The 55,958-nt window shown below is 63.3% G+C and overlaps 4 protein-coding genes across 9 annotated transcripts; all 4 read right to left on the reverse strand.

Moving 5' to 3' along the window:
* Positions 1-409: 409 nt before the first annotated feature.
* Positions 410-5,498, reverse strand: LOC131274170 (uncharacterized). The gene is made up of 4 exons (XM_058279146.1): positions 5,493-5,498; positions 5,271-5,388; positions 1,126-1,779; positions 410-555 (listed from the first exon to the last, which is right to left on the reverse strand). Exons 1-4 carry the CDS (start codon positions 5,496-5,498, stop codon positions 410-412), a joined length of 924 nt encoding a protein of 307 aa, XP_058135129.1.
* Positions 5,499-5,681: 183 nt separating this feature from the next.
* JOSD2 (Josephin domain containing 2) lies at positions 5,682-9,369 on the reverse strand. 3 transcript variants are annotated; one of them, XM_058280688.2, is made up of 5 exons: positions 9,103-9,369; positions 8,283-8,442; positions 6,890-7,015; positions 6,051-6,245; positions 5,682-5,986 (listed from the first exon to the last, which is right to left on the reverse strand). In XM_058280688.2, the coding sequence occupies exons 2-5, from the start codon at positions 8,426-8,428 to the stop codon at positions 5,926-5,928; spliced, it is 528 nt and encodes a 175-aa protein (XP_058136671.1). In that variant the 5' UTR covers positions 8,429-8,442; positions 9,103-9,369; the 3' UTR covers positions 5,682-5,925. The 3 variants fall into 3 exon arrangements, with proteins under 3 accessions (XP_058136671.1, XP_004447662.1, XP_004447663.1); XM_004447605.3 differs by having other exon boundaries at positions 5,682-5,964; positions 9,103-9,340; XM_004447606.5 differs by having other exon boundaries at positions 5,682-5,964; positions 9,061-9,339.
* A 175-nt stretch (positions 9,370-9,544) lies between these two features.
* ASPDH (aspartate dehydrogenase domain containing) lies at positions 9,545-11,928 on the reverse strand. 4 transcript variants are annotated; one of them, XM_058279504.1, is made up of 7 exons: positions 11,768-11,928; positions 11,277-11,495; positions 11,029-11,113; positions 10,774-10,923; positions 10,478-10,698; positions 10,233-10,387; positions 9,545-9,737 (listed from the first exon to the last, which is right to left on the reverse strand). In XM_058279504.1, the coding sequence occupies exons 1-7, from the start codon at positions 11,911-11,913 to the stop codon at positions 9,694-9,696; spliced, it is 1,020 nt and encodes a 339-aa protein (XP_058135487.1). In that variant the 5' UTR covers positions 11,914-11,928; the 3' UTR covers positions 9,545-9,693. The 4 variants fall into 4 exon arrangements, with proteins under 4 accessions (XP_058135487.1, XP_004447660.1, XP_004447661.1 ...); XM_004447603.3 differs by having other exon boundaries at positions 11,351-11,495; positions 11,768-11,822; XM_004447604.3 differs by lacking the exon at positions 11,277-11,495.
* A 2,471-nt stretch (positions 11,929-14,399) lies between these two features.
* Positions 14,400-36,937, reverse strand: LRRC4B (leucine rich repeat containing 4B). The gene is given in 4 exon segments (XM_071209414.1): positions 14,400-15,231; positions 15,233-16,323; positions 34,266-34,609; positions 36,268-36,937. Coding segments are annotated over 3 exon segments (2,130 nt in total). The 5' UTR covers positions 34,575-34,609; positions 36,268-36,937; the 3' UTR covers positions 14,400-14,501.
* Between the last annotated feature and the right edge of the window lie 19,021 nt (positions 36,938-55,958).

A 55,958-nucleotide genomic window follows, 5' to 3' on the forward strand; every position in this document is an offset into this window, starting at 1 on the left:
AGAGGGAGGGGAGCAGAGAGGGAAAGAGGGACAGGGAAGGAGGGACGGGGGAAGACAGGGACAAGAGGAAGGGAGAGGGAGAAAGAGACAGAGGGACAGGAGGAGAGGAAGAGAAGGAGGCAGAGCGGGACAGGGACAGAGAAGGAGGGAGAGAGGGAGAGAAAGGCGCAGGGACAGAGGGGGACAGAGACAGGGGGACAGGACAGACAGAGGGCAGGAGGCGCTGCACAGCGGGCGCGGGGACATCGAGGCCGAGTGGGCCCCCTCACCTGGCGTCGGCGGCGTCTGTCCCCCGGGCCGGGGCAGGCAATTTAAGGGGTGCCCCAGGGACAGGCCCGCCCCCCGCCCCCGGCCCCCCAGTCTTATCGGGCCAGTCCTGGGCTCGGCGAGCTAAATCCGGCCTCAGCTGTCAGCACCAGGGGGGCGCGGGCACAGCTGTCACCCCCACCTGCCGTATGACCGCTCCCGCTCCTGCGGCCTTGGGGGGCTCTTGGCAGGGGGCGTCCTGGAGGCGCAGCCAGCGACCTCCGTGCGGGGAGCCCCCACCCCCGGCGACTGGGCACGGGGGCGGGGGGGGGGGGGGCAAGGCCAGCCCTGTGGGGGGCAGCAGGGCACGCGGGAGCGCTCATCGTGCGCAGCCCGGCCACCCCGGCTCGGGCCTGCCCGGGGTGCCCCCAGCCCCCACCCCAGTCTGACTCGGACCTTATTAGGCCAGAAGCACCTGGCCACAGCTCGTCACCACCCAGGAATAGAAACACTCAGGGCCGCCAGGCTGTCTGGGGAGGGGACGGGGACGGGGACAGGGGACAAGGGATGGGGGGGCGAGGGAGGGGCAGAGTCACTGGAAGGTGAGACAGCAACCAGGGAGCTGGCAGGGGACTGAGGCCAAGGAAGCGTGACCCGCGCTCCCGCCGGCCTGTGCTGGCAGCCTGCGGCTTCTCTAACACACAGCACAGCCTCAGGGTTGTAATGGTGGGAGAGGGACAGACGGACAGACGGACGAGAGGAGGACAGAGCCAGAAGGGAGACGGGCGAGGGCAGAAACCCAGAGAGACTCGGAGAGACACGGGCAGCCAGAGACCCCTGTGGGCACGAGAGCCAGAGGGAGGGAGGGAGAAGGGGTGCGGAGCGGGGGGGAGGTCCGGGGTCCAGGAGGGGTCCAGGGTCCGGGGTCCAGGGTCCAGGTGGGGTCCAGGGTCCGGGGTCCAGGCGGGGTCCAGGAGGGGTCCAGGGTCCGGGGTCCAGGTGGGGGTCCGGGATCCAGGCGGGGTCCAGGCGGGGTCCGGGGTCCAGGCGGGGTGCAGGGTCCAAGGTCCAGGTGGGGGTCCGGGGTCCAGGCGGGGTCCAGGAGGGGTCCAGGGTCCGGGGTCCAGGTGGGGGTCCGGGGTCCAGGGTCCAGGGTCCAGGCGGGGTCCAGGCGGGGTCCGGGGTCCAGGCGGGGTGCAGGGTCCAAGGTCCAGGTGGGGGTCCGGGGTCCAGGTGGGGTCCAGACGGGGTGCAGGGTCCAGGCGGAGTCCAGGGTCCAGGCGGGGTCCAGACGGGGTGCAGGGTCCAGGGTCCAGGTGGGGGTCCGGGGTCCAGGGTCCAGGGTCCAGGCGGGGTCCAGGGTCCGGGGTCCAGGCGGGGTCCAGGCGGGGTCCGGGGTCCAGGCGGTGTCTGGGGTCCAGGCGGGGTCCAGGGTCCAGGCAGGGTCCAGGGGCCAGGGGCCGGGGTCCAGGTCCAGGCGAGGTCCGGGGTCCAGGCGGGGCGCAGGCGGGTCCGTCCTTCCCGCCTTATGGCCTGCGTGGTGGCCTCGCCCCTGACCCCGGGGGCCCTTCCGCCTTTACGGGCGTCTCGGGCAGCGTCACCTGCCTCCGCCTGAGCATCAGGCCGAGCCTGTCACCTCCTTGGGTGACTTGACTGGAGCTGGCCAGAGGCCCGGGAGGAGAGACGCACCCCCAGCCGGGTCCCCTCCTGCCTCCTGCACCCCCGCGGCCTCCCCCGCGGCCTTTGGGCCCCCACTTCTGCCTGGCACCCCGTGGGGTCCCCAGTTGGCCCAGGCCCCGTTCCAGCCCCTGCCCTGCCTGGGTTCCCATCTCTTGTGGCCCACGGTCTTGTGGCCAATCCCACTTCTCTCCCCCCACAGCCCCCCAGGCCCAGACCCGCCGCGCTCCCTGGCTCTGCCCAGTGCCTCGTCTGCGTCCCCCGCCCCAGCCGCACCCCCAGCCGGACCCTGGCGCCCACGCGCCGCTTCCCGCCTCCTCGAGCAGGGAGCAGGAGGAATACGTGCTCCGCCGCCCTCCCAGCTCCCGCGCAGGGTCGTTTCTGATTCTGGAAAGGCCCCTCTCCCCGGCCCTGCCCTGCGGGACCCCTGGGAAAGCCTGCACCACTGTTACAGGGAGGCTTTGGGTGCTCCGGTGCCTCCCCCAGCCTGGGAGCTGGGAGCGGGCGTCCCTGGAGGAGGGGCGGGGCGAGGTGGGGAGGGGACAGACCCTCGGGCAGGACGCGGGGCAGTGGCCCTGGGGAGAAGACCCCGTCCTGGCCCGCTGCTCAGGGCCTGTCCCTTCTCTGCTCCAGCACACGGGCCGCCTTCCAGGCCCCCCAAAGCCAAGCCCTGTCCCCCAGGGCTTGTTCCCTTTGTCCCCCGCCCCCCAGGCTTTGCACAAACAACCCCTCGGCAGTGCGAGCCAGGCGCTAAGCAAACTGCTACAACACGCCCTCGTTCCCGTGCTGGGGCTCTAAGGAAATGACCTTGAACTTGGTGGCCTGACACAGGCAAGTGACTCCACACACCCCTGGAGGTCGGATGACCCCCCCAGCTGCCTGCCCCCCCGGAGGCGCGCGGAGCTGCTCCCAGGTCTGGAGGCGGCCGACGCGGGGCTGCCCACGCACGCCAGGCCGCGGGGCAGGGCAGGGCCGCGCGGCCCGCTCGCGGGTTCTCTTCCCCCCCTCACCCATGTTTTTGTTTAATGGAATCATACAGCACATGCTACTCTTTCTTAAAAATAAACTTTTATGGTGGTAACGTACATGAAAACAGTACTTGCCATTTCACGGCTTTCAAGTGCGCACCTCCGCGGTGCTAGTCCGGGCAGGAGCGGGGCCGTCACCGCAAAGTCTCATCACCGCAGACCCCTGCGCCCTGGAAGCAAGAGCTGCCCCCGCCCCCCGCCCGGGGAGCCTCTGATCTCCTTGCTGTCTCTATGGCTTCGCTTATTCTTGATATTTCAGAGGCTTATTTCACTCAGCACGGCTTTGCAGTTCATCCACGCTGCAGCGTGTACCAGAACTTCCTCCTCTTCATGGCTGGATAATATTCCACTACAGGAGAGACCACATTTTGTTGATGGACATTAGTTGCTTCCAGCTTTTCGCTCTTGTGAATAATGCTGTGATGATGTGTGAGTTCCTGCTTTCAACTCTAATTCTTTTTTTTATTAAATTAAAAAAATTTTAATTGCTTAATTTATTTCGCCCCCTCCCCTCCTCCTACCCCGCTGTTTTTGCTGTGTTGTCTTCTCTTCTCACTTTTTCTCCTCTGGGATTCACCGGGATTCGATCTGGGGGACCTCTGATGTGGAGAGAGGTTCCCTGTCAATTGCACCACCTCAGTTCCTGCTTCACCTTGACTCTCCCCTTGTCTCTCTTTTGAGGCATTGTCACTTGTGCAGGCACTGGCTTGCCATGTGGGCACACTTTCTCTTCTTCTTTATAACCAGGAGGCCCCAGAGATCGAACCCGGGTCCTCCCATATGGTAGGTGGAAGCTCTATCACTTGAGCCACATCTGCTTCCCTCAATTCTAATTCTTTTGGGGATATACCAAGAAGTGGGATTGCCAAGTCGTATGGAAATGCTGGATGTTCCGTTCTGAGGAACCACCACACTATTTCCCACGGAAACTGCACCATCTTCCATTCCCACTGACAACGCACTGGAGTTCAACTTTCTCCTCATTTCTGTCAACACCACTTATTTTCCATTTTTAAAAATAATATCCATCCGGGAAGCGGATGTGGTTCAAGCAGTTGGACTCCTGTCTACCATATGGAAGGCCCTGGGTTCGCTTCCCAGGGCCTCCTCGTGAAGGCAGGCTGGCCCACGCCTGCTAAGAGCTGACGGCCCGCGCCCGCAGAGAGCTGACGGCCCGTGTCCACAGAAAGCTGGTGCAGCAAGATGACGCAACAAAGGGAGAAAGGAGACACAGAAGAACGTGCAGCAAATGGACACAGAGAACAGACAGTGAGCAAGCGGCAATAAATAAAGAAATAAAATAAATCTTGAAAAATAGAATCCATCCCAGTGGGTGCAAAGTGGTACGTCACGGTGGTTGGGTTTGCATTTCCCTAATGGCTAATGGTGCTGAGCATCTTTTCATGTGCTTATCAGCCATTTGTATATCTTCTTCCGAGTAATGTCTATTCAAGTCCTTTGCCCATTGTTTAATTGGATTGTTCATCTTTTTGTTGTTAAGCGTTCTTTATATATTCTGGATGTTAAATGCTTATCATATATATGACTTACAATCATTCTCTTCCCCTGTCGGTTGTCTTTTCACTTTCTTGATAATGTCCTCCGAAGTGTAAAACGTTTTCAGGATAACGAAGTCCCTTTTATCTGAATTTTCTTTTGTTGTTCGTGATTTTGGTGTTACATCTAAAAAGAATCACTGTCAAAAAAAAAAAAATCTAAGGCCATGAAGAGTTCTTCCCATGATTTCTTTTAAAAGTTTTTGGTGTTAGATCTTATATTTATTTATTTTAGATCTTATGTTTAGATCCTTGGTCCATTTTGAGTTAATTTTTGTATTTGGTGTGAGATAAGGGTTCATCTTAATATTATTTTTTGCATGTGGACAACCACATGAAAAAAAGAAGCTGGTTTCCCCGGGACATTTGCTGGAGGAAGCCCTCTGTCCACGGCTGCCGCGGCTCCCTTGTGGATGTGGGGTTCTCCTCTGGGCCGTGTTCTCCCCCACTGGGCCATAGGTCTGTCCTTGCGCCACACAGTTTTGATGACTGTAGCTTTGCGGTAAGGTTTTGAAAGCCTCCAGCTTTGTTCTTTTTTGAGATTACGGGCATCCAGGGCCCCCCTCACAGGACAACCTGGCTTCTGCCCCCTATTTTGGAGTCATCGGCTCAGCATCCTCAATTCCCTCTGCAGCTTCCCTCCCCCACGGCCACGTGGTCAGGGGAGGGAACAGACGCAGGTGCTGGGGATTGGGACGTGGATGTCTTGGGGACCGTGATTCCACAGCCCCACCCTGTACCCCCCTTGCTTCCTCCTCAGTACTGACGGCCACAAACACGTTGATGGTGCTTCTCTCTTCCGGGTCTGACTCCCCCAGTGGAACAGAGGCTCTCGCGGGCAGCGCCTTGGCCCCGTGAGTCTGCTGCTGTGCCCCCAGCCCCTAGGAGGCCCCCGGCCCGGGAAAGCCTGTGCTGAGGCCTCGGCCTAAGCTCTCCATGCACAGCAGCTCATCAAATCCTCCAAGCGACACTGGGGGCTGAGCACCGTCATCACCCCATTTTACAGATGAGGACACGGAGCCCCAAGAGGTGTGTGAGAGGCACGAGGTCACCAAACTGGGAGGTGGCAGAGCCGGCTCAGATGCCAGGCGGTGTCACCCACTACGTGCAGGTGCCCCGACACCTGAACCAAAGGGGCCCACGGAGCTGGGGTCCAGTCAAATGCAGGCCAGGCGGGAAGCAATGAGCAGATTTATTGAGGCTGTAGCGGGGAAGGGGTGGGGGCCCGTGTGGGGCCTGTGAAGTGTGGGGCCCACCCCCCCCTGCACACAGGAGCCGGGCATGGATGCGCAGGGACTGCACCAGGTCAGGCGGGCGGCCGATGAGGCCCTAGTGGCTGTAGTTCCCTCCTCCAGGGTCAGTCCGTCCGCAGCCAAGAGCCTTTTTCCTCCACCTCCTTGGTCACCACCAGCAGCACCTCACACAGGCCCTGAGCCAGCGCAGCCGCCAGGAAAGCCCTGGGCAGGAGGCAGGGGGAGACTGAGGCCGGGGGGGGCGCCTAGCACCCGGCCCTGACCTCAGAGCAGCCCCTGCCCTGGCTCACCTGACACCGTCCTCGTCCCCAAGGGCCTCAGGGGCCCGCAGCTTGGAGTCCAGGTTGTAGTAGACACCGTCCACCTGGCGCAGCGCCACCCAGTGCCGCCGGCGCAGTGGCAGGGACAGCAGTCCCAGTGACACGGGCGATGGCAAGTTCAGGATGAGCCCCAGCACCTGGGGCAGGGCCAGCTGGGACAGGGGCCTGTGGGGTGGGGACACTGCGGTGGGGCCCTCTCCACCTGGCCCCTGCTGGCCAAATGTTCCCGAGCACGTGGGGTCCCGGCAGGGTCCTGGGCCCACCTGGGGACTTTCCTTGATCCGCCCAACCTTTGTTGCCCTCCGCTCACCCCTTCATCCCCCCAACCAAACCCCCGCCACCCAGTCGCCCACCTGCCCAGGCAATAACTTATCTTCCTCCAATCCCACCCCCCATTCACTCTCCACCCAAACGCCACCCACCCACCCATCCATTCTACTACTCAGCCACCTATCTGCTATCCACTGCCTACCACCCATCCATCCCTCATTCCGCCAACCGCTCAACCACTCACCCACCACCTACTCAGCAACTTCCAACCGCCCATTCACTTATTCACCCAGCTACCATCAATCCACCCATCGTCCAACTCATCCCCGTGACCATCTCGCCGCTCCATTCATCCTCCCACCCACCTACCGAGCCGCCCACCTCCCACCATCCACCCGCTGCACCGCCACCCACCTATGCAAACCTTCCACTCCGCTGCCCCCTCTCCGCCCGCTCCCCTCCTCCCTGCTCCAGCCCCGTTTACTAAGCCCGTCCTCTGAGCCCAGCTCAGCCACAGGCTGCAACGCTCCGGGTCCCACCTCCTTCTGTCCCACCACACGGCGGCCAGGCCCAGCCCCTGCAGTGCAGCCATGATCACGTTGACATCGTAGTTGCCAGTGCCCAGGAAGCTGCGATGCGGGTTCAGCCGGGAGTCCGGGGCCAACCTGGTTGGGGGTGGTGTGGGCCTGAGTTGGGGAATCCTGGAAAGGCCTCCTCCTCCCCACAAAGCCCAGGGCCCACCAGTCACTCCAGCCTTTGGACACTGTCCCTTTCTCCAAAGCCCACAGCTCATCAGCCCCCATGCCCTGTCCCCTAGGCCGCAGCTCAGGCTCCATTTTCTCCCACATGAACTTGTACTCCAGCAACCCCATGCCCCCACCCAGTCTGTCCCCCTCACACCCCCAAGTTCTTTCTATACCCAAGCTGACCCGGCCTCACCCCTGCTCACAGCCCTCCCTGGCTCCCCAACCACTCCTAGCAGTCTAAGCTCCCAGCCTGGGGTCCGAGGCCCTGCCTGGTCTGGTCCCTGTGGGCCTCTTAGCCTCAGCCACCTGCTCCCCAAGCCCCCCAGCCTTTCCCCAGCCTGGAGACACATCCTGTCCCCACTTGCCTCTCTGGGCCCAGCCGCCTGTGAACAAACTGTTCTCTAGCTGGGCCCTTGGCAGGCAGGGTGGGGGAGAGGTGGAGTGGGGAAACACTTGTGTGCTATTTTTCTGGGTATCCATTTCCCTTGCCATACCAAGGGGCCCCCCAGGGCAGACCTTGTATCTGACTCATCTCTGGGTCTCCAGCCTAGCCTCGGCTTAAGTTGACGGATTCCTGTTCTTAAATGATGGCAAACAAATGACATAATAACCGGATTGGAGGACGAGACCTCTGAGGATGCTGGGGAGCTAGGGCACGGCTGTGAGCAGCGGAGAGGACAGTGTCAGCTCTGGAGGCGAGAGTGGGACAGACTGGAGAGACTGGAGGCTGAGAGGACGGGGATGAGGCTAGGGTGAGGGTGAGGACAGGGCCTGAACGTGGGGACAGGGAGAGGATGAGGAAGGGAGGTAATAAAGAAGCGAAGTTTGAAATCTGGAATAGGAAGGAGGGACCTGCCAGGAGAATGGCATGAGCAAAGGCCCAGAGGTCATCCAGGTGGGCTGAACCAGGCACTGGAGAGAAGCTGAGATGGATGGGAGCAGTGAGACAGGAATCGGCGGAGGCGGCCCTGGCAATCAGGCTGAGGGGCTGCCAACTTCTAGGGTGCTGGGGAGCCACGGGAGAGTGCTGAGCAGGGGAGGGGTGGGGCAGCTCTGGGCCCCCTGTAGGGGAGAAATTGGATTCCACTGAGTCTCCCGGCCGGGTTTCAAAAATCCCTAGGCTCTGCCTCGCTCCGCTCTGAGCCCTGCTTCTCCAGGAGCCAGCGTCAGGGTGGGCGAGGACCACCTTTTGCAGATCTCATCGGCAGCCTCCTGGCTAAAGAGCTGCTGCTGCAGGACGTTGTTGAGCGCGTGGACAGCGCACAGCTCCAGGCGTTGCCGCTCATGGTACACGGCGGGCCGGCTCGGCTGTGCTCCCGGGGCCTGGGACATGCCGCCCTCGGCTCCTGCCGGGGGTGGGGGGTAGAGGTTACTCAGGTGCTGGGGTCTGGAGGCTGGGAGGCGGAGGCCCTGACTCCCAGCAGGCCCTCGGGGCACCGCCCTTAAGCTGGGGGCCCCAGGCAGCCTGGAAGGCCTTGGGCCCCTGACTGCTCCCCGGGCTGTCTCCTGGCAACAGGGACACCTCCACCTGGTTCCTAAAAAAGGGGCTTCCTTCAGTGCATCAGCAACAGAGGACCCCCCACAACATTCCTAAGTAAAAGGGTCCCCATGTTGGTCAGTCAGCAACACAGGAACCCTCTTCCCTGGTCTCTAGGGAACAGGATCCCTCTCTGGTTACCTAGCAACAAAGGACCCCCCCTCCCACTAGGTAACAAGTCTCTTCTTTGGTTACCTAGCAATGGAATCCTCCTCCCCTGTCTCTAAGTAACAGGGTCTCTTCTGGTCGCCTAGCAACAGAAGCCTCCCCCCTCTCCTGTCACTGAGCAACGAGCTTCTCTCCTTTGGTCACGTGGCGGCGGGACCCATCCCCAGACCCTAAGCAACAGGGTCCCCTCCACCTATCACCGGGCGACTAGGCCCCTTTCCCGGACACCAAGCAATAGAGCCATTTCCCCGACCCGTACCCCAACCGCGGCACTCGCCCGCTGCCTGGCAACGCCCCTCACCCCGCCAGCCGCTCCGCTCCCCCGAGCCAGGGGCTCCCGCATCCCCCTGGGCGGCGGCTGTGTGTTCCGAGTGCGGGGCGGGCGGCGCGCGCTGACGGGGCGGGCGGGACAGACTACAGCTCCCGGCGGGCCCCGCGTGCCGGACTACGACTCCCGGCGGCGGCCGCGGGAGCCCCGGGGAACGGCCCGGCCGCCTGGCCCGGAAGTCCAGTCTGGCCTCCAGCGAAGACGGAACCACGAGTCCCGGCGGCCCCGCGGCGAACCCCGGAAGCGCGCCTCCCAGCCGCCATTCCCTGGCCTGGCGGGCGCGAGACCACGCCCCCTGCGCTCAGAGGCTTCTGGGAGGCGTAGTGCGTCAGGCTCTCGCGATATCTCCTGCGATAGATCACGCACCGCGCGCGGGCGCGGCGTGACGTCACAGAAAGGAGACGAGACTACTGGCGCCAAAACCGTGCAGAGGGAGGGGCCCCGAGGGCTCCCCGAGCTTTACTGAGGCCGGAGGGAGGTGCGGGGAAACGGAGCCAGGGCTGCAGAGGGAGGGTGCGGGGAGGGAGCTGGCTTGAGGCTGCGTTCTCGGGAAGGTGGCGGCTCTCAGCAGAGATGGATGCCCGCGCTGGAGGGGAGCTGGCAGCAGCCTGCGGGGAGAGATGGGGAATTACAGACGAGACAGAGGGAGAGGCAGAGAGAGAGAGAGACGAGGAGAGACAAATAGTGCGGGGCGGGGGCAGTGCGGGGGGAGGGGGCAGACCAAGGGGGCTCAGAGAGAAAGGACTCAGTGCGGAGGGGAAGGGACTACAGAAATCCAGAGAGAGGTCAGAGATCAGAGAGAGGGCGAGCCATCGAGAGGGAAGCGGAGACCCAGAGGTGGGGCAGAGATTCAGAGAGGGGGTGGGACAAAGACTCGGAGAGGGGACGGAAACCTGGTGGGAGCAGAGATACCTAGAGAACAAAGGCGGGAGTCCTAAACTGGAGGGGGTGGACAGTCACTCAGGGGGGAGACATGGAGAGAGAGAGACAGAAAATACGTGGAGGGGAAAAGTAAGTAAGGAGAGTCAGAAATGAAGACTTATCCACAGAGCACTGCAGATCCTGACAGCCGGAGGACAAGTTCCCAGGGAGAGGGGCCGTACCCAGGAGGCTGCGCCAGAAGGCGGTGACAGTGGCAGAGCCGGTGACGGCCCCTGGCTCAGCAGGGTTCTCTCTGCGGGTGTGCACGGCAAAGCTGCGGCCTCCGGGGCCCGGGGGACCGCTCAGCTCCACTTCCACCACGTGCATGTCCGTCAGGCTGGGGTGAACAGGGGGGTCAGTCTGGCCCCCCTGGCCCCGGCCCCGCCCCGGCCCCACGGCCCCCCACACCCTCCTCGGCTCAGCTCACCTGAGATCGGCCACAAGCACCCCAATTACACGGTCGAAGCCCAGGCTGGGGGCGGCCAAGGCAGCAGCTGCCATGGTGTTGGAGTTTCGGGGGGCAAAGGGGCACAGCCCGCGGACGGGGCCTTCATAGAGCACTGTGCGGGATGCAGGCCTCTGGGCCGCGGCCAGGGGTCCCTCAAGCCGGAAGCCGTCGGGGTGCGTGGCCATAGTGACACGGAGGCTCTGGGTGCAAGAGCTGGGGTCAGGGGCGGGGACGGGGGGTCCCCTCCAGTTCCCAGGGAGCTCAGTGGGCCTCACCTGAAGGCCCCCAGCCGCATCCAATCTGGCGATGTCCTCGGTGCCCCACAGGGCCCCCCGGGCCACGAACACAGCGTGGTCCCAGCGGTGAGAGGCCTCCAGGAGCTGTTGCTCTGTGGCCTGGTCAGCCAGCGCTGAGGGGGACCCCACCTGGAGCAGGTGAAGGAGGGGTGGGACTGAGGCCCAGGCTTTAGGAGGGGGGTGGTAAAGGCAGAGGAGCAGGGCCCTGAGGCTCTAGGTTGGCGTGGGGCTCACCAGGAGATTGGCGTGGCGCAGGATTTGTGCCCCAGAGTCCTGGATTATTTTGGGGTGGGCCACTTCCACCACAAGATCAGGGTGCCTGGAAGAGGGGGAGAGGTGGGGAAGGCCTTGGAGAGCAGTTAGATCTCCCACCCCCTGATTTCTTCATAGTCTACAGAGGTCTGGAAGGGGGAAGCAAAAGGATAGGCTTGTTCCATTTCACATTTGGATGAACCAAGGACCAGAGAGGGCCAGGGACTCGCCTGAGGTCACACAGCAGCCAGGTGAAATCAGAAGGGAAGCTCCAGAGAGCTCCACTCTCTATGAGGTCACTGACCTCTCCCCGAGGGCAGCGAGGCTCTGGAGCTGCAGAGACAGGGGCACCGTCCCTGCCATTCGCCCCGGGTCCCGATTCCAGACAAAAACAAGTTCGAGGCCCAGCTCCGGCCCCTGAGCCAGCAGGCGGGAGACAAGTGATTGTCCTGGGAAGAGGGAAAGGAGAGGGCTAGAGAGTCAGAGGGGAGTTGATCCAAAAAGGGGGGACAGACCCAGGCAGGGGGGGCAGGCCCAGAAAGAGGGGGACAGACTCAGAGGAGCAGAGGTGCAGGTGGGATGTGGGAGGAGGGTGCCCAGACAGGCAGGCAGACACGGCCAGGGGCAGATACAGGACAGATACAGGACTGATGCAAGGAGGCGTGTCCTAGGGGGCTGAGGCTTTGGGGTGTAGGAAGAAGACCACGATGGCAGGACTCACCGAGGCGGCCGTAGCCCAGCACCCCCACCCTCCGCGGGGTCCCGTGGAGAGCCATGCCCGTGAGTGGGGGGCTGGCGGCCCGTGCGCCGGCGGCTGCTCGCTGCCCCCTCACGAGGCCTGGGCAGCCGCTGCTGATCTTTGGACATTTGACCCTTGAGCCTCTCCTGAAACTTCCAGGGCAGCAGCCCAGAGGTGGGGGTGGGGGTGGGGGTGGGCTTGCCGGGGTGAGAAGCCTCCCCTGTGTGGCTGGAGCATCGGGCACCATGATTTGGGGTTCCAGGCCCCCCCTTTGTCCAGGCTGCTGCCTCCTCTGCTCCATACCCTCCTCCCTTCCTGCTGATGTGGAAAATTTCCTCTGCAGTCCCCGCCCTCCTTTTGGGCCAGTCAGGTTGTCATGGAAACTGCATCCTGCTTGGGGTGGGGGTTGAGGGGATCGGGAGGGAGAGGAGCTGGCGGCGACGGGGGACCGCTAGCTCCCGGCTCTTGGAAGCCCCCTGCCTCTCGGAGTCTCTCCCTCCGCCCGGCACAGGTGGCTGCTTCCCCGCATTCCTCCCGCTTTCGCCCTCTGTCCTGTCTCCATCTCCCCCCGGGTCCCTCAGTCTGTCTGTCTGTCTCTAGTTCTGTCTCCAACCTCTCCTTGAACCTCCATCTACCCAGAACCCCCTCACCCCCGCCTCCTCCTGGCCTGGCCTGCAAGTCTGCACCCCCCACTCCCCATCCCTGCCCTAGCCCCCTTCCCGATAGCCCCCAGGGCGGAGGAAGAGCTGCCCGCCTTGCCCAGAAGCAGCAGCTGGTGGCCGTCGTGTCCCAGCCAGGCCCTTGCCTCGGGGGCCCAGTCTCCGCGGCCCCCTTCAGCGCCCAGCCCCGTCACCCTTGAGTTCACCTTCACTGTGCACCTTCCCTCCCTCCCCTCCCCCAGCTGGGAGGCCACCAGGTTGCCCCCCAGGTTGCATTCGCCGCCTCACCCCCCTCCCCACCTCTCCCTCCTCCCCGCGTCCAAGGAGAAGCCTCCGAGGCCTGGGGAGGCCCCGAGCACCCCCAAAACGAGCCCCGGCCTGCGCCTCCGGGTGCCTGGCATCGGAAATGGTGGAGGCTGCTGCAGCACGGCTCCCCGCCCCCCACCCGCCACCTGGTACCCGCTGCCGCGTTGCCATGGCAACCAGGATCCGCGCGGAAAGAGGAGGAGGGAGGGGAGAAGAGCACGAAAGATGGGGAGGGGGAGCGGTGCGTCCAGCAGGACCACCCCACGCGCTCCGCCAGTCGCGGGGAGGCCAGCGGGCGATGCGGGAGCCTGTGCTGGAAGGGGCCCCAGGGTGGGTGGTGCCCGGGGGGGGCGGGTAGAGGCCGCAGGGCAGAGGGCTCCGGTGGGAGTTTCCAGCCACCCTCATGGTCGTGGCCTTGACCGTCGCCTGGGTGCCCGGCACTCGGACTGGGGCTGCCGCGCAGTGTGGGGGAACGGGCCGGCACCCCACTGCCCTGGCGGGGTCGGCCTGCGGCTGTGGGTCCCTCTCCCACCCCGGCCTCACAGGAAGGTCCGGGCAGGCCCAGGGCTCGTCTGCCCTCGCCTCCGCCTGCCTCGGCCCGCTGGGCAGCGCCCAGTGCCGCCCGGCCGGCCCAGCCCTCTCTCCAGGTGTCCCCGAGATGCTCCCCCGCCCCGGCGGCTGCCCTCCGAGGGTGCTGCCCCTGTCCCTGCGGGGCCCCTGCCCTTCTCTGGCCTCTGTGCCCCCTCGCCCAGCCTGGCCTGTGCCCCTCCTGCCCTGTTAGGAACAGAGCTGTCCCCGGGGCCGCCGCCCACAGCCAGGGCCCCTCCGCCCACAGCCAGGGCCCCTCCGCCCACAGCCAGGGCCCCTCCTCCCACAGCCCGCCTGGGAAGCGCTGGCCGTGGAGACCCCCAGTGTCCGGCCAGGCAGCGCAGGCTGCGGGGGACCCCTGCTAGCGTGGGGGGCGCTGGAGGGGCCGGGGCCGCCAGCAGGTGCCGTCCCCCGAGGTCCCTCCAGCTTCCCTGTCCTGCCTTGCGCCCCCTCCCTGCCTCCACTCTGCAGTCTCTGTGCTTTTGTGACCCAAAAAAAAATTTTTTTTTTACTTTTTCTGTTTTTTTTCTTTTTTTTTTTTTTTAAGTAATTACAGAGCAGGTAGTCGTTGACGCAAACCTCCCTTCAGTATCAAAAGAGTCTGTGGAGTGGGTTAGGGCGGGGGGCGGCGACGGGCGGGCAAGGCTGTCCCTCCTGTCCCAGCCAAGGGCCGGGGGCCGGGGGCGCAGCTGAGGCGGGGGGACCCGGGGGTCGCGAGGCTCAGACCCCATGGCCTGGCTCTTTAGTCTCGGGGGGCGGGGTTGGGAGGGGGGGCCGGGCGTCAAACTGCAAAAGAAAGAACCGTAAAAGGAGGGCCTTTGGGGGGCGAGGGGAAAGGACGCCACTCCCCAAAGCTCGGTCTCCCCTGGAAGCCGAGGGCGACGCGAGCGAGGTGGCCGAAACGAGGGGCTCCGGCCACTGCGCCCGGGTCCCGCGCCCCGACCCGGGGTGGGTGGGCGGGCGCCCCGTGCCCAGAGCGCCCTCCAGGTCCGGCCCCGGGGGCTCCCCGCCCTGGGAGAGTCCGAGTCCCAGTCGGGCCCCCACCCGCCCCTCCCCGGCCTGCCCCGGGGGGTTCCGGGGGGCGCCGGGCCGGGGGGTCCCCGTCCACGGGTCCCCCACGCGGAGGGGCGCCGGGGGCGGCGGGCGGCGGCGGCCCCCCGGGCTCAGATCTGCGTCTCTTGCACGTTCTCCTTGGAGCCGCTCTTGAAGAGCAGAGGTTCGTGGATGGAGTTGAGGCCGGGCGGCCCCTTGCCCCCGCAGCCGCCGCCCCCCGGGTTGCCGCCGTAGTGCGCCTTGAAGGCGGCCGCCGCGTACAGGTGGTGGTTGAGGTGGTCGCGCTCCAGGGCCGGCAGGGCCAGGTGGCTGTCCCCGCCCGCGCCGCCCCCGCCGGCCACGGCCACGGCCGAGGCGGCCACGGCGGCGGCGGAGGCGGCGGGCAGCTCGTCCTCCACGTTGATGATCTCCACGGTGCGCGTGGGCCCGTGGTGCTTGTGGAGCTGGTGCTGCCGGCGCAGCTTGTAGAAGGCGACCAGCATGACGGCCGCCATGAAGGTGATGGCCACGAAGCAGCCGATGATGATCTTGGTCGTCTTCATGACGTCGTCCAGGTCCTTGAGGGCGTTCTCCGCCACGTCCGTGATGGGCACCGTGAACGCCTTCTCCGTGGGCCGCGAGGAGCGCGGCGCGGGCGCCGTGGTGGACGCCGCGGCCGGGCCCGCCGGGTCCCCGGGCCGGCCCCCGCCCCACGCGCCGTCCGTCGTGGGCCCCGGCGGCTCCTTCTCCGTCCCGCGCGGCTGCAGGGCCTCCTCCCCGGGCTGCGTCTCCAGGGTCTCCACGGTCACCGTGGTGAAGTAGGTGTAGCCGCCGCCGCCCCCGGGGCCGCCGCCGCCGCCCCCCGCCGGCCGCCACGGGGTCCACGGCCGAGACGTTGAGCGTGGCCGAGGCCGTGGTGTTGCCCGCCGAGTTGGTCACCATGCACGTGTACTGGCCCGTGTCCTGCACCGTCACGTTGGTGAAGTTGAGCGTGCCGTCGTGCAGCACGGAGATGCGCACGCGGTAGGAGCCGTGCGTCATGAGCGTGCCGTTGGGCGTCAGCCAGTTGACCGAGGTCATGGACGTGCCCGTGCGGCACTTGAGCTCGGCCGCCATGCCCTCGGTGACGTTGAGGTCCGTGGGCGGCTCGACGATGACCGGCGCGTAGCAGGTGAAGTGCGACTGGTCCAGCTCGCCGATGTAGCGGCCCTTGAGGCCGGCGGGCGCGTGGCAGCGGGCGCAGCACGTGGTGTTGCTGGGCACCGTCTCCTTGAGCCACCAGCTCAGCCAGAGCACGTCGCAGTTGCAGTGCCAGGGGTTGTGGTTGAGGTGCACGCGCTCGAGGCGGTGCAGCGGCGTGAAGAGGTCGTGGGGCAGCGACATCAGGTTGTTGTGCGACAGGTTGAGCTCCTCCAGCGACTTGAGGTCGTCGAAGGCGTTGCGCTCGATGGTGGCCACCTGGGCGTGCATCAGCCACAGCTTGCGCAGGCTGGTGAGGCCCTGGAAGGAGCCGGGCCGGATCAGCTCGAGCCGGTTGCCCGAGAGCTCGAGCTCCTCCAGGCGCACCAGCGCCGTCAGGTTGGGGATGTCCTTGAGGTTGCACATGCCCAGGTTGAGGTAGCGCAGGTTGACCAGGCCCTCGAAGGCCGCCTCCGAGATGTACTCCAGCCGCTTGAGCTCGCCCAGGTCGAGGCGCCGCAGCGAGGGCACGCGGTTGAAGGCGTAGGACGGGATGCTCTCGATGGGGTTGTTGCGCAGCCACAGCTCCCGCAGCTTGGACAGGTACTCGAAGGCCTGCGTGGGCACCGTCGTCAGCCGGTTGTCGAAGAGCTCCAGGGTGTTGAGGCTGGGCAGCCCGTTGAAGGCGCCCACCTCGATCTTGCGCACCAGGTTCTTGCTCAGCTGCAGGATCTCCAGGTGCCGCAGGTGCTTGAACGTGTCCGTCCGGATGACCTGGGGGGGGGGGGAGACACCCGTCAGTGCGGCCGGCCGCGAGCACGGCGCCAGGGCTCCCGGAAAGGGCCCCGACGGGCCCCCGCACGGCCCCGGAGGCCGAGAGCAGAGCGCCGCGTGGCGGCCGGCTCCGGGCACCTTCCACCGCCACGGCCGAGCCGCCGGGGCAGCACGGAGCCCTGCGCGGCGCCGGGCAGGGACGCGCCGCCGCCACCACGGTCCCGGTGAAGCCGAGGAAGCCGCGAGGAAGGAGCCCGCGGTGGGCTCTGCTCACGCGGGACCCGAGCGGGTGGGGGGCGGGGGCGGACCGGGAGGGCCGCGGTGTCCTGGGCGGGCTCTGCGTCGGGATGTGGTTACGCAGCTGCGTCGCCACCGCCCAAACCCTTCATCGGTGCACGCAGAGTGGGAGCGTTTCTTAGGTTTGAGCTGGACTCAGCGGAAGCCTGGACACGGCGACGGGCGCTCGGCCGTGCCGCGGCGTCCTCGGGCCCACCCGTTTGAATGCTTTCTGGGGAGTAGCTCGTTTCATCCCAACAGCCCTGCGAGGCAGGTGCTCCTGCAGTCCTTGCTCAATGCCTGTTACTCTGAAGTCCACGAAGCTCTGAAAACGGAAACATTTGTCACGCCCGTTGGTGGCAAGAGCCTGGTCAGAACTCACGTGGAGCTCTTCAACACGCCCGCCGAGCCCACTCGCGAGGAGGCGCGCGCGGGGCCTGGGGCGTGGCTCCGCGGGCCTCACGCCGCGGGGCGGACGAGCCGTCTAAGGCCCGCCAGCCGAGCACGCCTGGCCTCGGGTTCCACGCCAGCCGTCATCAGTTACCTCCGCCTAAGCGCGAGGAGACCTCCCGAGGCACAGAGGGGAGCGGGACTTCCCCCGAGCCGCACAGGAGGGGACGCTGGGCCTGGCACTGGGACCCCGGCCGTCCGGCCCCACGGTCCAGGCCTGACCCCCGAAGTTGGCTGCCACCTCTCGGGGCGAGGCCTGGGGACCCATGTGGCAGCATCCTCCAGGGTCCCCAGGCCGGGCAGCCGTCAGCTCGTGTGCCGGAAGCTGAGCCAGTGCCACGAGAAGGCTGGCGTTGCTGCCTCTTGTGCGACCACAGCTTCGCAGAAATAAGACGAAGGGTCAGGAGTCTGCATATACACACCAGGAGCAAGGAGAAAAGACTGGAAGGAAACGCTTCTGATTCTTCTTGGTAGGGAATGGCAGGCGTTGGGGGCTGTGGGCAATTTTTATTCTTTTGTTATTTTTTCCCACAATGAACATGAATTACTTTTACAATGGGCAGGAAATAACCTTAAAATACTTCTTTTTAAAAAACGAGGACACCTGAGAGGGCCCTATGGCATAAACACCAGTAATATTCCCAGCATGATAATAATCATAAAATAATACCAGTGACCACTCACACTAATGAAATAGAAATAGAGTATCAGCAAATATGTCTTTTTTTTTTTAAAGCTTTATTTCTCTCCACCCCTTGTGGTTTGCACTTGCTGTGTCTGTTGTCTTCCTTGTTTCTTGAAGAGGCACCAGGAACCAAACCCGGAACCCCCGTTGTGGGAGGGAGGCGCCTAATCACTTGAGCCACCTCTGTTCTCTGCTTTGTTGTTCTCTTATTATGTTTTCCTCCTTATGTCTCTTGTTGTGTCATCTTGTTGCATCAGCTCACTGCGCCTGCCCATCACACCAGCTTGCTGTCTTGCTCGTCTTCTTTAGGAGGCACCAGGAACTGAACCAGGACCTCCCATGTGGTAGACAGAAGCTCAATCCCTTCAGCCACTTCTGTTTCCAGTTATGTCTTTTTTTTAAAAAGATGAAATCTTCCTTTATTTTATCTTTAGCAAGTTCTTTTCTTTCTCATTGTTAAGAAACATGTTGTTTTAAAGCAAAAACTGTTAAATAGAGTAGAGCCTAGAAAGCTAAAACTACTTCTATGATCAAACTTACAGATAAGTCTTTTGTAAGTAGTGCTCGATAAAATATCCTCCCTCCCCACCCCCCTGCCCCAAATCTTGTATTGTTTCTCATAAACCTTTGGACAAGAGTAGAAATATATCCAGGCAGTTGTATGTCATAAAATAGCAAGAGCAGTAGAGCCCAACTAATGACGTTGGGTTTTAAAAATATAAAGCAATTAAAATGTACTCAAAGTTACATTATGAAAGCTTTCATGGGGTAATATTGAAATGGTCACAAAGGTTAAGAAAATATTGATATAAAAGTACAAATGGGGAAGCGGCTGTGGCTCAGTTGACTGGGCTCCCGTCTACCACATGGGAGGCCCTGGGTTCGCGTCCCGGGGCCTCCCTGTGAAGGCAGGCTGCCCGCGTCCACGGAGAGCTGGTGGCCCGTGCGCCGCGGACACAGCAAGACGATGCAACAAAGGGAGACAAGCAGACACAGAGAGCAGACAGTGAGCAAGCAGCAAGGCGGAGGAAATTTTAAAAAAAAAGTACAAATGGCTACAATGTTAAAATAGACAAAATACAAGGGCCTCTTAAAATTAAGAACAAAGGACACAACACACGAGTCAGGATTATTTTCCTGGTCTACCCGTGATTTTTAGTCTTCGTATCCACTAGGTTGTGTCTGCTGACATCTGTATTAGGGCTTCTTAGGACACCTGATGACGTCTCGTTCCGTCTTCGGAGGGCAGTTTCTCCCTCAGGAACCTCTGGATCCTGGTCACGTGTTGGTCACTGAACAAGTTCAGAGGACAGCAGTCCTGCCGAGGCGTGAAGGCGTGTCCTGCGTACGGCGCCGTCCCCTCAGGGACGCCAGCGTGGAACTGAACAGCCCGCTCGCAAGGCTCCGGCGTGCAGAGCGCCGTGACCAGCAGGCGCTGGTGGCAGAACCAGCACATCCGCCTCCAGGCCTGTGCCAGCCCCGCCCGCCGGCGACGCCCACGACGCGGCGACAGGCTGCCCGGCTGGCCGCGCCTTCGCGTCCTAAAGCCCCCGCCTCGCCCAGACGCGTCTTTTTAAAGACGTCAGAAGCCACAGTAACAAAAGGAAACAGGTGCCGTCAATGTAACGATCGAGTTATTTCACCCAATATATCCAGCACGTTGTCATATAATCGAGATAAACAGTGACCGCCGAGATGGTTTACACTTCTTCCTGCGAGTCTCCGAAACCTGGTGGGCGAGTCTCGCACGCACAGCGGCTGCCCACCCGCTCCTGGGCGGCCTGAACGCGGCTCCACCCTCCCAGCCACCCCGCGGCTCCCAGGAAGGAGGGCTTGGGGGTCCCCTGGCGCCGCCACCCTCGATGCAGACACAGAGGGTGAGGCCATGGAGGGGCGGCCCGCTGCAGAGCTGTGTTCGAATCCCGCCTGCCGCTCTCCAGGCCTCTGGTCCCGCTGGGAAGCAGTCTGGAGGGCGGGCAGGAAGAGGCCAGGTCACGGGGGCGCCCGTAGCCTCGACTTCCCCGCGTTGCAGGGGCTCCCACCCTCCTTGGTATCACTGCTCTTAACTGGCGCCGAGTGGCTGGCGCCTGTTCATCCTTCCAAACCGCGGCCCTTAGCCGGGTGCTGTGGTGGTCTCAGGCTGCCCCGGCCCCTCCCCTCCCACCTGGACACCCCTTAGCAGGGCCTTTTTACGCCCCCTGCCCACCTGTCCTTCCCCCGGCCACACCCCCGGGGGTCCCCAGCTCCCCGTGCTCTGCTCTCAGTGGCACCCTGGGACAGCTACCGGGACCCCATGGCTGTGAGACCCCGATGAGGACGTGGTCCCCACCCTCCAGCGGCCCAGCGGCCCGGCCTCCCCCTCCCCTCCTGGCAGCCCCTCCCGCCCCCTGAGCCCAGCAGACACGCTCCGGGCCCTGGGCCTCTGCACGTGCTCCGCGGCTAGTGCCCGGCTCCACGGCCTCTGCCCCCGGAGGAAGCCCCAGCCCCCCCGCCGTGCCCCGTCCTGGTGAGGGCCCCCCACTCCCCCGCCCCGGCCCCGCTGAGCTCTCTACACCCACTTCTCTGCATTTGTCTCAGACCCTCCCGGGCGGGGACGGCTCAGCCCGGGGCGTGGGGGGAGCAGCCTGAGGTCCGCCGGCTGCACTTGCAGCGGGGGGGGGGGGGGGGGGGGGGGGGGGGCTGGAAAGCCTTGCGCGCCATCTCCGGCCGTGGCCCGTTCCCTGCTGAGAAGCCAGGTTTCCCGAGAAACCGAAGACGAACCCGTGGCATCGTGCCCAATGAAGCGTTCTTTGTGGCCTTTTGGGAAAGGACAGACCAGGAGATACTTTGGAGCCCTGGAACTTTTGGAATTCTCAGGCCACTTCCGTCACCAACAGGGACAGAGGGACGGACTCGGGCCTGGCATTTGGTAGGGAACGCGCAGCGCCGAGGAGAATCGTGGGGCCTCCCGCCCCCCATCCGTCCACCCAGCCTCCCCTCCACCTACCCACCGTCCCCCCCATGTGTCAGGGCCCCGTGGGCTACGTCAGATATAAATACAAGACACAGCTTCTCGTACCACTTTTTCCCCTGCTGATAAGAGTATTTGCTCACTTTAGGTAACAGTACATAAGAAAAGAACAACCAGCCCAAATACCTCTGCCCAGAGTTTACTTATGCTAACAATCCGTTACACGTCCCTCAGAGCTTTGTTCTCTGCACACAAGGCAGAGATTTTTCCATCGCTTTTTTTATTTTTACCAAATTATGATTCAATGAACTCCTTCGGGTCTTGTTTCCCCTTAATAACATAACATCACGAGCGTTTCCCCAAATTATTAAATATGCCTCAAAACCACGATGTGAACGGCTGTGGGAAATTCTGTCCTGGGGGAAATTCTGTCCTGTAATTTTAAGGACCAAATTCCGACATGTGGACCTTGCGATGGAACTGTTTAGTTTTCTGAATGTCCCGCCCTCCCCAGGGCCCTCCGGGGACGGGGCTCTCGTTTAGAACGGCAGGAAAGCGCAGTGAATGCTGCTTTACACGAAGGAGGGGCTGGTCGCCTCTGGGGCCAGCTGGGGACCCCCATGCGTCCCCTGGACCGGAAGTGGCCCGAGGGCCCTGGCTTCGGGGTGGCGGGTGCTTGAGCGCGGCCCTGGGCGGGGCGGTGGGTGTCGGGGGTCTCGGGAGGAGGAGGGCCTGAGGGAGCCCCTCCCAGCTCCGCCCTGGAGCCTCGGTCTCCCCTCGTCATCTGAGATGCTAAACCACAGAGCAAAACGCTTGCGACATCGAGCGGGCCTGGACGCGTGGCGCCGCCTGCCTCCCGGGGACCCGCACGGCGGGGCGGTCGGTGGAACCCCGCAGGAAACCGCACGGCGCTGTGCCTGGCACTGGGTTTCCCCAGCGTAGGGCGCCGCCGAGCCCTGCCCGCAGGAAGCCTCTGCTCAGCGCCCTGGGACACGCCACAAGGCACGGAGCGGGCGATGGTGGTTTTTACCACGAAAAACCACAGTAATAATAAGAGAAGGAGATGGGAAGCGGACTTGGCTCAGTGGTTAGGGCGTCCGTCTACCACATGGGAGGTCCACGGTTCAAACCCCAGGCCTCCTTGACCCGTGTGCAGCTGGCTCATGTGCAGTGCTGATGCGCACAAGGAGTGCTGTGCCACGCAGGGGTGTCCCCGCGTAGGGGAGCCCCACGTGCAAGGAGTGTGCCCCGTCAGGAGAGCTGCCCCGTGTGATAAAAGCGCAGCCTGCCCAGGAGTGGTGCTGCACACACGGAGAGCTGACGCTGCAAGATGACGCAACAACAACAAAAGAGACACAGATTCCCAGTGCCGCTGATAAGAATGCAAGCGGGCACAGAAGAACACACAGTGAATGGAAACAAAGCAGACAACTTGGGGAGGGGGGAATAAATAAATCTTTTAAAAAAAACGAGGAGGAGGTGGCAGCGACCGCCAGCACGAGGGCGCCGTCACAGGTTAGACTAGATGATGGGGACGGGAAACTGGGGACAGTGGGAGGTGGCCCCGGCCCAGCCCCAGTGGGCGGCTGCCCACTGGGCCCCCACCCACTCCTCCTCTCTCCAGGGCCCCTGACCGGGTGTGCCCCCAGCCCGCCTCCCTGTTTGGAGGCTAGAGGGCCGGCGCAGCCCTGAACCCCCGCACCCCGCCGCGCCTGGGGCCAGCCGGCAGCCCTGGCAGCGATGCTGCTCCCGGTCCCTCCTCCGCCTTCCCTCTCCCCACGGCACAGCCCGGCCCCCACCCCCAGGCCCCCCCCTGCCAGCCTTCCTGGCCCTCTCCTGCCCACGGCTGACCCTGCCTCTGCCCTGCCCGAGGCCCCTCGGGGGGTCCAGTGCCCTGGCCTGGGGTCTGCCTCGCACCCTGTGCCCCTGGCCCCCCCGCCTGCAGCCCCCGCTCCAGTCTGCCTTTCTCGGCAGTCACCGAGTCCTCCGCTTCGCATAGGCTGTTCCCTCTGCACAGGGTGTCCCTCCGTCCTCTCCACCCTGGAGAGCGTGCGCCTCCTCCTGGACCAGTGCAAGCGCCCCTTATCCGTGCACCTCTGCCAGCTACGGGGATGGGCAGCTTGAAGGAGAAAATGGGGGCCGAGCCCTGTTCTCCTGACCTGTGAAGGGGCGTCGCAGCCTCACCCGCCCAGGGGCGTTCGGACGGCTTGTGATGACCCACGAGGTGGCCCAGCGCGGAGCTCGGCACCCAGTGGGCGCCCGCCGAGCACCGGGGCTGTCGTCAGGCCTGACCCTCGCCCCCGGCCACGTGGGGAGGGGGCGCCCTTGGGTCTACCAGCCCCCCAGCCCCGGCAGCCTGGGGCCCGCAGCTGCCGCAGCCGCACTGCCCAGGGCACCTGCTGACTCTCCTGGCAGCCCTGGGAGCGAAGCGGTCATAGCCTGTTTCAGGGCCAGAGAAACCAAGGCTGAGCAAGGCCACGCGCCTCACAGGGGCTGCGCAGGCGGCGTGGCTGGGACTCCGCCCCGAGCGGCCGCCTTCCAAGTCTCCCGCCCTCCCTGGCGCCTCCAGACGGAGCGCCCGCGGCCTGTGGCGCCTGAAGGGCACTCTCTGCTCACTGTGCATCCCACGTGAGACAGGAAGGGGGTGCGTGGAGACGGGGGGTCTCCCAGCAGGGGTGGGGACCCCCGCCAGTCATGGTAATAAGGCACTAGAAAAGCTAAGTGGGGTGAGGGTGTTGCTGCACAGGGAAGCCTGGTTTTCTTCAAAGATGTGCTGTCGGGTTGCTTTAAATAGTGGGTCCCTTTATTTTTAACCCAATACAGCGTATCCTCCTGCCACCCTCCTCCCCCTCCCTGAAGGGCGCCTGTGGAGCCGCCTCCTGGGCAAGAGTCTGGCTGGGCTGGAATCCTGGCTTTGCTGCTCACCAGCTGTGTGACCTTGAGCAAGTGTCCTGACCTCTCTGGGCCTGTTTTCCTCACATGACCCTGGGGTCATGAGGAGGCTGGGATGAGGCAGTGAGGATAAAGTGCTTGGGGTGCAGCAAGCACACATGATACAGATTCAAGTTGTGACTACGGCTGGTAACAGACGTTCACCTGCATCTTGTCTCGGGGCTTCTGGTTGTTTCCCCAGCATCCTGCCTCCACAGCGACTCTCGGGATGATCTAAAATCCCATGGCTCTTCATCTCCCTCAAACTGGTGTCAGAGGCCCTGCAGGACCGGCCCCTCTGCCCTCTTCTCCCGCCACGTGGAGAAGCGCCGGATTTCCCGTGCTCCCCACACCCCTTGCAGCCTCTTTGCCTTTGCACAGCTGTGCCCTCTGCCTGGGACGCCATCCTCCCCCTTGTTCACTGTCAGATTTCAAGGGCTTTCCCCTGGGAAGCCCACCCAACCCCTTGCCCTCACCCTTATTGGACCCCTATCACCATGGATCATCATTTGTTTTAACATGTCTGTCTCCTCGTCTAGGCAATAAGTCCTCGGCAAGGCTCACTGTCTGAATGGTTTCTGCCTTCTTGGCACCCAGTGCAAGGCCCAGTTCACAGCTCATCAAGTTCCGTTGAGTGGATGGATGCCAACAGACAAGGTGCTTGTTGGAGGACACCTCAGTTGCATCAGTCAATGTACACCTGCGAGCCTTTTTGCTTAGGTGACAATGTCAACATATCGAAACCCTCAGTGACAGAATCTGGAAGCCAAAAGATTATGGGAGTTCTGGTTTTTGGTTCTGGTGCCAACTTACTCTGCCTTTTGCCTTAAAGTCTATGTGTCTGATGTTATTAAAGTGACAACACTTTTCTTTGGGCTAGTATTTGTCTTTTTTTTTCTTTTTTAGTATTTGTCATCTTTTTATTTTCAGCCTTCCTGTCCTCATGCTTTAGGTGTGTCTTTTGGGTTTTATTGTAAATTCAGTCTGAAAATCTCCATCTTTTACCTGGAAGTTTAGTCCATTTACATTTATTGTAATGACTAACATATTTCTATTTGTCCTAATTTCTGTAGCCCATTCTTTTTTCCCTTTTTGGTCATCTTTTGGGTTGAGTGAGTTTCTTCTTATTCCACTTGCCCCACCTCTATTGATTTAGAATTTATATCCTCTCTCCTTTTCAGTGGCTACCCTTAAACTCTTATATGCATACTTAACACCAAAGACATTCAGTCAACTTCCCTCCTCTCCTCCCAAACAATACCACAAAACAATACTGATCCCATCTCGACTCTAACATAATGAGTCATCATAGGCAAGTTTCCAATAATGGGAGAGGGGGAACTGATATTTGTCAAGTGCCTACTTGGTGCCAGGTCCTGTGCTAACTGCTTTGAGGTCGTGATCTCCTTTAATCCTTACAGAAGTCCTACCACCTGGGGATTATCAGCCATGTGCCCTGCCTCCCCTTACATTTCACAGCTTACAGTTAAGGAAAATGGTTCAGACAGTCACAGTCACTCGCAGCAGAACCAGGACACAAAGGCTACTTCTGAATCTACATACGAATGTCTCCACACCTATCCACCTGTACACGGAGAGGGTTAGCCTGTGGTGGTTTCCAATGTGGCCTCTGAGCTGCAGAACCTGTTGGGTCACACGCTAAACCATGGCGCCATGTGCTCATCCAACAGACATTCTTTGAGTGCCTGCTACGTGCCAAGCGTCCTGCCAGGCTCTGGGGATCCAGCGCAAACCAGACAGGCACAGCCCTGTCTTCCCAGAGCCTGAGCCGGTGGAGAAGAGAGACGCTACCCGTTAATTATGCAAATGTTCATTCAAAGGGGCAGCAGTGGGCGCAGATCGCGGGGCGCACCCCAGGTGCAGGGGGGGGGGAGAGAGGCGGGCCGGCGGCTCCCCCCACCGAGTCAGATGACCTCAGCAGCCTCTGAGGCGGTGGGCCGGGCCACCCTCCTGCACTGACCATTCGTGAGCAGGTCAGCGCCGCGGCCCCAAGCCTCGGGCCTGAAGCCGGTGCCCAGGCCGCCGCGCAGAGGCCACCTGCCCCGCCGCTGGCGCCGCCTCGCTGCCCCCCTGCCAGCGCCCTCGCCCACCCCTCACCCACGTTTGCTGACCGCCGCCTCCGCTCCTGCCGACGCCGGGTCGGCGGGGTTCAGGAAGGAAGCGCGCGGGGCCATGTCGCTGCCCGGAGCCCCCAGGGACGCCGGCGGCCCCGGCGGGCGCCTCTGCCCCATCTTCCAGCCCCTGGCAGCCTATTTAGAGGAGCTTCCGCTTGAGCTATAGTAGGTAAATGTTATTAAAGCTTAAAAATCCCACTGCATTCTGTGGCGGGTACTTAAGGAAATAAACTTGTCAAGAAATCCTTTATTAAAAATTTAACGGTGGTAGGCAAATGATTAAGCGAATTGTTCGTCTTACTATCAGGATAAATTGTTTCTATACGTTCCGAGGATAATGAACTGATGATAGAAGTTCAGTAAGCTACCGCGGAGGGTTTTGTGTTATGTTTTGGGGCATACATTAGTATTTTCACATGCACGGTTTTTAAAACATGTGAATTTCTGTGCCAGCTCTTTCTATGGCGACTTTCCACGGTTCCCCCTTTTCCGGGGATGAGGGGAAGCGCCCGGCCGCCCGCCCTCCTCCCTGAGCGGCTCCGGCCTCTGGGGCCTCAGTCTCCCCCTCTGTACAGTGGGGGCAGGCACGGAGCCCGGCTCAGCGGCAGGGCCAGGGGGGGCGCTCTGAGGGCAGAGAGCAGCCTTCCCCTCCCTCAGCAGATCCCCGGTGTCATCCCGACCCCCTCACGACCCCCGAGATGCATCCTGGGCCTGGCCGTCCGGAGGCTGCAGGCCCTGGTGGCCCCCTGGACCGTCCAGCGCCACCCCAGGGCGCTCCCCGGGGCCCTGGCCCATCTCCAGTCATGGGAGGGGGGCTATGGCCCCCACCACAGACCTGACCCGGGACAGGGGAGCTGCCCGGGCTGCAAGGGCTTCCTGGCACCCGCCCTCGCGCCCGCCCGCCTTTCCCACCCGCCTTAGGGCAAATTCCAGACCTCCGGAGCTCGATGGCCGTGAGGATCTGAGCCGCTCCTCTCCGCGGTTGGTTCCAGGGCCCAGCGCCCGCCGTCCCCTCCGCGCCCCCCTCGCCCCGCCGTCCCCTCAGAGCCCTGGTCACTTCACAAACAGCGTCTCCCCTCGCAGAGCCCTCCTGACCCCCCTGCTCTGGGCGCCGCACCCAGCGCCCTCCCCCTGCCGCAGCCTCCGGGGCTCTGGCGTCTCATCTCTCTCGACAAACTGGGCGCCCTCAGGGTTGCAGGGCGCCAGGCCAGCAGCGCCCAGGAAGGTCCATTCACAGAAAGAGTGCGTGGAATCTTCTCGGCAACCCCGCACCGGGGAGGGGGGGAGAGGCTGCAGCTGTCCCAGTTCTACTGACCACAAGACCGAGGCCCGGAGGGTGTCAACGGCCCCAGGGAGCGGCGGAGGAGCGATTCCAACCTCGACCGTCCCCCACCAGCGCGCCGGCGTTCAGATCACGAAGTGTGTGCCAGGCAGAGGGAACGGCAGGTGCGAGGGCTCTGAGCTGGGCAGGAGCAGAAGGCCTGGAGCCCGGAGACCAAAGCGGGGGACTGAGGGGCCTGGGGTGAGGCCACCGGGGCGGCCGCGTCCTGGGGACTGCACGGCCTGGAGACAGGGATGTGTCTTGGGGGGCTTAAAGAAGTGGGTGATGCTCTTGAGGTGGGAGGTGTGTGCCCCTCTCCGGGCCACCCCCAGCCCCAGGGCTGGGGGCTCGCGAGGGCTGAGCCCAGCTGGCGCGCTGCCCTGCTCCGGCCCCGCACCTCGGCGGCGTCCAGTGAGGTCAATGAGGGAGGCGACCACAGTCTCCCCCGGCTTGAACAGACTCTCAATCGAAAGCGAGGCAGGGCCGGGGCCCCGCGTGGAAATAGTCCAAACGCCCACCTACAGCCGAGGGCCACTGAACCAGGGCACGTGCATGCGAGAGAGCACCGCCGAGCCGGAGAAAATCTAGAAAAGGGAAAACGGCGCCACACGCCAGGAGGAAGAGTGGCCCCCACGGCGAGGCGCCCTGCGCAGGCGTTCAAAGCCAGGGGGAGTCCCCGGGGGGAAGGAGGGCACCCGCCGTGCTTTCCTGCCCTGGTGGCACCCGCAGGGCTCTGTGTTCTGCGACGACTTCCGGAGGGGCTCTGGTGCTGTGTTCTCCCCTGAGTGCTGTACTTCATCAGACAAAAGGTCAAGGGGAAAGCGGCCAGGTGTGCGGCATCCCGTTCGACAGGTGAGGAGGAGCTGAGGCTCCCCCTGGAGAGAAGGGACCCCTGCCTCGACATGCTCCCAAGGGACTGGAGGAGGAGAGAGGGGACGCTGAAGCCAGAGGGGTGCAGGGGGCTCCTCCTTCCTGCCCACCTCCCGTGTCCCACAGCCTCCCACGGGCCAGCAGGCAGGGGGCTGCCCGAATTGACCTCAAGAGAAGCCTTTCTGTGTTAAAAACTGCTTTTTGACCTTGAATAAAAGGGGGAAATGGAAAGGACAAATGAGTTTATGTGGCTATGAGTCTCCAAAAAAGAGTCGGGAGATCATCGGAAGGGCCGCGCTTACGCACGCCTCAGCAGGACCCCAGATACAAGCCCAGGCACTGGTGCTCCTGAGGGCTACGGAGACACACAGGTTCTGTGGTCATGGCTGATGGCTCTGGAGTTCAGCGCCTTCCCAGGGGGCCCTACTTTGGAGTTTGTGCTCCTGAGTGTGATGGAGTTGGACTCAGATGTGACCTTTCTACACGTGCCTCTTCTGTCACTTTTACTGACCCTGTGGTTGGTGCTGGGGTTGGTGTATACTCAGGAGACTTAAATCTCTGGACTGTCCATGTGCCAGCCGGGCCCTGAGCCTCAGCAGAGTTGGAACTCCTACTCTCCAGTACGTTGGACTTATCCCACTCAGCTAACAGGGAGGTGAAGAAGGTCAACCACCACACCAGGGAGCCAAGAGTGTCCACAACTGCAAGCAGGAGAATTGCATCCAGCATCCATGTGGAATCTAAGCCCCCTCTTGATGTAGAGGGGGACTGGACATCATCCCAGGGTCCACAGGATGGAGGAACAGAGCCTGGATTAGAGTGGACTTACTGGTGTTCTGCTGAGGAACTATTGTGATGAGTAAGGGAAGCAATTGTAGCGTTGATGTGGAGAAAACTGGCCATGGGAGTTGCTGAGGGCAGGGAGAGGGAAGAAGAGGTGTGACGTGGGGGCATTTTCAGGACTTGGAGTTGTCCTAAATGATATTGCAGGGACAGATGCTGGACATTATATATCCTGCCATAACCCACTGAATGGACTGGGAGATTGTGTAAACTACAATGTAAACCATTATCCATGCGGTGCAGCAGTGCTCTGAAATGTAATCACCAAATGCGATGAGTGTCCCCTGATGATGAAAGAGGTTGATGTGGGAGGAGTGGGGTGAGGGGGGTGGGCGGTATATGGGGACGTTTTATTTTTTGAATGTAACATTAAAAAATAAAGAAAGCGAGAAAAAAAGAGAGGCCCTTCTGGGGGCCCCCTCTCCTTCCCTAAAGCGCTGTGGCCGGGTCGAGTCAGCCCAGGGATTCTAGGTTTCAAGGCGGCGCCTGGGTCTGCCGCCTGGGGACCCTCAAACTGGAGTAAGGGAAGGCCGGCTCTTGTGCTCGCCTTGGGAAAGCCCTGGTGGACTTTCAAATGTTCTTTTTTATTTCTTTCTTTGCAACAGCTTTCCCCTCCTGACACTGGGCTCCTTCTGTCCCTCTCCGGGTGGCACTGGGCGACCGTGACCAGCCCCCGGGAGCGGCCTGAGCCTTCCTTTCCAGACCCGCAGGACGGGCGGAGCCATCGCGCTCAGCCTACGCGGAAAAAGCGCCCCACGCCTGCCTCCGCGCGGCAGGACAAACGGTCCCCCCCTCCCCTCCTCCTGGGAGAACCCAGCAAATCCCAGGATAGGCGTTTTGCCTGGGGCTCCTACCACATTTTGTACTTATTATTTTTAGGTTTAAATTTTCCTGATTACAAAAGGTACTAATTGCACTTGACAAAGATATTACATCTCGCCACGCTACCGCTACCAACGACAGCAAGGCACTGCTAGCAGCCCCGGGCGTTCCGGGTCTTGCTTTGTTATCCTCCAATTAATTTCTGGAAACAAACTGGAGCGCCTCCTTGCAGCCTTCCTAGCCTCGATATATATTGTGGGCATTTTGCCCTGCCACCCGATCGATGTGCTGGAAAACTCCACTTTCAACAGCTGCATAGTATTCCCTCGCAAGAAGGTCCCGTGGGCCATTCAGCCAAGAGCCCTGTTGGCAGGAATCGAGGCCGCCTCCACATTCTGGCTGCGGGGTCCCCTCAACCCCCTCAACCCAACTCCAGGCCCTGGCTGCACGTGGTTACATTTAGTGCCCGCCACGTGTATGCATCCGCCCGACTGCGCAGCTCACGGAGGAGACCCAGCGGTCTGGGGCAGCAGGGGCTGCTGAAGCCCCCTGGGGGGTGCGACACCGCGTCGGGCCCACCGGGAGAATCCTGCAGCAACGAAAGCCTCGTGCGCGCCCCTCAAAACGCTGGCCCGGTCACACCGTGGGGACGAGGCCGCACGCGCCACAGCGGCGCGTCCTGGAAGTAAAAAGCGCATGCGCACAGAGCAGCCGGGAGGCGCGCGGCCACCGCGCCGGGAGGGTGTGCGGAGAGGGCGGGGAGACGCGGCCGGGCCTGCGGGGGCCTCCGCAGCGTCCCGCTGGCCCGCGAGGCAGCCGAGGGCCGGGGCGGCGCGGGCGCGGGAGGCGAGGGGCCGTCAGCTTCCCCGCCTCCGCCCTGGAAGGCCTCGCCGCCGCAGGCCCCGCGTGGGCTGGGGCCAGTACGGTCTCCAAAGCAAGTGGGGACCCCCAGAAGGTAGCTGATTTCTTACCACCTCCTTTGCCCACGAGAGGCACGCAAACCACCACCCGCCCCGCCTGCCGTCCCCCCGGAGCCACAGAGGACAGCCGAACCCTCCTCGCGCTCCCCGCAGGGCGCTCCAGGCCCTCAGCGTGCGCTCCGCAGGGCGCTCCTTGGGGGTCCCTGGCCTGGGCCGCAGGGAGCTCGGGAGCTGGCCAAGGGGCCAGCGTGAGCCAGGCGCGCCCCCCCTCCCCCGCGTGCGGGCCGCGGGGGGGAACGGCGCGAAGTCTCCGTCCTCCCCAGGCGACAGTCCGCGAGCAAGTCACGGGACCTCAGGCCTAAGCGCCTGCAGAGGCCGCGGCACCAGGCGCGGAGGGGCGTGCTGGTGAGGCGCCCCGGGGCTCCCTGCGGCTAGGACCCGGTCCCCGGCTCAGAAGCCGGCAGCTGCGGGGAGCGCGCCGCGAGGACGCGGGCTGCAGTGCGCGCACGGCAGGTGAAAACGCAAAGCCCCGTCCCGCGCGCGCCTGCGGTGCTCTGCAGCCCTCCACCCGGTGGAGAAGGCTGGTGACTGCCCAGAGACAGGTGCTTACGGCGAGGCTACCAGGTGACGCAGCCGGTGCAAAGCGGCATGAAATGGCGTGATTCCGTGTTTCTTCTCCCCCCCTCCCCCCATAAGCTCAGAAGCCAAACCAGGGCTCTGCCTCTGCGGCCAGCGCGCCCGGGGGGGACGGGGCAGAGGGGACCGACGGACAGAAGCGCACCCAGGAGCTCACCTGGGCGCCCCCGTTTTACTTCGGGATGTTTTCTAAATGAACATGTATTCATTCTGTCATGAATAATTAAAAATGGATATTTACATATGCACAGGTAGGTTTTAAAATGTAAACAACGCGCATTTGTATCGAGGACTAGAGGGGATGGTTTGTCGTTTGTGTGTGTGGAACTCAACAGTTACTTTTTAAAAAGCACCTACGATCGTTCTCAGGTGGCCCTGCCCCCCTCCCCCCAGGCAGCGCCGGCTGGCGGCAGGGGGTTCACCACGGAAGATTGGCCTGGAGAGGCGGCAGGGCTCTGGCCTCCGCCGGCAGGGGCCCTGCAGACCCGGAGGAGGGGGTTTCCAGGACGGGAGCAGGGACCCCGGGGGCGGGGGGGGGAAACGCCGAGTCTCTGCGGGTACTTGCTCATCCTTTAAAACCCGCTTTTGCGGGCGGCGCGCCTGGCGCAGCAGACCTGCGCATGCCCAAAAACACACCAGGAGGCGTCCTCCGCGGGCTCCCGGTTCTGACGGGGGCAGAACAGTTTGGGGGCCCTGACCCAGGAAAGGGGGTGACAGACACGCAAGCAGACAGGAAGCCTTGACATCCGCTTTGGCCTCTCGCTCGCCTCTCTCCACAGCCGCTCTGCTGCCAAGCCCTGAAATCTGCCCGTTCCAAACCCAGTCCCTGCTCTGCCCCGCCCCCCGCTTCCATCGCGGCCCGAGCTGCCAGGCCCCCTGGCCCGACTCCCGCCTTAGCCTCCTTGCTAGCCTAACCCTGCAGCTCTTGCCTCCCACAGTCTGTTCCCCACGTGGCAATCAGAGATTTAAGTCAGAGGCCACCGCCCCAGCCCTGTGGCACTTGGAGAAGCCCCTACCTCCTACGATCCAGCCTCACCCCTTTGTCCCAGTGCCCTCGCTGCCCTCCCTCCTGTCCTCTCCCCCTTGCTCATCCCTCTCAACAGGGCAGCCTTCTGGCTGTGGCTGTCCCTGCTCCTGCCCCAGGGCCTTTGCACTTGCCTGGGCCGCACTTCCCCAGACATCCAGGCTTACCCCCTCCCCTCCTCCAGATGTGGCTCAGATGCTGCCTTCTCGCCCTGGCCTGCCCAGCTGCCAGCCAGCCCCTGCACCCACCCCCCACTCCCCCACTCTTTTCCTTCCTGCAGCCCTCAGCACCTTTCTTCACATACCATACAACTCCCTCATCTCTGTGCCTAGGGCTGGAGTGTGAGCTTGGGAGGGCAGGTGCTGCGGCCTCTGGCCCACGGATGTGTCCACAGAGCAGCCAGCCAGAGGCGCCAGGAGCCAGGGCAGGGGCGCTTGGGGGACTGACTGGGGGCCCAGGGAGGAAGGCTCCCTTGGGGGGGGGGGGATGCAGGGCTGAAGAGGGTACCCCCAGGCAGAGGGGACAGCCTGAGCAAAGCCTCTGCCCGGAGAGGCTGCAGGGGCGCCGCGGGAGGAGCGGGCAGTGGACGGGGCCTGGGCTCTGGACTGCGGAGCCGCGGGCGGGCTGTGAGCAGGGGCCGGCGCACCTGGGGAAGGGTGGCTGGGGGACGCCGCTGGGTGGGCGTCATTCACCAAGGTCCTCCACAGGTCTGCAAGGGGACGCGGGGGCCCCCTGCCAGCGCTCAGCAGACGCCTGTGCGCCAAGGGGCCGGCGGGGCTGGGCTGCGGGGCGCCCCGTGGGCGGAGCGCTGGTGGGGGGAAGGCACCCGCTGCCCTGTGCGCCCACTGCGCTCCCCGCGCTCCCAGCCCGCACGCAGCCCGAGGCGCCGGTGCCTGCCCCCTGCGACGGCAGCGGCCCAGGGCAGGGCGGGCTGGCTCAGCCGTCCCGGGCGCTGGAACCTGTTGGCTACTAACTGCGGGAAGGAAGGGGGGACGGCCCGGGGACGGGGCAGGCGCGCCGAGGAACGGAGGGCAGCGTGACAGAGCGGCAGGGGGGCAACTGGAGGGGCGTCAGGGGGGCCGGAGGAGGCAACTGTGGAGCGGCCTGGCGCGGAGGGACGGACGCCTCCAGGGCTCGGCGGGAGTGACGGGCGAGGCCTGACCGCACGTTCCCAGGTGGGGGCCACGGAGGGGCGCGCTCTCCCCGGGGTCTCCAGGACAGTGGGTGGGGGCTCTGCTCCCCCTGGGGAGGGACCCGGAAGCAGGCAGCCGGGGAGGGAGGCCGGGTCTCGGGGTCGGGGACCTCGGGCACAGGCACCCTCTTCTCTCCCAGCTTTGTGGGGGCCCCACAGAGGGACGGGCCAAGTGCCCCAGAAGCGGGGTTCTCAGTTGGGCAGCGCCCACACCTGACGCTGCCTGGAGATGGTTTTGGGACTGGAGAGGGGGTGCTCCTGGCAGCTAGTGGGCAGGGATCCCCTAAACCTCCTACCCTGTGCAGGACGCCCCCCACCCCAAGTGGTCCAGCTCCGGACAGCCCCGGAGCCGAGGCTGAGGGACATAACTCTGTCCCCAAAGGCCCCTTCGCGGCCCATCATCATCATGACCGTGATCCTAATGAATGAATACAACGACCAGGAGGCCCCTGGGAGCTCGGCCCCAACTCCTGCTTCAGCTCCAGGAAATGGGGTGGGGTGCCCCCTTATTTCACAGAAAACCACGGGGAGACTAACTTGCATCTGCTGAACCGATTCTAAAGTCCCGACTGGGGTGAGCGCCGTGGGCCCCGCGCCCACCCGCCAGCCGGGGAAGGCAGCACCAGGGCTCCAGCCTGGGCCCCCTGGGTCGTGGGGGGGGGTGGGCAGCCCTGCTCCCGGCCCCCCCCCCCCAACCAGACTGGCCGGAGCCTCCTGTGGGCCCGGGCTCCACAGCGGGGGCCAACTCCAGCCAGCAGGGCGCACAGCGCATCTCGGGGGTGCCCCGGGGGGACGTGGGAAGGCGCGGCCTGCCTCCCCCCCGCAGCCCGCCGTGCCCCCCGGCCCGCGGCCCGCCGTGCCCCCCGGCGCGCCGCCCGCCCGCTCACCTGGATGCCGTTCTCCTGCAGGTTGAGGTACCGCGTGTTGACAGGGATGCTGGCGGGGACCTCGGCCAGCTCTCTCCTCGTGCAGATGACCCGGCTGGCCTGGTTGCTGCACGAGCAGGCCGCGGGGCAGGAGGTGGCCGGCGGGGAGCCCCCTCCGGCGGCCGACGTCACGGCCACGCCGCCGCCGCCGCCGCCGCCGCCGGGCCCCAGGGGTGGGGAGAACAGCCAGAGGAAGAGCAGGGCCCCGTGGGGCCAGCACATCCTACCGGGCGGCGGCGGGGGGCGCAGGGAGCCGCGGGCGGGCGCCATCGTCAACGCTCATACTCCGCGGGGGCGCCGGGGGGCTGTGCGGAGAGAGGGGGGGGCCTCGGTGAGCCACGGGGGAGTCCCCGCCTGCCTGCCCCGCCAGAAAGCCCCCCACGGCCGGGCCGGCCCTCCCCGCACCATTCATCTCCGCCTCCCCACAGCTGGGCGGACCTCCTTCCCGATGGCAGAAGGGGAAACTGAGGCTGAGGGCGAGGAGGGCTGCTCCAGGGAGCGGAAAAGCTGGGATGTGACCCCAGGCTTGGAGCTTAGTTCTGGGCAGGGCCTCAAAAAGAGAGATGGGCGGAGAGGGGCAGAGGGAGGCGGCGTCTGGGTTAGGGCCAGGCTCCCCCCACCCCAGAGCACCCTCCTCCATGGCCTCGGTACCCCCCCAGCGGGGTTTACACAGAGGCCCAGCCCCCTGAGCCCCCCGCTGCTCCTCAGCGACCCCTAGAGGGCTTTGGGTTAGATTCAAAGGGAGAACTTGGGGAGAAGGCGAGGGGCATGGCAGACTGTCGAGGTGATGGGGGTGGGGAGTGGGGGGAGGTGAGGCCCAGGGGAGAAGAGGACCAAGCTGCGCAGGGGAGACTGGGGTGACGTGGGGGAGGGGGGCCCATGTGGCCCGGGGGTCCCCAGCAGCTCCCTCTCCAGTTTTCCTAGGGACTGCAGGTGCTGGAGGCAAGACAGGGGCGGGGGGCCTAGTTCCCTGGGGGGGGGGGCATGGGCAGCAGGGTCAAGTCCTCTAGGAAGCCCCTGCCGCGCCTCCCCAGGACAAGGGGGGTGGGCTAACGACAAGGAAGACAATAAGAATGACAGTCATACTGGCGAAGCCCTGCCAGGCGCCGGGCGCCTCACCAGGGGCTCCACTGCAGCCTCCCTGCCCGGGGAGGAGGCTGGAGGGCGCCCCACTCCGACGGGCCCCCGAGGCTGGGAGGGGGTGGAGCTGCTGGGGAAGGGGCAGAGGGAGATTCCCGCCGCGGTCTTCCCCCACCCACGCCTCCCTCCAAGGCGACGCCCACCCAGCAGCTCCCAGCGCACACAGAGGGGCGGCGGGGGGTGGGGGGGGGGTGTCCACGTGGACACACCCCCCGGCCCGCGCCACCCAGAGCGGCCAGGGCCTCGGCCCCCGCGCCCCGGCCACCCTGCCTTCTGCAGCTGCCAGGATCCTCTTAACCCAGATAAAAATGCGGGTGCGTAGGTCCGCGAGCCCGCGCCAGAGCGAGAGCGGAGCGCGATGGGGCGGCCGGGAGAGGCGGGCGGGGGTCGGCAGCCCAGGCTCATTTGTTCCCCTTGAAGGGGCTGCGGCCGCGGGGGCCCGTCCCTGGTCTGGGGTCTGCGTTTCTACAAATGTCGCCCGCGTGCGCGACCCGGGGAGGCCCGCCCACCGCGCCAGCTCCCAGGCCCGGCTCTGCCCCAGCCCGCACCCTCCGAGCCCAGGGCCCGGCGCAGCCCAGGCGGGGCCAGCATTTGGGGCGGGGGGCCACGCAGCCCGGACGCCCTGCGACGCGCGCCCCCCAGCTCCCCCCGGCCGTCCTTCTCCCTCCGCATCTGTCCCCGTCGCTCGCGCCCTCCCCCCACCACGGCTTCTGCGGCGGCGGCTCGGCCTCCTCCCTTCCCCTCCCTCGCCCTCCACCATCTCCCGTCCTTGTCTCTCCCTCCCCCAGCACAGCCCCCCCCCACGAGGGAGGGACACACTCACCCCGGTGGTGGCTCCGCTTCCGCTGGGCCCCCCCCTCCACATGCCTCCAGACGGCCCGCCGGGGTCTCTGCCTCCCCAGGTTTCTGGGGCTTCCCGTCGAGGTTGTGCTGGGGGGGGGGGGCGCAGGGACTTCTTGGGTCTCCCTGCACCCCCCCCTCGCCTGTCGCCCTTCCCACCCCCCGGGGGGAGGCTGTCCGTCCGTGGGCCACTGCAGCACTGCTCTCCTCCCTCCCTGCTAGCCTCCCCTCCGCTCCTTCCACCCCACCCCCACCTCTACCCTGGCTCTCCCCCCACCGCCAGCCTCCTTTCTCTCCACCCCTGGCCCCTGGCCCCCTCTCCTGTCTCCCTGCCCCTCTTGGCCCTCCCCTGTCCCCTCTGGGTCCCGTCCACCTCCTCTGGCCCCAACCCCTGCTTTCAGGCCCCCCCTCACTGTCTCGCCTCCCCTGGGACCACCAGGGTCCCTCTCCCCTTCTCCTCCATCCCTTCCTCACTCTCGCTCCATCCCCATCACCCTCTGGTCGGCTGGGAGCCCGTCTCAGTCAGATTCTCTGTCCGTCTGTCCGTCTGTCCTGGTCTCTCTCGCCCCAGCTCTGTCGCTCTCCTTCCCTGCGATTACAATTTCTAGTCACACGGCAGTGCAGAGCCAGGCTGTGCCTCAGCTCGCTCCCTCCCCGCCCCCTCCCTCCTTCTTTCTCTCCTGCTGAACGGGGAGGGCGCCTCTCCTCCCTCCTCCCAGGCCCCTTCCCTGCTCCGGGGGAGGCCCCCTCCCCCGCTAATCAAAGGCTCCGTTATCTAATTAACCCGTTGGTTCTGGGCAGCGGGGAGGTCGGAAGCAGGGGCGGAAGGCTGAGGGCTGCGCCGCCCGGGGAAGGGGGGCTGGGGTCGTGCCAGCCCGGCTCAGAGCACAGTGTCATCGGCGGCCACACAGCCAGGCTGGGCCGCCCTGGCCACCCCACCCCACTGGACACAGCCACCCTCCTGCCCACCCCACGCAGACAACCTCGCCCTGCTTCACGCAGGGTCCCGGTAGCCCAGATGCCCCCCAAGGCCCCACCCCCATCACACGACCGTTTACTCCAACACCATCCCCAGGCACCAGGGAACCCGGCCCACGCCACCGCCACCCCCTCCTCACCCCAGGGCCGGCCTCCATTCGTGCCCACCCCTCTGCCTTCTCCCTGGATCTCGGCCACATCTTGACATCCATTTCCTGATGCCTTCTGTAAACGAGCTTGGGGCCCCACTCCTCCAGCCAGCCAGCCAGCCATCTGTCTACACCTCCATCAGCCATCCATCCATCTGCCGTCCATCCGTCCATCCAGCTATCCACCCACCCACCCATTTGTCCATCCATCTACCCATTCATCCATCCATCCATCCATCTGTTCATCTGTTCATCTATCCATCTGTCTATTCATCTATCCATTCACCTACCAATCCATCCACCCACCCGCCCATTCGTGTGTCTATTCATCCATCTATTCATCCATCCATTTGTACATCCATCCATCCACCCACCACCCACCCGTCTGTCCATCCATCCATCCACCCATCTGTCCATCCATCCACTCACTCTCCCAACTGTCCATCTGTCCATCTGTCCACCCATTCATCCAGGAAGCACTCGTCACTGTGTCCCCACTATATGCCAGACACCAGCATAGGTGCTGACTAGTGCCAGGACACCATGGGCTACAGAAGCAAGCGTTAACAGCAGAGCACACTGGTAGGCGTCGAGAGCCCTGGGTTCAAATCCTGACCCTGTCGCCTGCTTGCTGTGTGACTTCAGGGAGTGAACTCATTTTCTCTGAGCTGCAGATTCCCCCACTCTGAAGCAGGTATAATAGAAGCCCCGACCTCCCAGGACGGCTGGGAGGATTCAGTAGTCAAATGCTCCAATGCTCCAAATCACACGCAGAGGCCACCCCTTCCCACCCCATCCCTGGCCCTGGCCCCAGCCCCGGCCCAGCCACCGCTGCCTCTCGCCTGGACAGCTGCAGTCACCTCCTTCCTGTTCTCCCCGCTCCCCGCAGGCAGCCAGAGGGCACCTGGCGACACCCAAGTCAGATCCTGCTCCTCCTCCGCTCAACAACCTCCCATGGCTCCTGCCTCAGAGGCAGAGCGAAGTCCCTGGCTTCCTGGGCCCCCCTCGAGGCAGTCCCTCTGGCCTCACCTCCTACCCCCCCCCTGCTCACCAGCCGTGGGCCACGCTGGCCTCTTGGCTGCCTCTGGCACAGGCTGTGCAGGCCGCCCTGGCCCCCGGGCCGTCGCACCTGCTGCGCCCTTGCCTGGGCCGCCCCTCCCGGCTGGCCCAGGGCTCTCTTCTGCCCTCCCCTCGGGTCTTGCTCCATGTCCCCTCTCAGTGGGGCTGACCCGGGCACCCCATCACACAGCTGCCCGCCCCCCTCCAGCACCCCTCTCTGCTTTCCTGCTTTCCTTCTCCACAGCACTCATGCCGCCTGGCCTCCTCTCTGCCCAGAATGCAGCCCCCAGGGACAGGGGCTCCATCCCTCTGGTCCACCCCTGGGTCCCCAGGACCCACGACACAGCCTGGCCCGTCAACAGCGGGTGACGGCACGGGGAGAAGCAGCTGCCCCTGCCTGTGCTCCAGACTCACAGACACCTGCCCTGTCCTGCCACAGGGTGGGGACCTCTGACTCTGCTGCAGAGGCTCCGCCCATCCCAGGAGGCCTGCCTGGCAGAGGCAGCATGCCCACACACCACCAGTGCCGCATGGGTCCCCGGGCACATCTGTGCTGCAGCAGCACCGCCCTGCTGCTCCCAGCAGGATTCCCGTGAATCCTGCCCTGCACCCGCTGCGCCCTGTCGGAAGCTTCTGCACGTGGCTGTGCTTGCAGGCGCCCGGCCACCTCCAGACTCTCCCACTGGCATCGACCCTGGGACTGTGGGCTCCGTGCTCGGAGACTCCCACAAAACCGGGCGTGGGGCAAGCGTTCAACTTGCAAACTCTGAACAATGACATCCAGCACAACTACAGCCGAGTGGACACCATTCTGGGCACGTCACCTGCGAGGAGACTATTGATGCCCCATTTCACAGACAGGGCAGCGGAGGCCCGGAGGGGCCGTGTCACTTGCCCAAGGCCAAGCACACGGGGGAAGAGGCCCCTCCGGCGGGGGGCCTGCCAGGGCTGGGAACCCCAGCAGCCCCGTGGCTCACCTCCGGGACCCCATGCCCTGCTGTCCCCCCACCGCCGGCCCGGGCACCCCTCCTAGTGGTGGGAGAATTCTCTGAGCCCTGCCCACGCCTCCGCCCTCAGGCTTGCCACGGCCCCACTTGCCAGACAGAGAAGCAGCCTGGGGGCCCGAGGGCCTGGCTGAGGCCCCCCAGCCCAGGAGGGCCCAGCACTCACCACGGCCCCCTGCCAGGCCCCTCCGTCCTGGGAGAAGCCTCGGCATGACCCACAGACACGAGAGGCTCCAGAGAGAGAAGAGGAGCAAACAGCTTAAAGAGTGGGGACACGGCGCAAAAACAGGCAGAGCCTTGAGGCGCCAGACGTACATGCACCCCAGGGGGCAAGAAAGGGGGCGAGGGACAGTGGGGGGGGGGCAGAAAGACAGAGAGACTCACAGAGGGTGGGGTGTGCGGCCAGGCCCCCCCAGCTTCGTCCTCCTCCCCAGCCCCAGCTCTGCGAGCGCGGGCACCGTGCCCACGAGGCTTCAGGCAGATGGCACATCGGAAACTCGGGGGCCTGGGGGAGGCGGGGCGAGGAGAGGGAGGCAGGGGCCATTCCTGTCACGCACACTCATCTTTCTGGGGAAGTTCAGAGGGTTGGAAAGAGACATAGGAAATTGACTGTCATCACAGAAAGAGGATGGGGGTTAGATCTAAAGAAGCACTTCCCAACTGTGAAGGACGGGGCGGAAGTGGAGTCTGGAGTTAGGAGAGTGGGGAGACATCAAAGCCGGGAGAGCCAGGTGTCTTTTCCCGGCAGCCCCATCACAGAGGAAGGCCCGGAGCTGCGAAGGTTTGGGGGAGCGGTTTGTGGTCAGCTCGGTTGCAGGGACGTGTGAAACAGCTTCCCGTGGGTCCCTTTGAGCCAGGCCACGTCCTGGCGCTTTGAAAGCCCCAAGAATGAGCAGCCCCCTAGTGTATTTTGGAACCTTGGGGAAAGGCAGTGTAGGCTCCTAAGGGTGGCAGGGGAGCTCGGGGGCCAGGGCCACCGCCCTGGGGCGGCCCTCAGCGAGCCTTGCTTGGAGGGCGCTTGCGGTGTGAACTGGCCGTTTATGTGGTCGTTCCTGTATTCCCTTAACCAATGTTGACTGCGTGGCTCCTGCCACTGCCGTGCCCATTCCCCAGGCCCCTGGAGGAGCTGTGGGGTACAGAGGGCATGTCGGGGGCAGGGCTGGGGGCAAGAGAGGGCCAGGCGAGCGGCGGGCCAGGAGGCCAGGAGGCGGGAGGGCAGGGGCAGCTCTCGATGGGGCAGAGGCCGGGAGGAGAGGCCGGGCCACGTGGGGCCGAGGGGGGAGAGGGGAGGATGGCACCATGCCACCAAGCTGGAGGAGAGCTTTGGGAGTGAGGGAGAGGGCGCTCCCAGAAAGGGGAGAGCGCAGGGCTGGGGTGGCGGAGGAGAAGGGCAAGGCCCCTCGCATGCAGAGCCTGGCCCTGCTGCCCTCTGCACCGCACGGGGTGCCTGGATCCCTGTCCCAGCCCCCATGGGGTGAACGCCCTCCCCGGGGTGCTCGGCTCCTCCTTGCTCTGGCAAGAGGCCCCAGAACAAGGTCTGGCACACAGCAGGTGCCTAATGAGTGCGAGCTGGGACCGGGAGCCTGGTGGGCAGGTGGGACGAGGAGGGAGCCCGGGCTGCCATCCCCGCGGCTGCCCGTTTCCTGCTGGGAACTGGACCTTGCCATCCTGCCCCGTGTCCTCGCTGGCGGGGCTGATGCACAGCCGCAGGGCTGTCTGGGGAGCCCCGGGGCGCGGCTTGGGCCGCAGTGGGTCCCCCGCCACTAGGAGCTCCTCCAGTCCCAAGAGGCCCAGCCTTGCGGGCCACGGTGGAAGGCTCCGGCCCGCGCTGTCCAGGACGGCAGCGCCCAGCCCCGGTGGCGCGCTCCACAGGGCAAGTGCGAGCCGGACCAGCGGGTTTCTAACTGGACTTAACAGATGAACTGGGAAGTGGTGGCCGCCTGTGGCCAGGGTGCTGGCCCCTTGGGTCCCAGCCGCCAGCAGCAGTGGGTGGCCAGGGCCTGCGGGGTGGCTTCTTCACGCCCCCCAAGAGCCTGCTCCACAGAAGGGCCCGCGGCGGCGCCATGGACCCCCAGGCCTGGCCGCCCCGAGATGGAGTCCTGCACCCCCTGGCCGGCTGCCCTCTGGGTGCCTCAGGCTGGAGGTGGGGGGCGTGGGGGCAGTTAGCACCTCAGCACCCAGCGGCTCCCCAGGTGCTGGTAGCAGGGCTGATTGAGGGGGTCTGCGGGGGGCCTCAGCTGAGATCTGCTTTCCAGCTCAGGATTCTACGTGACTCTATTTTAAAGGGGTTTCTTCCCAAAATAGAGCAACAAAAAGTTAAGCGCCATGGAGCTGGTGCTGTCCCTTCAGTCCGAGCGGGCTTGGAGCAGCCACGGGCTCCGGGGTTCGGTGCACCCCTGGGCCACTCCCGGGGCCCCTCTGCCTCAGCCCAGGACTGCCTCACTAGCAGGCTGTCCTCCTATGGGGACCACTGCCCTGGGGGCTTGACTTGTCCATCTGTGAAGTGGGGCTCTCAGATGACCTCCCCTACTGCAGGGCGGGTCCCAGCCCCGTGGCCACACACTCTGCACGGGGCCTGGCAGGGAAGGTGCTCCATGCGGGAACCCCGAAACTGGGCAAGTCAGCACCCTTCTCCAGGCCAGGGACTATGTTCTTGGAGGGGGGTGCCTGCAGGCCGCCCGTCACTCACCCTGACCCTGACTGCACGGGGGTGGTGGAGGTGACACTCGGTTACCACTGATTCCCGCAGGGTTGGAAGGGCAGGGGTTCTCCCCGCTCTGTGACTCGGTTTCCCTTCCCCTGCGTGTACAATGAGGGGCTGGCTGGATCAGAAATGCTCACTTATCGGCTCTGCCACCTCCAGCTGGGGGACTCGCCTCCCTGGGCCTCAGTTACCCCATCTGGAAATCTAGGGGTGTTGGTCGTGCCTCCCTTGCAGGGCTTCACATAAAATGCTCAGCACAGGGCCCACCTCCCCACAAAGCTGGCTCCTCTCACGGCCGTCTCCCGCGCTGTGTTGGGGGTCTTGGGGGGGGCAGTCTCCTCTGTGTGGACCTCCCGGGATTTGCCCCCACACAGGAGCCATGGCTGGCGCTGCTTTCCGACCCTCGCCGCAGTGTCTGAACCAGGGCTCAGGCCCCTGGCCAGGAGCGTGGCCTTAGGGGCTCTAGGCGGTGAGGCTGGAGGGGGAGGGAGAGGCGCCCTTGGACCCGCCCCCCCCAGCCTCCTCCCTGCCATGCTCCTCGGCACCCGCTGGCCCGCAGCCCCCTCCAGGCCCACCCCCATGCCTGCTCTCTGCAGCCCTCGTGGGGACACCGCCGGGCCCCTGCCTCTGTCTGCCAAGATGAGCCGGGGGTCTCCAGGCCGTGGGGGGCGTCCCGTCTGGCCGCGCAGCTTACTTTTCTGCACCCTCCACTGGCAGTGCCACCCCACCCTCAGGGACCGGGAAGGGAAGGGAGAGGGGCTTTCTCCCCGGTGGGAGTGCAGGACCCTTAGACTCAGAGGCAGGTGCCCCCTGCACCGGCCAGAGAGGGACCAAAGGCTCGGGCAACCCGGCCAGGGCGACGGGCGGGACCAAGGCTGGCCGAGCGCAGTCCTGGTGCAGAGAGCCCTGCCCTCGGCGCCCGGGGAGACCCTCACCCTCTCCAGGCACAGGGCACCTCGGCCATCACTGGACCCCGTGCAGAGGGAGCAGAGAGGCCCAGGCCTCCGGGCCGGGGCGCGGGAGCTGCCCCGGGGGCGATTCTCCACCAGGCTGCGATCTGGGCTTGTGCGGGAAAGCTCGAGTTAAGTTAAACCACCAGTGGCAGCCAAGTGGTTTGAAAGCGCCCTCCGTCCCCGTGCTCAGCGATGGGGAGGCGCCCCGGGGGAGAGGGGGCAGCAGGGCGGGGAGAGCCAGGAGAAGCACCCCGAGGGTGCAGGCCCCAGCCGGTGGGTGGGAGAGAAAAAGACGGGTGGGGGAGCCCCCGGGCCCAGGCTGGTGAGGGAGGGAGGGAAGGGGAGAGCCAAGCGTGGCTGGGAAGAGGGGCTGAGACCCCACAGGTCGCGCAGGGGTCCCCTGAGGGCGTGAGGACCTGTGTGCGGCCAGAGGGGCAGGAGGGGAGGAGGGTGTGGGAGCGGACCACCCCCCCAGGGCAGGAGAGCCAGGGAGGGGGGCCCTGGGGAAAGAGAGCGTCCCTGCGAGAGGAGGAGGGCCCACACCTCGCGCTGACGGAGCGCGTGTGGGCGCCCGTGCTTAGAGGGGCCCCAGGGCGACCCGCGCCGGTGGCCCTCGGCTCCCCAGCGCCTTAGCTGCCCTGGTGGGGCGACCTGCGCGGCTGGGGCGGGCGGGGGCGCCCCGGCTCCCGTGTGTGCCCTCGCTTGTCCCGCTGCTGGCTCGGCACACGCGTATGCCCCAGCGCATCCTCGGGAGAGCGCCCGCGGCCGGTGGCTCCCCCGGCCCCTGCGGGCTGTGGCCCCGCGCTCACGTCTGGCCCCGGGCCTCTCTGCCGCCACACCTGGGGCTCTGGCTGCCGAGCGCGTGTGTGAACGTGCACACACCTCTGCCCACGCGTGCCTGGCTCTCACTCTCCCGCTCTCCGCCTGGCGCGAGGTCCCTCTGGCCAGGGTGCCCCTGCGCCTCTGTCCCCCTCCTGGCCCTCTGGGGGCCCCGAGGGTCTGCAGCCCGCCGGGCCTCGGCCTCGAGGGCCCATGCGGGGAGAGTGCGTGGGGTGTGTGTCCCCTCTCCGCCTTTCTCGGGGAAATCCAGTGAGTGACGGCCTGCCCGGGGGCTGCCTGGCAGCCGGGGCCGCCTCCCTCGGGCGCCCACCCTCCCCTCCTGGTCTCGGCAGCTCTGTTGCCTTTCTGCCCATCCAATCCGTGTCCCTCCTTTCTGTGTGTGTGTAGTTGGTGGCTGGGATTAGAGGCCACCCAGGGACGACCAGGAGGAAGGTGGGAAGGGGAAGAGGCGGCTGCGAAATGCAGGTTAGAAGGAGCAAGGAGCCGGAAGAGGCTCCGGGCAGAGGGCGGCGGCTGTGCCTGGCCGTGCGAGGGTGCTGCCGGCTGCCGGGACGCGGGAGGGGAGTGGACCCGGCTCCTCCCGGCTGCCGCGGGCGCCCGAGGCCCTGTCTGGCGGCTGCGCGGCCGGGCCCGGGATGTGAGGTGCATAGCAATGGGCGCTGCGGAGGCCCCGCTGCAGCTCCCAGCGGGGAGGGGGCGGAGGGGCGGGGAGGGCGAGGGGCAGCCCTGAGGCCCTGTCTCCCCTCCCCCTTCCCAGCTGGGCTCTCCCCAAGGGAATTCCTCCCCCAGAGGGTCTGCGCGCCGGCGGGGCGGGTGCAGGGGTGTCGCGCCAGCGGAGGTGGGGGTGGGCCACAAGGCCCGGGCGGGGAGCGGGGCGGCCCGGGCATTGGCGGCTCAGAGCCCTGCACGGAGCCCGGCCGAGAGGAGGAGGACGCGAAAAGGGGTCCCACCAGAGCTGGGCCTTGGGGTCCCTGGGATGAGATGGAGAGTTTGAAGGAGACAAGAGGTCGAGGAGGAGAGGTTCCAGAGAGGAGGGTCCCAGGGCTGGGGGTGGTGGTCTGTGGGGTAGGGAGACAGGGAAGGGGCTCACTGAGTGAAGACAGGGCAGAAAAAGGGGTTTCAAAGTTTGGGGAGAAGGGGGCAGGGCCTGGAGTCGGAACAGAGAAGGGCAGAGCAAAGGGGTCCTGCAGGGAACGGGCGAGAAGGGTTCCGAGGAGGGGCTAAAGCTGGGGTCAGGACAGGTGGACAGAGGAGACGTCTAGGGAGGGACGGCCAGAGGCGGGGTGTGAGGGGACCTGCGGGGAGGCTGGAGTGCTGGTGGAAGGGCCTGGAAGAGCAGGAGTGAGGCTGGGGAGACCGCGGCACACGGGGAGGAGGGAAGACCCCTAGGGGACCGGGTTGGAGGGAGGTGGGAGAGAGGCTGGGGTCCCAGAGCTGCACCTGCCCAAGGAGAGGAGGCCCTAAGGCCCAGCGGGGCCCAGTAAGGGGGTCTTGGGGGAGGGCGGGCAGGGGCCCTGCTGCCCACCAGCACGGCCGGGGGGATCGCAGAGAGAGGGGCTGGCGCCTGGGGACGGGGCTGTCTCGCTCCCAGTCACCCTCTCCGTTTTTCCCTTTCTCACTTCCCAAACTCCCCGGTTCTCCCTGGTTGCCACGGCAACCTCTCCTGCCAGGCGCGGTCACCAAGGAAACCCCGTGCCCGCCTCTCCCCCCTCCCCATCACTGCCGTGCCCCCCGCCCAAACAACAGCAATGTGCAGGGTGGGAGAGGCAAGGGGGGGGAGAGGAAGGACCCGGACTCCCGCCCCAGAGAGGGGGCGCACACCCCCGCCGGGGAGGCTCCCCCCCTCAGCCGATGTCCCCAGCCCCACAGCGGGATACGCGGCGACCGCGGACAGTCTCGGCGCCCGCCCCACCCCCAACAGCCCCCCGGGCAGGCGGAGACCCCCCAACCCAGAACTCGCCGGGCCCCGAGAACCCCCGCCCGGCCGCCTCCCCCACCCGCGGCCGCTCTCCATCAGGCCCCGCCCACTGTCCTCTGCCGCCCCCCCCATCCCGGGGGAGGCCTGAAGACCACTGTCCCCCAATTAGAGAACGACCCCAACCGCCCCCCGCGCTTCCGCCCCCAGCCCCCGCCCCAGGTCGGCGCCCCTCGGCGGCTACTCACAGCGAGGAAAGGGGCTCCTTCCGGGGGTCCGCATGCCCGGCCCGCGGGGGGGCGACCCCCCCAGTGAGGCGCCGGGATTCGGGGCGCGCGGCCCGCGGCGGGGAGGCGCGGGGGGCGGGGCTGGCCGGGCCGGGGTCCTGGCCCGCGCGCCGGCCCGGCTCCGGGGTGGGGAGCGTCCTCCGCAGCGGCGGCGGGCTTGGGGGGCCGCGCCGCCTCCTCCGCGCCCGCGCGGCCCGGCGCCCTCGCCTGCTGGCCTCCCTTTCTTTCCTTCTTTCTTTCCTTGCTTCCTTCCTTCCAGCCTTCCTTCCTTCCTCCCTCCTCGGCCCGCCGGCGCCGCTCTCCCCCCACCCCACCCCCCCCAGGCCCCGGCCCCGGCCCCGGCCCCCGCCTCGGACGGTGCGGCAGCGACCGAGAGCAGCCGAGAGCGGCGGCGACGGGAGCGGAATACTGATGATGGTGGGGGAGCGAGGGAGGGGAGGCGGGAGGGAGGGCGCTGGTGGGGGGAGAGGCTGCCCGGGAAGAAGAGGAGGGGGGAGAGCAGGGAGGGGAGGGAGGGAGGGCGGAGAGGAGGGGACGAGGGGGAAGAATGGGGAAGGGAAAAGGGGGGACGAGGGGGAAAGAGGGAGAGGATGGGCAGGGAGGGCAAAGGGGGAGGGGCAGAAGGGGGAGGGAGGGGAGAAGGAAGAGGCAAGAATGGGGAGGGTGAGTTAAGACGGGGAGGAAAAGGGAAAGGGAAGAAAAAGAGGGAAGGAGGACAGAGAAGAAAGGAAAGAAGAGAAGCGTAAGGGGGAAGGAGGAAAGGAGGGATGAGGGAAGAGAGAAAGGCAGGGAGAAGGGGCAGGAAGAGGAGGGAGAAAGGGGGAGGGGAGGGAGGGAACAAGGGGCAGCGAGGGAGGGGAGGGGGGAGAGAGGTGGGAAGAGGTGGAAAGAGGGGAGCAAGGGAAGAGGAGAGCGGGCAGGCCCCCAGGCCACCCTGGCGGATACTGTGGACTGATGCGGGGCGCAGGGGGGGAGTGGGAGAGAGGTGACCAGGCTGGGGAGCAACCAGGGGTAGAAGCAGAGGAAGGGGGAGGGGGAGAAGGGGCTTGGCGAGGACCAGGAAGGGGAAGGCAGCAGCCCTGGAGGGGACCTGGGGAGTGGGGGGTGGAGGGAGAATGGGGGAGGCCATGGGGGGGGGGCGCTGCCCAGGCCAGCGAAGGGGGCAGGAAGCACCCACCGGGGCGGAGAAGGCCCAAGTAGGGGTGGCCCGAGATTGGGCCTGAAGGGCGGGGGGTGCCTACCCCAGCGCACAGTGTGTGCCCCCCCAGCGGCACCCGCGTGCAGACTCTTGTGCCCTGGGAGCCCAAGGGCAAGCAGGATGGGGGGCCGGGCCCCAGCCTCCCTCCCCGCTTCCTCTCACCTCCCCCAGGTGTCGGCAGTGGGTGCTGGGGAGACATTTAGAGCTGTGAAGCCGGCACTGCACCTGGGGGTGGGGAGGTGGGGAGGGGAGGGCGAGAGCCTCAGAGGTCACCCTGCCCCCGCCCGTGCTGCTCCCCCTGCCCACTATCCCCCCGAAAGGCTCGGGCACCAAGGATGGGGAGCCTCAGGATTCGGGGGCAGAGAACCCAGCAGGGAGCTGAAAGGAGGCGGGAGGGTCTGGAGGCTGCGCCAGGGCAGCACCCCTGCCTTCCCCCCCCCAGAGCGCCGCTGCTGGCCTGGGCCACCAGGTCCCAGGACCCTAGCGAGACCCGCCCTTCCTCTTCACCCCCTCCTTCCGAGAGCCCCAGGGTGAAGGAAGTGTGACCCCCAACAGGCAGAAATGGGTCTGGGGCCAGAGGGGAGGGCGGCCGGGAGGGAAACGGGGCCAGACAGTGGTGAGGAGGCACAGCGGGCTCGGAAGAGAAGCGAGGTCATATGGAGAGGTGAGAAGCAGGTGTGGGGTGCAGGCGGGGAGTCCAGAGGAGACACTGAGGAAAGGGAGGAGGGGGGCAGACAGCAGCAGGTGGGGTCCCGGGTGCCGCATGGAAACGGCCCGCTGGGCTCTGGGTTCGAGCGCAGCAGAGGGAGGCACAGGCCCCAGGGCGGCGGCAGCCAGTCCAGCTGCAGCAGCATCTCGCCCCACAGGCCTCCTCCCTTCCTCACAGCGCCCTGTGAGCCACTGGGGGGGGCGGGGAAGGGGCACACCAAGCTGGGACAGGCTCCCCGAGGCCCTGCTGTGCGGGTGCGGGCCCTTTAGTCACTAGGCATCGGGTAAGGGCAGGCAGGCAGGGGCTTCCTCCCAGCTGGTGGGGAGTCCCCCCCACCCCCTCCACCCCCGTCCCCATTCCTGAACGCTGGCCCTGCCTGCAGGTGTGGGGGCCTTACTGGCCCTGCTTGACTGCAGAGGAAATGGCTGGACAGCAGTCACCGACCCAGGACCTGCTCTCTCCTGCCGTCGTGGACTCACCTTCCAATGCAAAGGGTAAATCGAGGACCTATTTCAGAGTGTGGGATGTGCCTTGAATAAAATAAAAGAGGGAAGAGAAAAAGGAATAAAAGAAAACAAAAGGAGGAGGGGAGAGGCTGTTGGAGAGCTGGGAGGTTGGGACCTGAGGTGATCAGAGCAGGCTCTCTGGAGGAGGTGGCTTTTGGGCGGAGTTGTAAAGATGAGAAGGAAATGGTCTCCAGGAGCTTTCCAGGAAGAGCACCCAGGCAGAAGGAACAGGAAGTGCAAAGGTCCTCAGAAGGCAGCAAGCTTGGCCTACTTGAGGGACAGAAATAAAACTGGTGGGGGAGCGAATATGTCTCAAGCAGTTGGGTGCCTCCCTCCTACATGGGAGTTCCCAGGTTCAGTTCCTGGTGCCTCCTAAAGAAGACAAGCGGATGCAATGAGTTGATACAGCCAGCTGATGCAACAAGCAGACACGACGAGCAGGGAGCTGATGTAGCTCAAGTGGTTGGGCACCTGCCTCCTGCATGGAAGGTCCTGGGTTCAGTTCCTGGTGCCTCCTAAAGAAGATGAGCAGACAATGAGTGGACACAATGAACAGACACAATGAGCAGACCATAAGCAGAGATGAGCAGACACAATGGGTGGACACAACAAGCAGACACAGCAAGCAGACAGATGAGGGAGTCATCTTGGGGGTGGGGTTAAAAAAAAAAAAGAAAGAAGACTGGTGTGGCCGAGGCAGAGTGAGAGTTGAAAAAGATGAGGCTGGAGCCCTAGGTTTTAGCTCAAACACAAAACCAACCTTAGTGCTGCCTTCCGTCCTCTAAACTCTGCCCGAAAGCTGATCCCTCATCTGCAACCCAAGCGTCTGTTCTGAACAACTGAACCCTGGTCTCTGTGCTCAGTTTTATTGGGAGCTGATGAAGTGCCACGGGGGCTGTCCTAGTTTGCTCAGCTGCTTAAGCAGATACCACAAAATGGGTTGACTTTTAACAGTGGGAAGACGTTAGCTTACAAGCTTGCCACTTTGAGGTTGAGAAAAATGTCCAATGAAGGCATCATCAGGTGACGGTCCTGGGCTCCTCTTCACATGACAGCATCTGCTGGTCTCTCCGGGTTTCGTTGCTTTCAGCTTCTTGCTTCTGTAGTTCTCTATCCCTCTCCCTCCGTATGCATCCTCCTTACAAAGGACCCGGGGCCACATCTTAACTGCAGTAACCTCGCCCAGAGGCCCTACTTTACAATGGGCTCACCCCACAGGCATGTGTTAGCTTGCAGAACATACTTTCTAATACGTTCTATTACTAACAGGCATGTAGCAGCTTGAAGAACATACTTTCCTGGGGTCTACCCAGCCTCAAACCGTCCCAGGGGGTTAGCACGAACCTGGGGACCCTCAGTGGTAATGGAGGTTCACCAGGCATTTTCACTATGAAAAACACAAAAAGCAAAAAAAGAAAACAAATGGAGTTACACATGTTCTTTGGAATGGGAGTCAAAAGTCAACCCATACATAATATCTGTAACAAAAATATATTAAAAAATAGTATGGGGAAAGAAAAAAAAGTCAACCCAGGGAAGTGGACGTGGCTCAACTGATAGAGCGTCCACCTACCATATGGGGGGTCCAGGGTTCTGTACCCAGGGCCTCCTGACCATGTGGTGAGCTGGCCCACGTGCAGTGCTGATGTGCACAAGGAGTGCCCTGCCACGCAGGGGTGTCCCCCTTGTAGGGGAGCCCCACGTGCAAGGAGTGCACCCCGCAAGGAGAGCCGCCCCACGCGAAGAAAGAGCAGCCCACCCAGGAGTGGCGCCACACACACGGACAGCTGACATAGCAAGATGACACAACAAAAAAGCGACTCAGTTTCCCGGTGCCGCATGACAAGAAAGCAAGCGGACATAGAAGAACACACAGCAAATGGACACAGAGAGCAGACAACGGGGGAAGGAGGGAGGAAGGGGAGAGAAATAAATAAAATAAATCTTAAAAAAAAAATGTCAACCCAAACATCAGCTTCCTCTGCTTCAGGCTGTGTTTTGTTTTGCTTTTTCCTTTAACCCTGATCAGAAGTCAAGATCAGCAGTTAGGTGTGTCTTTGATAAATAAAATATGGGAAAATGGATTACCTTTTCACTTAATGTAGTTTGCTTTGGTAAAAAAAAAAAAGCCTGTCCACATGGGAGTCACGGGGGCGGAGGCTGAAGGTGCCATCTCCTACTGCGCGTAGATGCGGCTCACACGCCGCCCTGGGCGGCCGCCGCACGCCGTGACCTGGTGCCTCTGCTAGACGCTCCTGCGGGGAGCTGGTGCCTCTGCTAGACGCTCCTGCGGGGAGTTTCAGGGAGGTGGCATCACGGCGGCCGCTAAGCCGGGCCCAGTCCTTCACCCTGGTTCTACCCTCCCTCTGCGCCTAAGCCAAACCCTAACCTTACGTCTTAGAGACGGCCCCTGTTTGGAAAGGAGCAGAGCGGGACGCTCAGTTTTCACAATCAGGTATCATCCCTGCGCCTGCTGGTTCAGTTTCCGAGACACCCAGGTTTGGCCTTGTCAGCGTGGCAGGCTCTATTTTCCAGAGGTGGCTGCAACAACATCTCCCTCTCACAAGCCCTTCTCAACAGCACAACTGTGGTACGCCCCCATGTGCCCGCCCCCTTGAACCTGGGCGGGTTCCGGGGACTTTTTGGCCAGTGGGGTGTGGCAGAAGTAGTGCCATGAGACTCCCGAGGCTAGGTCACAAAAGGGGATACGGCTTCTGCTTCCCGGCTGGAACCTGGCTCGCGCGGCCTCCGACCGCTGGAGCAGCAGAGACTCCCCAAGGCTGCCCCCGGGAGGAATCACACTCACCCACCGGGAGGGGCCCGAGACAACGTGGCGCCGGCCGAGCTGCTTTAGCCCCCTCGGTGCCAGCTCTAGCCGTGATCCCACCGCAACCCGTGAGAGACCCGAGCCAGAACCGCCCCTCCGAGCCCTTCCACACATTCTTGGCTCACAGAACCCTGAGAGGCGATGACACGAACGGGCTGTCTAAAGCAGCAGCAGGTGACCTCAGCCAGTCGGCAACACAGGACACCAGTCCCCTGGTCCTCCGCCCACAGACCGGCCGCAAGCCACCTGCTCGCATCGCATGGGGGCTGGAGCTTTGACAAGACGCGCCTGCCTGCCCCTCGGTCCCGGTTCCTAAATATTGCTTGCCACCAGAAGGAGCCAGCCTCCTTGGAAAGCTGGCCGGGCAAGCGTACGCGAAGCCTGGGACACCTTTTGTGCCGAAAGGCCAGGAGTGGTCAAAGGGAAGTGGGATCGCTTCCGAAGGGATCGCTTGAGCATCCAAAGGAACCACGACTGTCATTAACGGCGGCACGCTGTGTGTGCACACGTTCACACACACGTTAGAAGGCCTGACAAAGCTAGGCAATCGCCACCGTGGACCGTGCGGTGCCATCCTTCCGTCAGGATGGTCACAGGTCGGTAAAGTCTCACCCGACAGATGACTCACCAGTTGGAAGGGGAAAAGGCACCTGACTAACGGGGAGAGGTAGGGGTCACCGTCTTAACACCGCCACGACTCCGTGGGACAGACTACCTGACGTTCTGCATGGAACGCGGCGGCGCTTCAGCGGTTTTCTTGCCAAGAATGTTTAAACTGAATCTAACCGAGCCTTGGAGCCTGCCCGGGGCGGGCAGGGGCTCTTCTGCTAACTCAGGAGGCCGTGGCAGTGCTGGGCTGGCAAGCCGAACCCGGGCCTCCAGCAAATGCTCCACTTCGCAGCGTTTGCCGAGCTCTGTGGCATAGACTGTCCCGCCACGGCCGACGCAGGCCGGCCAGGGCGCCGTGCTGAAGTCAGAATGGAGAAGACAGGGGTCTTTCTTATTCTAGCCGCCAGAGCCAGCTCCAGAGCACCAGCCGTTACAGTGCATTTAAATTTCAAAAGGAAACACAGTGATACTTGACATCTCTTGGAAACCGCGTGACCTACTAGCTCCAGGTAGTTCACAGTTTCAACAATAGGTTGTACTACATATTTTTGGATGACCTCGTATCCGGGTGAAACTGGGCTTTTGACTGTTCTGTGATAAAAAGCAAGTACCCCCCAAAACCGTTGTTGGGCAGGAAATGAGAGTGGTGGGCTCCCGTCTGATTCTGAGGTTTAGAGGCTGTGCACTTTCCAAGGCAGACGTAAACCGTTAGTAAGTAATTAGTGTTATTAAGAATGAAATAAAATATTTTTCTTTCAATTGATGTGTATTCCTTTTTCAATTGGCTACTAACCTGTTAAGACATAAATACTTAACAAGTATGAACCTCCTTACGTAATAAGTATTTCTTTGGGCCTATAGATACCAAGAAAAAACCACTAAAGTCTCCGTGAACAGAGAAATTTGGGGAACCTCTGCTTCAGACCTAATTTCTATCTTACAGGAAATAGAGGCTAAAGGAACAACTTAAAAGACATCATGGGGAAGCAGATGTGACTCAAGCAGTTGGGTGCCTGCCTACCACATGGGAGGTCCCGGGTTCAGGTCCGGGTCTCTCCTAAAGAAGATGAACAGACACCACACCCGCCGCAACAAGCAGATGCCTAAGCGAGCAGTGCCACAAGCCAGCAGTCGCTGCAGCCCATGGGGAGCAGCTGTGACTCAGGCCGTTGGGCATTTGCCTCCATGTGGGAAGTCCCGGATTCGGTTTCGAGTGACTCCTGGAGAAGGAGAGGAACCAATGAGTAGATAGACCAGAGAACCATCTAGGGGAGGGGAGGATAAAAAAAAATAACATCGTGAAGGAACAATCAGACAAATTGGGAATACAGGGCATTTGGAAGACAAGTGGTCTGGTTTCTTAAAAAAAGTCATGGGAGAAAAAGGTCGGGGGAGTCACTCTAGAGGAAAGGAGACTAAAGAGCTACAACGACCATACACAACACATGAAACTTGATTGGATCTGTAGCAATTTGATATCTATGAATTCCAAAAAGAAATACAGATTATGTTTGTGAACTGGTTGGTTCCTCTGAGTGATAACCCTTTACTTGTATTAGATTCAGCTGAGACGTCTATTCAGTTATGTTAAGATTAGGGCTCTGACCCAACCGTATCTTAGAGAGCAGCTCGGTGTCAAGTCCCAACCCCCTTGGGGATAAAACAGATGCTCACATGGAAGTAAATGCACAGAGAAGCAGACACGGAGAAGATACACAGAGGATCCTGCAACCCCGGGAAGAGAGATGAGCCTGATAGTCTACAGCTGACCTTGTGAAGAGACCAGAGCAGCAAAGCCTGGAAAGAAACAAGCCCAAAGGAGAGAGATGAACCTTATACCAGCCTACAGCTGGGATCAGAAGAAGCTGGGACCACGGAGCGTGAAGAGGACGAGGAAGGCTGAGCCCTTGATGGATGGCGTTGCCTGCCATCTTGCTCCAACACGTGGCCAATGACTTTGGGTGAGAAAGTACCTCTTTTAGTACCTTGAGTTGGACTCTTTAGGGCCTGGCAACTGTAAGCTCCTACCCCAAATAAATACCCTTCATAAAAGCCAACAGAGTTCTGGTACTTTGCTTCAGCACCCCTTTGACTGACTAATACAGACCCTAATTTGAAAAAAGGGTTTAAAAAGCTCCAAAAGACAGTTTCTGGGCAATGGGGAGAATTTGTATTTGGACTTAAAGTTCATTTTCTTGGATGATATTGTGGTTATGAAGGAGAATGTCCTTATTCTCACAAGATTCATGACAAATTACTTGGGGGTGAGGTGTCATGTTTGCAACGTTCTTTCGCAGGAGCCAGCATTGGCAGTGGTAGCAATTGCCAACTCTAAGCGGTAGGTATATGGATGCTCACGAAACTCTTCAAGTTCCTGTACATTTGGCATTTGTCATAAAATAATAAAACGCTGGGGGTCAAGCCCTCCGCCTCCTGCACCAGCAGTGCCTCCTTCTCGACGTCAGCCCTGAAGCACACTCTAATAGCTCTCATCTTAAAAACCAGCATCACAGAAGTCCCCTCCTCTGACACCGCATCTCCCGGCAGCCACCACCCGTTCCCTCGTCCTTCCCAGCCACACTGCGGACGGCTGGACAGACTCTCCTGCACTTCCTGGGCTCTTCCCTCTAACCCCAGCTGGGCTTCTGCTTCCAGCCCGCCGCACCACCTCTGGTCAAGGTCATGGGGGCCTCCATGCTGCAAACCCAAGGGCTACTTCTCCAGCCCCTCCCACTCACCTGTCGCTCCTAGCTTGGATTTTCCTCTTTCTTGGCCTGGGGTCTGGCCCCCCCTGAGCCCTACTCTCTCCCCAGCCCATGTCACCCATGCCTGCGGCGCCCCAGTGCAGGCCCTGCCTCGACACGCACCGGGCTGTCCCTGCGTGGCCCCCAGGCCCCTGGGCAGTTCTGCTCAGGCCCCTGGGACCTCTCCACATCCCCTGAACCCCACGCGTTCTCGGTCCAGTCTTCCCTACCAGAGAAGAGCGCCAGCTTCCATCGGCTGGCTGAGGAAAGAGTGCGGAAGCTCCTCTTGCCGGCTGTTCCCCTCATCTCCATCATTGCGGCGCCAACCCCTGAGGCACTGTCTCTAACATGCAACTCCACTCACTCCCTTGTTTCCTACTGTCTGTCTTCATGGAGCCAAAGCCACAGCCTCTCTCCTGCAGCTGGTCAAAGGCCTCCTCTGGCCTGGTGGCTTTCACTCCTGCCTACCTACAGTCTATTCTCCGCACAGTAGCTAGAGTAATGAGTAAAAATGTAAACTGGGCTATGGTATCCTCCGACTCAAAACACTCTGAGGACTTCCCAATCTGCTTTGAGTAAAATCAACTCTTCTTCCCTGTAAGGACAATAAGGCCCTGTGGGATCTGGGGTCCAGTACCACTCCCATTTCATCTCCTGCTGCTCTCCCCTTTGCTCACTGAATTCCAGCTTCTTCCACCTCGCCCAGCTCACTCCCAGTTCAGGGTCTTTGCACAAGCTACTGCCTCTGCTGGAATGCTCTCTCGAAGAGCTCCTCACCACTGGCTCCTTCTGGCCGTCGGGTCCCAGTCTAAATCTCACCTCCTCAAGGGGGTCTTCCCTATCTTACTTACTTAAAGATACCCTCCCATGGTGGGGGGAAGGTAATGCATTTACATGCTGAGTTTGGCTTAGAGAGTGGTCACATTTGAGTGACTCCTGGGGATGAGCCTCCCTGGCGCCGAGGGATTACTACCAATCACTATCTGGTGATGCAACTAGAAAAAGACCTTGAATAAAAGGGGGAAATGGTAAAGAACAAATGAGTTTATATAGCTAAGAGTCTTCAAAAAAGAGTCAGGAGGTCATCAGAGGGGTTCTGCTTACGCATGCCTCAGCAGGATCCCAAAGACAGCCAAGGTAGATACAACCCCAGGTACTGATGCTCCTGAGGGCTATGGAGACACACAGGTTC

Source organism: Dasypus novemcinctus, chromosome 18 (genome assembly GCF_030445035.2).
Source record: "Dasypus novemcinctus isolate mDasNov1 chromosome 18, mDasNov1.1.hap2, whole genome shotgun sequence".
Taxonomy (NCBI): Eukaryota; Metazoa; Chordata; class Mammalia; order Cingulata; family Dasypodidae; genus Dasypus; species Dasypus novemcinctus.

Excerpts from the sequence above, each read along its gene's own strand:
- LOC131274170 (XM_058279146.1), bottom strand. Across the intron at positions 1,780-5,270 it reads CAACGTGTTTGTGGCCGTCA|GCCATAAGGCGGGAAGGACG; the intron begins GTACTGAGGAGG and ends GCCACCACGCAG. Across the intron at positions 556-1,125 it reads CCGGACCTCCCCCCCGCTCC|TCGCCGGGGGTGGGGGCTCC; the intron begins GCACCCCTTCTC and ends CCCCGTGCCCAG.
- JOSD2 (XM_004447605.3), bottom strand. The coding sequence starts at position 8,428 with ATGTCCCAGGCCCCGGGAGCACAGCCGAGCCGGCCCGCCGTGTACCAT. Across the intron at positions 7,016-8,282 it reads GCCGATGAGATCTGCAAAAG|GTTGGCCCCGGACTCCCGGC; the intron begins GTGGTCCTCGCC and ends ACCCCCAACCAG. Across the intron at positions 5,965-6,050 it reads GGGGACGAGGACGGTGTCAG|GGCTTTCCTGGCGGCTGCGC; the intron begins GTGAGCCAGGGC and ends CCTCCTGCCCAG.
- ASPDH (XM_058279504.1), bottom strand. The coding sequence starts at position 11,913 with ATGTCCAAAGATCAGCAGCGGCTGCCCAGGCCTCGTGAGGGGGCAGCG. Across the intron at positions 11,114-11,276 it reads TGGCTGCTGTGTGACCTCAG|GCACCCTGATCTTGTGGTGG; the intron begins GCGAGTCCCTGG and ends CCCCTCTTCCAG. Across the intron at positions 9,738-10,232 it reads CTTCTGGCGCAGCCTCCTGG|GCTGCTGCCAGCTCCCCTCC; the intron begins GTACGGCCCCTC and ends CTCTCCCCGCAG.